Source organism: Mustela lutreola, chromosome 3, assembly GCF_030435805.1.
Source record: "Mustela lutreola isolate mMusLut2 chromosome 3, mMusLut2.pri, whole genome shotgun sequence".
NCBI lineage: Eukaryota > Metazoa > Chordata > Mammalia > Carnivora > Mustelidae > Mustela > Mustela lutreola.
In genome coordinates, this window is record NC_081292.1 from 193,620,275 (window position 1) to 193,692,363 (window position 72,089).

Sequence of the window (72,089 nt, forward strand, 5' to 3'; positions counted from 1 at the left end):
CATTTAACAGGAACTTCATACATTTTCTCTCTGAAAGAAATTATCTCCCGATAGAGGCATGTTTGTCTGAATTAGAGTAAGTGCGCTGTAGGGATTCAACCACGGCGTCCTCTGTGCGGGCTTTGTGCTTTTGTTCAAAAGCCTTCGGAGATGGTTGCTTTGAAATACAGTAGCTGCCCCTTATCTGCGGGGTACACATTCCAAGACTGCTCACGTACGCCCGAAACCATGGGTAGTACTGGCCTCTATATAGACTGTATTTTCCTATACAGACACACTGACAATAAAGATTAATTTATAATTGGGACAGTGAGGGGCGCCTGGGTGGCTCAGTGGGTTGAGCCTCTGCTTTCAGCTCAGGTCATGATCCCAGGGTCCTGGGATCGAGCCCTGCATCGGGCTCTCTGCTCAGCAGGGAGCCTGCTTCCTCCTCTGTTTGCCTCCCTCTCTGCCTACTTGTGATCTTTGTCTGTCAAATAAATAAATAAAATCTTTTTAAAAAAAAATTAGGACAGTGGGTGGCTCAGTCGGTTAAGCGTCTGCCTCTGTCTCAGGTCATGACCCCAGGGTCCTGGGATCCAGCCCCACACTGGGCTCCCTGCTCAGGGCGGAGGCTGCTTCTCCCTCACCTTCTGTCCCTCTCCCCCACTCGTGTTCTGTCTCTCTCCTCTGCTCTCTCTCTGTCAAATAGTAAATGTTTTTTAAAACAGTGACAAGAATACACCAAGGGATTATAGCAGTTCGCCCTCACCAATGGGTTCAGTTCCCCAGGGTCCACCTCAGTCCAGAAGGCGACGAGTGCCTGCTGGTCAATCACCAGGAGGCCAACCGCAGCCTAACTTGACTTCATTAGCCTCGTCAGGTCAGTGTCTTCTCATCTCGCATCCGTGCAGGAAGGGTGAGAACAGTACCATGAGATATTTCCGAAGAGACTACTTTTATCACAGTGTATTGTTGGAATTGTTCTATTTTATTACTAGTTACTGTTGTTGATTTCTTTAAAGATTTTATTTATTTATTGGAGAGGGAGCTGAAGAAGGGGAGCAGCAAGCAGAGGGAGAGGCTGAGCCACCCAGGCACCCCTCTTGCCATGCTGCCTTAAAAAATTTCTCCCTCAGAAAGGGAAGGGGAAGAGAAGAAGGAATATGACTAGAGTTGATGATCAAAGGAAATAAAAGTCATGAACAGTTTCCTTCCTTGTAAAAAAGAAAGTGACTTGAAAGAAATATAACACAGTTAGCAATCTAGACGAAAGCAACATGAATGTTATTTAATATTCTTGCTTTCCCCTTTATTTTATAAATCTCTCAATATAAACAATAATGTAGATGGTATGCAGATGTGCCACATTCACTCAGAAGGGACGGCTGACGGTGGGCGACACCACGCTAGGCCAGCCGCCTGCTGCAGGGGTGCAGAAATGAAAAGCACATTCCAGCCCTCACAGTGTTGTGGTCAAGCAGGAGACTGAGAAAAGAGAGCTGTAGGGTCTGTGACGGAGGTGAACCAGGAAAGGCTACCTGGAGGAGGTGAGACCAGAGCTGCCTTCAAGAATCAGGGCTGGCACCCATCAACAGATGATGGGGTAAATTAAATGAGATATATCCATCCAATGAGAAGTTCCTTGGCGATAAAAAGAAATGAAGTACCAATCTGTGCCACAACATAGATGAACCTTAACATTATGCTGGGTGAAAGAAGCCATCCCAGATAGGCTACATATTATATGATCCTGGTTTTTTGTTTTGTTTTGTTTTAAAGATTTTATTTATTTATTTGACAGAGCAAGAGAGAGAGAGCAGGAACACAAGGAGGGGGAGTGGAAGAACAGGCTCCCCGCTGAGCCGGGAGCCCGATGTGGGGCTCGGTCCCAGGACCCTGGGATCATGACCTGAGCTGAAGGCTGACGCTTAGCGACTGAGCCACCCAGGCGCCCCATATGATCCTTTTTTTTTTTTTTTTAATAAAATGGCCAGAATAGGCAAATCCATAGAGATGGAAAGATTAGTGACTGCCAGGAGGTTGGGATAAAGGAAGGATGAGGGCGCGGAGGACAGCTGCTAACGGGGTGGGCTTTCTTTTTGGTGGCAAATGCTATTTCTTTATTGATGGCTGGTGTGCATGGGGTTTCATTAACAAAAATGTTCTAAAATGACCTGTTGCAATGTCTGCACAACTCTGTGAATATACTAGAAACCATTGAATTGTACTCTAAATGGGTAAATTCTATGGCATATGAATTCTATTTCAGTAAAATGCTCATATAAAATATAATAAGAATACGTTTTTAAAATGTTTTAAATGTTAAAGTCATTTAGGGGTGCCTGGATGGCTCAGTCAGTTAAGTGTCTGCCTTCAGCTCCGGTCATGATCCCAGGGTCCTGGAATCTAGCCCCGCTTCGGGCTCCCTGCTCAGTGGGGAGCCTGCTTCTCCCTCTCCCTCTCCCTCTCCCTCTGCTCCTCCCCACCACACTCGTACTCTCTCTCTAATAAATAAATAAAATCTTAAAAAAAGAAAAAAGTTAGGTCATTTAATTAGGTGATCCAAATGTATTTAAAAATAGCCAAGCTATCGTCTTTTTTTAAAGACTTATTTATTTGAGAGAGAGAGAGAGCAGTGGGGCAGAGAGAATCTCAAGTAGACTCCACGTTGAGCTCGGACCTAGTCGTGGGGCTCCATCTCACAATCCTGAGATCATGACCTGAGCCGAAACCAAGAGTCAGACCCTTTACAGACCGCACCTCGCAGGCACCCGCTATCATCAACTTTAAAATGACCACTCAGTTATAGAGAATACTAAAATTGAGCTTTTTTATTCACTACTTTTTTTTTACCCCACCCTTCCCACACACACACACCACCCCTCTCTTCTTTTTTTTTTTAATGTTTTTTCATGTAATTTTTGTTTTGTTTTGTTTTTTATTTCTTTTCAGCGTAACAGAATTCATTGTTTTTGCACCACACCCAGTGCTCCATGCAATCCGTGCCCTCCTTAATACCCAGCACCTGGCTCCCCCGACCTCCCATGCCCGCCCCTTCAAAACCCTCAGATTGTTTTTCAGAGTCCATAGTCTCTCATGGTTTACCTCCCCTTCCAATTTCCCCCAACTCCCTTCTCCTCTTATCCCCATACTATTTGTTATGCTCCACAAATAAGTGAAACCATATGATAATTGACTCTCTCTGCTTGACTTATTTCACTCAGCATAATCTCTTCCAGTCCCGTCCATGTTGCTACAAAAGTTGGGTATTCGTCCTTTCTGATGGAGGCATCATACTCCATAGTGTATATGGACCACATCTTCCTTATCCATTTGTCTGTTGAAGGGCATCTTGGTTCTTTCCACAGTTTGGCGACTCTGGCCATTGCTGCTATAAACATTGGGGTACAGATGGCCCTTCTTGTCACTACATCTGTATCTTTGGGGTAAATACCCAGTAGTGCAATTGCAGGGTCATAGGGAAGCTCTATTTTTTTTGTTTTTTGTTTGTTTTTAAGATTTTATTTATTTGACAGAGAGAGAGAGAGAGAGAGAGAGAGAGCGAGCACAGGCAGACAGAATGGCAGGCAGAGGCAGAGGGAGAAGCAGGCTCCCTGCCGAGCAAGGAGCCCGATGCAGGACTCGATCTCAGGACGCTGGGATCATGACCTGAGCCGAAGGCAGCTGCTTAACCAACTGAGCCACCCAGGCGTCCCGGAAGCTCTATTTTTAATTTAAGGAATCTCCACCCTGTTGTCCAAAGTGGCTGCACCAACTTGCATTCCCACCAACAGTGTAAGAAGGTTCCCCTTTCTCCACATCCCCTCCAACACACGTTGTTTCCTGTCTTGCTAACTTTGGCCATTCTAACTGGTGTAAGGTGGTATCTCAATGTGGTTTTAATTGAATCTCCCTGAGGGCTAGCTCACCCTTCTCTTCTGCCACTTTGAACCATCCTCATGTGTTGCCACCTCACACGATCACTCAGCACAGCTGAAGAAAAGTCCTAGCTCCAAATGCTACCTGGCAGTCGTTACTGGTTATCCTGGGCAATTTGGGATTACTGTTTGTTCTCAGAAGACTGTCACACACTGTCATGCAAGTTATCATATTTGATGTGAGATTCTTTCTCTGTGGGGGAAAAAAAGGAACTTTCTAGTTCTGCTAGGTTACAGATATGTGAAGTAGCATACCCAGAATGAAAACCTGAAGATGACTTACAAGGGTCAAGTGGTTTCTCTGACTCTATAGAGCCATCAACGCTCCCTCAAATACTCCCTTAAATACATCCTAGATGTAAGGAGGAACTGTGTGAAGCTACGGTAATAGTTGCAAGACCACCATCATTTGGCACTGTGAAATAATCATGGTAGACAGTGTTTGCAAGTGGTCGTTCACCTCAATAATTTCAGCGCAATGGATATATCATGTAATTCATTATCTGTGACCAGTAGTAACAACTCTCCGAAAAAAATTAATAAACCCTATGTTTTTCCAGTTCAAGAGAGCTGACAATGGCTTGACTCAAAAACTAAACAGCTGCTGAATGTCAACTTGTCCTTGGGAAGTCTTTTCCGTGCCCCGTTAAGACAAATAACTAAGGGAGTCTATGTAACAATTCATCTTGATTCACCAAACTAACAGAGACTATTCATAATAACGCAAACACAGGAAAGCAAGCTTTCCAGATAATGATGAGAAATGCTTTGCAAATGGTCTCAGTGCGAAGTTGATAAATTTTTCCACACCAAATAGCAGTATCTCGTGTTATCTGTATAGGTTTACTAACAATCTTTTGAAAGGGCAGGAATAACGCTGCATGCCCACTAAATTACCACAAATGCCATTCTCTGTCACTCTATCCGTTAATGAAAGCGAGCAACTAGAGGCGTGTGTGGTTGATGCTTGGACCCTTGGCACCCACCAGAGGACTTGGCATAGGGCCAGAGGTACTGAGGTTATGGAGAGTAGTATTTGTTAAGTGTACACATAAGCTACCATCTTATGTATGAGTTGGATGGCAAATATAAGGAAATTTCCCTTCCCAGTTGTCTCAAGATCAGTTGTGGAAAAATGCTACTGTTGGTAACTCGGCTTACCCACTACAAGAGCCCCCATTTCAGATGATTAAAAGCTTTTCCTCTAAAATAAAGACAAAGGCTGGATATTTTCAATCACCACTTTTATTCAAACTGACATCACATGGCTGCGATTAGGATACATTGAAAAGTCCACAGAATTTCTGCCCCACCCCCACCCCCGCAAAGCATTAACTATAAAGAAACACCAGACAAACTCAAACTGAGGGACATTCCACAAAGAAACTGGTTTGTACACTTCAAAATGTCAAGTTATTAAATACAAAGAAAGGCTGAGGAACTGCTCCATACAGAAGGAAACTGAACAGTCATGACAGTGTGTGATCCTGGGTAGAATCCTGGACCTATAGAGGGAACTGTAGAACAATCTGTAAAATCCAAATGAGGTCTGTGGAATAGAGTTATACCATTATCAATGTTGATTTCCTGACTTTGATGGTGTGTACTGGGGTTATGGATAAGTGTGATTGTAAAGCAGAGTGTTCACCAGGACCAGTACCATCACCAACACTGCCTGGCTCTCCAGCCTGTGGAGATTAAGAGAATGGCTAACTTGGATGTGATTCTCAGTTCTGTTACATTCAAGCACTCCACTGTGAAAAAGATTGAGAAAACAGAGGATAATGTGTTGACAATGAAAATGAGAATTCAGAGAGCACGGTGAAGTTGCCAAGATGGGCAATGAAGGGAGTAAGAGCCAAAGACAGAGAAGTATAAAGCATTCAAGTATGGGATAAGGGCACTTAAAAAGGCAGATATCCAGTTGGTCTTGGAAATGGGGTAATAATCAGGGTAACAGGGATGAGAGCCATAAAGGAACAGCTAGCCTCAAGCCTAACAGCTTTTATCATATTTGTCAGGAGACCAGCATTCTGTTACCAGCTTCATTAAAAACTAATTATAAATACTATTCAGCAATAAAAACAGAACAAAATACTGATACATGCCACAACATGAATGACCCTCAAACACACTATAGTAAATGAAGAAGCCAGACACAAACACCACATATTGTTGATGCCATTTACATAAAATGTCCAGAAAAGGCTAAACTATACAGACAGTAGATTAGTGGTGTCCTGGCACTGGGGACTGTAATCCCCATCTGAACACAGTAAATAACAACTCATTTGTAATCCCAAAATTGAGGCATAGAGCTATTTAGTGACAATCACAGTACCTAACTCATAGGGCTCTTTGAAGATCAAATGAGATAATACAGGTTAAAAGCTCAGAACGATGCCCGGCACTTAGTAAGTAAGGGCTCAAGATGTACACGCACACACACACACACACACACACGTCCAGCTTAAAAACTTAGAAAATAAAATGCATGTTAAAAAAAACCACATGCATATAATAAATTATAAACGTAAATAAAGTATAAGTTCATACTTATTTAAAGATTCAGCAACAAATTATAGTTCATCCTAGACCTATTTCTTAATCAAGGTAAATTATTTAAAATATTCGGGGAGAACTTTTTAAATACACGTATAAAGTATAAGAAGAACAAAGGAAACTTACTGTCTCATTTCCCAATATTTGGGGTCAAATAAAGTTTAAGGAAATGTTGAGACTCTTCCTCAGCCTCTCATCTTCTCAGGTTGACATTTTGATGTGTTAATTCCCTAATTACATGATTTTTCAGTATGTTCCACATTTTATTATATAGAAAAGTCCTTTAGTGAGTATGGACATCCATCATATATTTTTACTTTAGTAATTTTTTATCACAGAGAGTAGGCTGTTGTTCCGTCTTAGCAATATGATCCTGGACCCAAAACACCCAGAAACCATTACTATTGAGACCCAAGGCCCTGACCTCAGTGACATACGTATACTTTTCCATGTTTTCTTGTCCTTTATAACATACGCTATGATACTGGAGGCATCAAAGTTCTCTCTTCCCACCAGGTGTCAACTAATGATGTGGCTTCTGCCTCCTCAACTCAGTCCCGTTCATTGACTCTTTCGATACAGGTATACGAAGTGAGAAGTTGCTAACCCACTACTCCACCAGAGAAACAAATAGTTGTTAAATTTAATCCTTTGAAATAAGTACTCCATGAACATACCTGTATATCTTTGGTTAAACTATTTCCTCACCAGCATCAACATTTATATTCTCTTCTTTATTATCTCTAAGACCATTTATAAAATGAATTCGTTTTCATTATTCTCTGATTCCTTAAGTGTTCCCAGAAAAACTTCCTAACTTGAGGAGAAAGTAGAGACAAATTTCAATATTTGATAAATTTTATCTTGGCAACTTTGAAAACAAATTTACTCTTTAAACTGCATTATAAAAAATACATTAGTCTTCACATTAGCTTTACATGGAAATATATACTTGCTTGAATATTTAAATATAGTTTCTCTTTACCAAAAAGTGTCACTCAGAGCCCTAATTACACAAATAATTTAAATGCACAAATGCAAAACACACTTCACACAATATTGTCCACATACTGTATAACTTGGGACAATCATAATAAAAATTTATGCAAGATACTGAACAAGGACAAGATTAATAAAATATTCATTGTTGTTATAACTTGATTTATCACTATTAAAAGAATTGAACACACTCTTGAATACACAAAAAACATCCAACTCTTTCATCTAAACTGCAAATGAAGCCAAAATATATTTTGACAAAGGGGCACATCTTGTAGCCTACCAAATTCTGAAAGTAAATCATTTCTACTTTAATTTAAATTATAATTTTTACAATTTCAATTTTTCAAGCTTGTCTAAAATAATGACTACAGGAACTTATAAACATTTGCAAAATGTTAAAAAAAATAATCAGGACTGTACTATACTTTGATTTTTTAGTAATATAAATTTTCAATATAAACCTTTTTTCTCTCAAAAAAATGGTATTTAGAAGAGTCTCCAATGTGAAAAAAGTAGTAAAATTTTTTAACTGTTTTGATCATTTCACTTATAAGAACTGTCCTCTCCGCGTGATGCAATCACAATAGATATGACACAACATATTCATTGAGTACATTATTTCCGTATGATCTGCTTTTTAACTTAAGCCTAAAGCATCCAGAATGCCTACTAATAGTACTTAAGGAAATTGCCCGTGTCTACTTTATAGGGAAAAGATGACACCAGTATCCACAAATAGAATATTTTCACATATTAACTGCTGTTTACTTCATAAACAATAGGACAGTTTTCTTTCTAAATTAAAATTGGAGGAGTATTTTAAACTAGTGGCCCATAGTATCATTTTAAGGAGGGGAATTAAAATATGTTTGTATATGAGGCAAGGCTGAAGTTGCTTTGCAACTAAAAATATAAACATTTGCCCATTTGTTTTTCAACAGAATTATGTTTTAAATTTAGAAGTAAAGAAATTACAACAGAACGCCATAACATACCCACAGGTTAAAAACGGCCCCTGAAATAAAACTACATTTAGACACCAACTGTTACACTATATTTCATTAAGTCTAAAGTAACACATTTTTATCTCTGAAATCATGGTACACTGATCTAGTTTCAATAAGATATGGTTTATACAAGAGAGTTGAAATTCATGTTTCCTTTAACATTAATGATAGAAAGGATCCAGGATCCTTGTCTTAAACAGGGTAATTAGATGTGTCTGTACCAGCTCAACTAGTGTCCCCAAATAAAGGATCTAAACATGTTCTGAGTATCTCAGACCAAACTGCTTATCTTAACATCTTTTGTTTGAACTATTAAAATCCGTTAGTAAGTTTAAGGAAAGCCAAACGAATGTACAAATATGTAGTTTTTCCCTTGCAAAACTGGCCTCCATGTAGGTTATCAGTTTTATTAGATCTTTCGAAATACTAAGATTACAAATAATTAGTTAAGGGCAATTAATGGTCTGCCCAAATTGCCAAAGCTGTAATTTTAGCTCAATTTCAGTTCAATAATTACAGAAAACGATAGGATAGTGGCTGAAATATTTTTAAGAGATAAGGCCATGAAGATAACCCAGCTTTTCATATTAAACCACCAGTACTTCAGGTGGAAAGGAATAAAGGTGGTGGGAAACATAATTACACTGGCAAGATCATTCTCCCCTTAAGATCTAATAATGCTAAAGAAAAACCTACAGAGACTGTATATGTGCATGTGTCCAAATAAGTTAGAAACTTGCAAATCCAATTTAAAGGCAGCAGAAGGAGTTTGTATGTGTGTATAGAAAATCATTAGGCAGTTTTTAAAAACTGGATTAAAGATTACGGAATCTCATTTTCTTAGATGCTTTTAAAAGAAAGATCAATTCTATTTTGTTGGTGATTATTTAAATCAACCTCACTGGAAAGCTGAGATAACTTATTCTAGTTTTTTAATTCTCCAGTTAGAATACGGTATTGACAATGCCACTCTGAAACGCACAGAAGTACATATTCCTTTGTTTCAATTTTTAAAAAGTAAAAATAAGATAGCATTCAATGTTTGTCACATTCATTTTTGCAGTATTATGTCCTGCTGACATGAGATACAATCAAAAAATAAATAAGAGGGACGTGATTTGAAAGAGGAAAAAAAAAAGTGTATATATACTGTGCTAAATTATAGCTGTAAATTAAGGTGAAGCTCTTCTACGGCAAATGGACAAAGGATGCGTTTGGATCTCTAAAAAAAAGAGAGAGAGAGACCTTAAACACTAATTTTAAATGAATTATAAAAGTTCTGAAAAATAATGTCTGTAGCAAAATAGTTGAAGGTAAATTTTTTTCACCGAAGCTGGGAAAGCTAAGCGCACAAATGTGTTTCGAGGGAAGCACGGACTGCTCAGCTCGCCTCCGCGCGTCTAGGCGGTCTCGTCGGCCTCTCGCTTGCTTGACAGCCGAGTCCTCATCCTGTCGGAGGCGGCCACCTGGGAGTACAGGCTTCTCAAAGAGTAGATCTTCACGGGTCGGGAGAGTCGTCGTCTTCTCTTCTTCCGAGAGCGTTTCTTACCATTCCTCCTCCGGCCTGCACCCCGCAGCCCCCGCGGCTTGGGGCCGGAGCCGGGGGCCGTCAGGGACTGTCCCTCGGGCGCTACCGCCGCCGCCGCCGCCACCACCGCCACCGGCGGAGCTCGCGGGACCGAGGGAACCGGGGGGACCGAGGGAACCGGGGGAACCGGGGGAACCGGGGGAACCGGGGGAAGCCGCGGGACCGGGGGAACCGGGGGAAGCCGCGGGACCGGGGGAACCGGGGGAAGCCGCGGGACCGGGGGAACCCGCGGGACCGGAGGAACCGGCGATTCCGCGGGCACCGGCGGATCCGAGGGCACCGGAGGATCCGCGGGCACCGGCTGAACCGACGACCGCAGAACCATGTGGGTGGTGCTCCTCGCCGCCGCCTTCGCCTTTGCCTTCGCCTTGGGGGGGTCGCATTTCTTCTGGTTAAGATGCAGTCGGAGAAACGCGCTCCGGGACTGATACTTGCGACGCAGGAAAGAGTATTTTGAAAGATACTTTCGAATGATATCGTTTACTTTGGTCCGAATCCAAATGGGCCGTCTTTCGGAAGCGAGCCTGGGCTGTGCCTGGAGACTCATCGGTTTATAAGCCTTCGTGGGGAAGTCTGGCTTGTCCTCATTCGTTGTCACCCTCCTCTGAATTTTCTTTTTACCTTCGGAGAACTTCCCGGTACCTGCTTCCGAAGAGGTCCCGGCGGCGTCTCTGGGGACCACCGTTACCTGGAAATTACTTTCCTTTGGAGCTGCGCCTGCGCTCGAAGTCCCTGAAGTCCCCGGCCGTGAGGTCCCCGAAGTCCCCGGCCGTGAGGTCCCCGAAGTCCCCGGCAGTGAGGTCCCCGAAGTCCCCGGCAGTGAGGTCCCCGAAGTCCCCGGCCGTGAGGTCCCCGAAGTCCCCGGCTGTGAGGTCCCCGAAGTCCCCGGCCGTGAGATCCCCGAAGTCCCCGGCCGCGAGGTCCCCGAAGTCCCCGGCCGTGGCACTCGCTCAGGTGAAACAGGGGCCCCCGGATAGGCCAGCAATTCGTCTCTTATGGTCAAAACGGATGTTGGGTCACAGTCTTCAGCGTCTTCATCGCCTGAACTGGAGCTCAGGTCGCTGAGACTAGCTTGAAGCCAGTTAACTCTGTCAGGGTCTGATTCATCTAAGCTCAGAGGAGGATCAATTACAATTTCCTTACTCAGTGGGTCATAGTAATTAAAGGGGCTCCGTTTGTATTTGTACTCTATGCTAACATCCCGACTTCTGGGGGTGCGGTATTTTTTAGCGAAGTTGGCAGTTTCACTGTCCTGAAATTTCATGTTTGAAGAAATAACATAGACTAAGGCATTGGGTTGCAAAGGCTTCAGAACTTTAGTACATGTTTCAGGATATTCATGTGCTCCAATTTTCACTTTCTTTTTTGTTTTTTTGTCCTGTTGAAGCGAACGCTTCCCTGCTGAGTCATCCTCCTGTCCACTGTCTTGTGCGTCTGACTGATTTGAGAAATTGGTTTGAGTTCCATGGCTGACTTTTACAGCCTGACATCGAGCAGCCAGTCGCCATGACTGTTCATAATAAGGCCTCTTGACTGTAGAATGATGGCTAGATTTATCTAAGGCCACTGGAAAGTCATCAGTATCTGAAACGCCACCTGCATTATCATCACAATCTGAAAAAACTTGAATTGCGGTAGTGTCCTGACTCGCGTCAGTCCAAGTAATCTTTTTTTCTTCATTCAAATTTTTTTTTTTTATCTTCCTGGTCTCACCGTCATCGTCAAAGTAACAGTGGAAACGACCTTCCTTAAATTCTTTCACAAGAGCATTAATTTTCATGTCATCCTCTCTCATTATCTGAGACCACGTTTTCCCCACAAATGAAGGAGGGACATGAGGCAAGGCTTCAAGGACAGGTTCATCAGGATCATCTTCTATGACCTCCTTTACCTTTTCCAGGTTCCTGGCAGGATCAACTATGAAAATAGAGGTTGGGTGGGAATCACGGTTTGTTTCTTCTGGGTCCAGAGTCATCTTCTTGTAGAGTCCTGTTTTATTAACGGCTTCTTGAGGCTGGTCAGCGTCAGACTGAAGAGAGCACTGGAAACTCATTCCAGAACCACATGGTTCACAGCTCATACTTTCTGGATCTGCATGTTTTAACTTCAAAATCTTCCCCTTGCTAGCCCTCTGATGGACTGCTGACCCAGAAGAGGCACTACAACGCACTGCAGAAACAGTAGCTTCACAGTGCTTTTCTTTTCGGCCAATGGTTTCTAGACCTTTCCTTTGACGAATGTTGATTCCTTTGTCTTCTTCCTGGAGCTGCTCAGCCATTGGCTCAGCATCGTCTTCCCATTTAAAATCTGTTTTAGGACTATCCGATTCACAACTCTTCTCTTCTGAGTCAATAATTTTCACCATTTCTTTATCAGATTCTTGTGATGAGTAAGTCACAGACCGATCTGGGGGGTCGATTTGAAAATTTATTTCAGAACCGTAAGACTCACAGCTTGACTCCTGCAGAATGATATAGTCTTTCTTCTGGTTTACCACTTTGAAAGTCTCTTTGCACTGGTTTGCCAGTGACTGTGGAGAGGCTTCACAAACATATCCTATTTCAGAACCACAAGAGTCACAGCATTCACCTTCTAGATCATAGCCTTCCGTATTTATACAATTGATGTCTTTGACAGTCATGTCAGGTGAGTCAATCACTGGCTGAAAAGGCATATCAGACTCCGCAATCACTTCACAATCACTATCACTGGTCACCAAGTCCACAAAGAGCATCTTTCTAAGATTTGCTTCTTTAACTGACACTTGAAGTTCATTAACCACTATTTCAAGAGGGACATCAGAATCACACATTAATTCTGAATCACTAGGTTCACTGGTCTTTACTTCCATGCCAAGATGCCTTTCTTTTGGAAGATCTATTTCTTTGCACACCACTTCAGACTGGTCAACTTCTAACTGCAAATGAATACCAGAATCACATTTTATTTCAAAAACACTAGGTCCACAGCTCTTATTTTCTAGGTCATTTTGCAAGTTTATTTCTTTGACAGCCAAAGGAGACTGATCAACCACAAAGGGAACAGGAACATCAGAATCATAACTTACCTCGAAGTCACCTAGTTTGTAGCTCTTATCTTCCAAGTAAATATGGTCTTCCTTCCAGAGACTGACTTCTTTAACAGATTTTTGAAGCTGGTCAGCCACTGACTGAAGATGATCATCAGAAATGAAAGTTATTTCAGGACAAGCGATAGTGCTCTTATCTTCCAAACTGGCATGTTCCCCTTCCAAAAGGTGTGGTTGCTCAACCACTGATTCAAGAGGGACATTTGAAACATAAATTATTTCAGAATCATTGGGTTCATAGTCCTTATCAGCCAGACAAACATGTCCTTCCCTCAGAAGACTTATTTCTGCAATAGCATCTTGAATTTCATTAGGCACAGACTGAGGAGGTTCATTAGAATCAAAATTTATTTTAGGATCACTAGGTTCCACAATCTTCCCTTGCATTTCAACGTGCTCCTTCCAAAGGTTCATCCCCTTAACGACTTCTTCAGTTTGGGCAGCCACTGACTGATGAAGGACATTAGAATCATACATCATTTCAAAACCCTTGGGTTCATCCCTCTTATCTTCCACATCAGCTTCATCCCTCTTATCTTCCACATCAGCTTCATCCCTCTTATCTTCCACATCAACTTCATCCTTCCAAAGGGTTATTTCTTTAACAGTTTCTCTAACCTGCTCAGCCACTGACTGAAGAGGATCCTCAGAATCAAAACTCATTTCAGAACCACCAGATTGACTATGCTTATCTTCTACTAGCTCAGTGTGGTCCTGATCCAAAACAGTTACTTGAGGTTGATCAATTATTGACTCAACCAAGAAATCAGAATCCAAACTCACTTCAGAACCACTACATTGGCTGCTCTTATCTTCCACGTTCACATGACCTTCATTCTCCGGGTTTACTCGTTTAATAGCCCCTTCAGGTTTATCAGCCACAGGCTGAAGAGAAACACCAGAAGAGCGTATTAATTTAGAACCTTTAGTTTGAACCTTTTTATTTTTCATTACAACTTTCCCTTCCTTCCTCAGATTTGTTTTCTTAACCACTTCCCTAAATTGTCCAGTCAATAGCAGATGAGGGTCACCACAATCATATCTTATCTTACAATGACTAGATTCACGGTTTTTATCTTCCAGATGAACATTTTGTTCCTTCAGGCGGGTTAGCTGAGGTTGGCCAATGACTGAATGAAGAGGGGCACCAGTAGCCAAATTTACTGCAAAACCTCTAGCTCCAGTACTCTGACCTTCTAGGACAACACGGTCCTCCTTCAAAACAGCAATGTGAGGCGTTTCGGTCATTAAGTGAGGAAGGACATGAGAACCAAACATTATTCCAGAACTGCTGTATTTATCACTCTCTTTTTCTAGAACATGTTCTTTCTGAACATTGATTTCTTTGACCGCTATCTGCGGTTCAGTCACTAAATAATGAGGGATGTCAGAACCTGTCGCAGAACTACTAAATTTAGGACTTTTACTTTTGAATTTAGCATGCCTTTCTTTTTGGAGCCACATTTCTTTAACAGCGGTTTCAGGCTTGTGAGTCACTGACTGATGAAGATGGACACCAGGATCCAAACTCGTTTCATAAACGCTTAATGCATTATCCTTATCTTGTAAGTACATGTGTTCCTTCTGATGGCTTATTTCTTTAACAGCTATGTTAGGATGATCAGTCATTAAACGGTAAGAAAGGTCAGATTTCAAACTGATTTCAGAAACACTAGGCCCATTACCTTTATTTCCCAAGTGTATGCGCTCTTCCTGAAGATTCATTTCTTTAAGGGGATTGTTAGAATGTCCAGTCATTGAATGAAAAATACCATAATTCAAACTTAATTCGGAACCACTAGGCTCATTGTCCTTATTTTCTAAGTATATCTGCTCTTCTTTTTGAAGATTTAGCTTTTCCATAGCTACTTCAGGAGGGTCAGTCACTGAATGAGAAGGGACATAAAAATCCAAACTTACTTCAGAACCACTGGGTTCATCATTCTTCCTCCCTAAGTGTATATAATCTTCTTTCTGAATGATTATGTCTTTAACAGCCAGTTCAGGTTGATTAGTCCCCGAATGAACAGGTATATCAGAATCAAAAGTTACTTCAGCAACACAAGATTTATTAGTCTGATTTTCCAGATGACTCGGTTCTTCCACATAAATAGCTACTTGAGGCTGGTCAACTCCTGAGCGAAGAAGAATATCAGAGTCAAAAGTTATTGCAGAACTATTTGACCCAGAGTGCTCACCTTCCAAGTTAATGTGCCTCTTTCTTATTTCTTCCATGTCCATCTCAGAATGTTCAGTACCCGACATAGTAGGGGGATCAGATTCAAAAGTCAGCTCAGAACTGGAGCACCCATAGCTCTTAACTTCCATGTCAACATTTAACTCTTTCAGACTTATTTCACGCTGATCACTAGGTGACTGATAAAGAGAAGCACGAGAATCAGAACTTTGATCAGAATTGCTAGATTTAACACTCTTCTCCTCCAGGTCAAGAGCTACTTCTCGAGCGTTCACTTTTTTAACTATTACTCCAGACTGGCCAGGCACCAGTCGAGCATCAGTGTGAAAACTCATTTCAGAACCATGAGAATCATAGTTCATATCCACAGGTTCATTCCTCTCTTCCAGAAGGGGTATGTCTTCAACAGCCCTCTGAGATTCATCAGTCACTGTCTCAAGGGAGACAGCATAATCAAGATGGCCTTCAGCACTGCTGGATTTAAGGTTATTATCTTTCAGGTAGACTTGTCTATCCTTTACGTTTCTTTCTTTGACAACCAGGTGAGGATGCTCAACTACAGACTGAGGAGAAGCATCATTATCAATACTTGTGTCTGAACAACTTGAACCATAGTTCTTATCAACCAAGCCAATGTGAACCTTCTCAAGTTTTGCTTCTGTGACAGACACTGGGAGTTGGTCACCTACTGATTGAAGAGGAAACGGAGAATCAGTACTTACTTCAGAGCTACTAGATCCATAGTTCTTATCAACCAAGTCAATATGTTCCTCCTTAGGAAGGTTTCCTTCTTTTGCAGGTTGCTGGGGGTAGTCATCAGTTGATTGAAGTAAGGCATCACATTCAAAATTAATCTCAGAATCACTAGATTCATAGCTTTCATCAACCAGGCTAATAGGCTTTGCCTTCTGAGCACTTACACCTTTAACTATTACTTGAGTTCGGTTAGTAGCCAAGGGAAGAGAGCCATCACGATCCGAACTCACCACAGAAATGAAAGATGTCTTACTCTTACACTGCAAATCTGCGTACGCTTCCTTTGAAAGGTCTACTTCTTTGGCAGTCACCTTAGATTCATCAGTCAGTGAATGAGGGGAACTGCAGTCAAAACTCATTTCAGAAGCTCTCGAATCATAGTTTTTATCTTCTTGGTCAATTTGCTCCTCCTTCCAAAGGTCTTGTGCAGTCTCTTCCGGTTGATCAGACGCTGACTGAAGAGAGCCACGAGCAAATTTCACTGCAGAAATCACTGAGCTCTTCTGTTCTAAAAAGGCTGACTTATTAAAAACCAAATGCTTTTCCTCTTGGCTATGATCCATACCAGAAAGGAATTTCTCACGGTGCTTTGCTGTAGCATCTTCAAAGGTTCCCTTATTAGAAGGCATGCCACTTTTATTCAGGCTGATTGCTTGGCTAACAGCTAATTTGGAAAGAGATTCAGATTTTAAGGAGCCTTCAGTACCCATAAATTCACGGACTTTAGCGCCAGCTGACAAAGCTTTACGCTGAGATTTTACAGCTTCCTGTATAATCAATTTATCTGAATTTGTACCTAAAGATTTCCTATTTGGTTCTTTAGGTTTCTGATACGAAACTGAAGTTTCTAGATTGGATGACAGCACAGGATTTCTAGAGCCCCTGTCTGGCTGTTCAAGGTATCTGTCAACTTTGTTTGGGTCACATTTTCTGACTGAATCCGAACTGGCTGCTGCTGCTAACTTAGTTGTTTTAGTTGTAACTGGTCTGTCAAAGGAACTTCCAGCTAAACAACTAGCAGGAGCACTAGAAATCACTGATGGACATATTAAGCTTGGTCTAGTATGTGTAGCTTGACCAATACCAACTGGGTTAAATTCTTTCATGCCACTCCCAATTTTCTGAATGAAACCCAAGGGTTGCTGCTGTCCCTTCTCCAGTTTTTGAATAACTGATGGTCTTACTGAAACACCCTGTATACATTCCTGAGATTTGCCGGGTCTAGCATGTAACTCTTTACTAGGTTCAGAACCCTTGCTGGAGCTCTCTCCTTTTACACCAGCGGCATCCTCAGTCGCTTCTTCAGAAACAGAATCATCAACAGGAACCACTTCAGGAGGTGGCGCAGCATTCATAAGAAGTCTCTCATGTTGGGTTGATCTAAAAAGCAAGGGGGAAATCCATAAAAATATTCTAATATCTATTTTAAATGTTAAAATAAATGTACAATAAACGTTTTCTTGCTATCCTGGGCCTGACTGTTAGAGGGCAAAGAATCAAGGCGATCACAGAGGCTATATACCGTGTGTATTTTCAGGGAGGGAAATCAGTAGAGAAGGTGGAGGCAGCTCCACCAATTGCTACTTAATAAACACAAAATGGCTCCTAAACATAAAAAGCTGTTTAAAAAAAAAAAAAAAGCGATATATCATTTATCAGTTATCCCAGCAGTCAACAGCAAAGTGTTACATATGTTACTTAACCTTCTAGGCTTTAGTTCTCTCCCCCCAAAAAGAACATAATGTTATTTTTCCCTCATGAGATTGTTTTGAGGAGTAAATTAGTTGTTATATGTAAGGAGCATTTTTTAAAAGCCTGGAAAATATAATCACTCAAATGTTAGCTATTATTTAACACACTGTTGGGTTTTTTAAAGTTTTTATTTAAACTCCAGTTAGTTAACATACAGCGTAATATTAATTGTGGGTATACAATTTAGTGCTTCGACACTTCCATCAGATGCCCGGTGCTCATCACAAGTTTAACTCCTTAATCCCCATCACCTATTTCACCTCTCCTCCCGCCCACCTCCCTTCTGGTAACCATCCATTTGTCCTTTATAAGAATCTGTTTATTTGTTAGCCTTTCTTTTTTTTCCTCTTGTTCATTTGTTTTGTTTCTTAAATTCCACATGAGTGAATTCATACAGTATTTGTCTTTCTGACTTATTTCACTTAGCATGATACTCTAACTCCATCCATGTCATTACAAATGGCGAGATTTCATTCTTTTTTATGGCTGAGTAATATTCTTCTCTCTGTGTGTGTGTGTGTGTGTGTGTGTGTGTGTAGATAATGCTGCCACACACAAAAATAAATTCAAGATGGATTAAAGACCTAAATATGAAACATGAAACCACTAAAATCCTAGAGGAAAACACAGGAGTAATCTCTTTGACATTGGCTGCAGCAACTTCTTCCTACATGTCTTTCTGGAAAAATAAACTATTGGGACTTCATCAAAATAAAAAGCTTCCGCACAGTGAAGAAAACAATAAAACTAAAAGGAAACCTACCCAAATGGGAGAAGATATTTGCAAATGACCTATCTGAAAATGGTTAATATCCAAAATAGAACTTATAAAACTCAACCCCTAAAGAACAAATAATCCAATTTAAAAATGGGCAGAAGACATGAACAGACATTTTTCCAAAGAAAACATACAGATGGCCAACAGACACATGAAAAGATATCTAGCATCATTCATTGTCAGGGAAGTACAAAATCAAAACTACAATGAGATGTCACCTCACACCTGTTAGAATAGCTAAAATCAGGGGCATCTGGGTGGCTCAGTCAAGTGTCCAACTCTTGATTTTGACTCAGGTCATGATTTCAGGTCCACGAGAGCAATTCCTGCACCAGGTTCTATGCTGGGCATGGAGCCTGCTTAAGATTCCCTCCCCCACTCTTCCTCTGCCCCTCCCCACCACCAAAAAAAAATTTTTAATTGCCAAGAGGAGTTGAGTTAATGGAACATGGTAATCCCAGATGGGACCTTGAAACAGAAAAAGTCATTAGGTAAAAACTAAAAGCAGCTGAATTAACTACAGAACTTAGTTAATGTATTAGTATTGTTATTAATTGTAACAAATGTGCCATAGTAATGTAAGTTCTTAGTAATAGAGAAACTAGGTAGAGAAGGTATATAGGAACTCTGTACTACTATCTCAAGTTTTCTGTTGATCTAAAACTGTCCTAAAGTGTAGTCTATTAAAAATAAATAAGTTTTTAAAAATAGATTAATACCTAAAAAATACCTTTATTAAATATTTTTCAATTTGAGAGATGCTTTAATCATCTAAGAGAAATGTATACATGCTCAGCCACATGCAACTTTTCTTTAACATGTCATAAATATCATTACTTCTTTCCCATAAAAATTTATTATAATTAACACTAAAAGAACATTTTTTTGGTATTTGTAAAATTAAGAAGTTAACCCAGATATCAGAATAATACAGGGCAAAGAAATTCCAGCATGTTTCACACTTCTGAACTCTAATCAATAAAGTGCAGTACAATTACCATTTTACCCTAATTTTTCAGAACCCTAGAAGACTATCACAACATTCTCAAAATAAAATTAATCTTGTAACATTTGGCAACGGAAATAAGGCGGAATCATAAAATCAAACAATTCGGCAAAATCCAAAAAATGTTAGGAATCACCATCTAGGTGCTTTGATTTACCTCACATGTGGTTAAAATTAACTAAATCACAATCTATATTTCTACTCATTTTAAATTAATTTCACAACAAAAAGCCCTCTAAAAATCTAACCATTAAAGATTAAAACCCCTTTTATATGATTCTTGTGCTAAATTTTTGAAATCTATAAATAAAATAAAAACTACACATCAAACCTATGAGATGTAAGCAAAATGGAAACCTCATACTTTTAAATCTTCCACTAAAAAAAGAATTAGCAGACACAAATTAACTAAATGAGCACTTAATTCACAAAGAAAGATAATCAAATTTCCCCCCACCCAGGAAATCTGAGGAAATTAATTAGGAAAAAGGAAAACCAAAAAATAGAAAAAAAAAATAAAGAGCTGATTTCAAAAAGATTAAAATAGAAAAACCTACAATGTCTAGATAAGGGGGAAGAGAACAAATTTTTAGAAATAAACTCTGTAATTTATGATGCTTATAAACATAAATAATGTGTTAGCATGGGATAAAAAAAAAACTCGAGGTTAAAAAAATGGAATTCAAAATCAGATCTACTGATGGGAACGTAGATATAGATCCACCAACAGAGGAATTTACGTTACAGGTAACAGGGAACAGGTTACAAGTGATATTTTGCTGTTTTTAAAGTCGTCTCCACACCCACCATGGTGCTCAAAACACACAACCAGATCAAGAGCTTCATGCTCTACCCACCCAGCCAGCCAAGCGTCCTTACAGGTGACATTTTATATCAATGGAGATAATTAATATACTTTTACAAAAAAATAAGAAGTCCTGCCTCACATCACATATGGCAACAAATTCCAGGAAGATTAAAAATATTTAGAAGCAGAAATAAGGACATGAAGAAAAAGACATGAAAGAAGCCATAAAGGAAAATTCCGTTTACGTCTCAGTATGTCAGAATGTTTAATTTCGATATGGTAAAGGACAATACACACAGATGAAAGACACATGACAGATGCTGGGAAAATAATTATATTTAAAATACAAAGGACTATTATCTATAAATCTTGTATACAAATCCAAAATACAGAAACAATTCAATAGAAAAACATGCAATGTCTACAAATAATCCATAAAATAAACATATGGCTGAAAAAAAAAACTTATGTAAAGAGATGTTCTATTTTACGCATAAGTAAATAAAGGCTAATGAAGGGATATGCCTTTTTGGCCTATTATGGGGAAAAAAAGAAGTTGCTAATCCCAGTGTTAGCAAGCACAACAGTAAATGAGCACTCTCATAGACTACTGGGGTATATGTATGTTATATAATTGTATATAATTTGGCATAGTCTTCTAGGAAGTGTCTCAAGAATTTTAAAGTTCCACACACCACCTGAGTAACAAAATAAGTAACAGTAAGTTATTAACACCCATTGGAGACACAGCCATGAGTTTAAAATTATAAAACAGATAAATAAGGTAACCAGAAAGCTCTTCTTTATGGAGGCTAATATATGTAATAACTGTTTCAGGGAAAAATCATCCATGAACGCTTACAATAAATGGGTGGAAATGAGAAACAGCATATTTATTTACACAGTCTCAAAGTAGTTCTCCACAAGTCTTACTAATTATAATGGGGAAAGAGTAACATTAGAGAAGCCACCTTAATTAAGTGCTCCAAGTTAACATCACCAGCCATGAGACATGGAAACATCATGGATCGCTTGAATACACTGAGAAGGGCACAACACCAATTATAATTTACTCTTGTTCCAAATGCATAACCTAACTTTAATCATGAGAAAGTGTCAGGCTTATCCCAATTTGGGGAGATCCTACAAAATAACTGGCCAGCAGAGTCCAAGGCTTGAAAGCCTTGAAAGCCTGGGCAACTGTTCCTGATTAAGAGTGTCTGAGATGGGGCAGCTAGATGCCATGTGTGATCCTGGACTGAATCCTGGTCCCAGAAAAAGGACATTAGGAAGACAACTGACAAAATCTGAAGGGGGACTGTAAATAGCATGTAATTTCATGGATTTGATCATTGTACCATCATTATTTTAGATTTAACATTTGAAGACTCCAATGTTTTTGTAGCAGTTTTACAACTTTTCTGTAAGCCTGAAACTATTTCAAAATGAAAGTTTAAAAGATAGAAAATATTTTCTAAGGCCCAGAAACTTGAGCCCAGAAGTTCAAGTTCTAGAATTCTATATCACAGAAATAGCTGCATGTATAAATGTCTGTTGAAGCATTGCTTATACAAGCTATAAGCTGGAAATTTATACTGAGCCCAAGACGGTCTATCTTTCCAACAGCTAAAGAAAAACATGTATTTTTTAAACTTTTTCCCCATGTAAACTTTTTCACCATTTGTTCATTTCTGGGTTGTGACTTGCAAAACAAAGCATTCAAGAAGTTTATCCTTTTTCTACAGCTGGTGCTTATCTCAACTATTCTGCACAGATATGCTAATAATCTGTTTTGCTTTATCTCCTACAGCTATAGCTGCAAACCTGCACACAGTACTTAATCTAATCTTCTACCAATGTTTGCTTTGACATACATTAGCCCTTAAATGTTATCAAAATATTTATTTTTATTAAAACAACCAAAACACTGATACAAAAAAAGCTATCAAGACACTGACAGATTAAAAAGCAGATTCCATTTGTTACCTCTTCTCTTCGGTTAGCAAATCATTCAGTTGAGGTGGAATGGTTAAATTTTCTCTGCTGCAGGTACCAGCTGGTCCGTTCCTGATCTTCTAAAGGCTATTTCTGCCCCCACCATATTCCCCTGCTTAATCCTACCATATACTTAACAGAACACCTTAATGATGGATAACCATTGATTGACCTAAGGCTTTTATTTAGAAAAAAGAAGGGTGCGGTCCATATCTTTTACAGTGAAATTTCTTATTTAAGCTAGAAAAGATTTTAAAATAGGAGCAAAGAGAAGTTACTAGGTAAAATTTCACTTTATATTCTTTAATGAAAAGATTTATTTTAAGAAGTACGAGACTGGAAAAATAGTCTGGAAAAACATGGAACATACAAGAAAACTGTTCTAACAGAATTCCAGTCAGCGACTTTCTTTACCTGTTTTCTTGAGAATGATATGGGTGGTGCCGGAGCACGTCCTGCAGGAAACGTTCCATCAAGCTCGTGGTGCCCATCCTCTGTCGATTCTGGGTGGTCAAGTATCTATGCTGGGGACTGGCCATGTGCTATTAAAAAGAAAAAGCACACTAAGCAGTTTTAAACAGGTAACACTCAACAGTAGTGAGAGTTTCACAAATGGATTCATTTTGATACTCTGGGTAGAAATATAAATTGAGACAGCCTTTTTGCACAGCAATTCTAAAATGTGTAGCAAAAAACATAGAAGTTTCTTTCCCTTGGATATAGTGATTACATTTCTCTAAATCTCTTAGGAAATCATCGTAAACGTTGACGATTTATGCAAAAAATGAGGCTTATCACAGCATGACAACAAAAAACTGGAAATCTTCAAAGTGTTTAATAGTAAAATCTATAGCATGACCTAAGACATAATACTATGCAACTACCTAAAATAATATGAAAAATTTTACATAACATGGAGAAATGTTAGGTAAGAGAAAAATGGGGGATGCAAAAATCACATGTATGCTTTTACCTAAACCTGTGATTTTAAAACATACAAATAAAAATAAAAGAAGATAAGATAAAAAATAAAATAAAATGTCCAGACAAATCAATGGAAGAAAAAGCACCAAAATCTTAAAAGCATTTACATTTGTGGGCTACACTTACAGGTAATTTTAATTTTTTTCTTAAAAATTCTTATATTTGTACTGAGCAAATATTTCTATAAAAATCTATTAAAATAGAGAAGAGGGTTGGATCACTGTGTTTGTAAAAGCTGAAGATTAATAATGCACAAAAAGTCCATCATTTTTCTTCAGAGATTACAAATCCTCACTTAAACAGAATATTGGAATAAATACACAGAATTTTTCTATTTTGGGGCACCTGGGTGGCTCAGTCAGTTAAGCCTCTGCCTTCCGCTCAGGTCATGATCTCAAGAGTTCTGGGATCGAGCCCCACATCGGGCTCTGTGGTCAGCAGGAAGCCTGCTTCCCCCACCACCCCCCGCCTGCCTGTCTCGATGATCTTGCTCTCTCTCTGTCAAATAAATAAATAAAATCTTTAAAAGAAAAAAATTTTTTTGTTGTTTTGTAATTCTCTCCACAGAAAGAGTCTGTGTTGTCATTCAGTGAACTATCTAGAGGTGTAGGAAAGAAGCTTACCGAGCCCGTGCAATGCCTCAAACACAGTACTATTCCATTCACAAAGCAATCTCATCGAATTTTCACGGAGTATGAATCTTGTCCCCATTTTGATATAAAGAAAGTAAAAACACAAAGGACTCGAGGAAACGGCCTCCAGTTGAGCAGCCAGGGACAGAGCCAGGGTTTCGATCTGCATCTAACTCTAAAGCTTTCCCTATAACACGCTACTGCTAATGCCCTATTTCCAATGTGAGTTACTGACGACAATTTGATAACGTGTTTTCCTTTAACAATACCAAGGAAAAGTCCCATATTAAATATCATAGTAAAGATGCCAAAAGATCTGAAGCCAGGTTGGCAGCTCCTGACCACTGTTGACAACTGGAAATCTCTCCTTCCGTGCTGACTTCAGGGATCTACGTTGATGCTGCCTTAGCCCCAGGAACAGTCTAAATTATGACAGTTTCAAGATCCTCCACCCTCAAAGCTCCCCACTGTCCAGTATCCTCACCCTCCTGGTTCACGAAGGGAACAAAGGTACAAGGAAACAAAGGTTCAACGAAAATCCAACCTCATCCTCTCTCTGCCTCAGTAAAAATTTTAAAAAGTCAACATAAATGGAAAACTTGCACTGACACAAACCACAGATAACACCACACTATATACCCCCGGAGGTGTCAGTTTCTTTAAATTTTCTGAATTGACATGCACATAAAGGTAAGTGCACAAATCATATGTATAGCTCAATAAATCATCACCAAATAAAACACATCCATAACCGTCTATCCATGAAAAACTGAGCACTCAAAACCCTTCTAATGTCCCATACCAACCTAATATTCCTTTCCTCTTCCCCCAAATTAACTATTACCTAAATTTTAACAATATAGATTAGGTTTGAAAGTTTCTAAATTTATGTAAGTGTAGTCATACAGTCTATATACTCTTTCACATTCATACTTATCCAAATTAGCTGTAGTCCATTCCCCTTAATTTCTGTGTAGCATCCCATCATATGAATAGACCATGTATCATTGATTCATCTCATTCTTGATGGACTTTTGTGTCTTTCACAGCTCATGGCTGTTATAAATTATGCTGCAAAAAACTTTCTTAGATGTGATGTTTGGTGCCCACGTGCATGCATTTTTGTTGAGTGTATTAGTAAGGCTGGAACTTCTGGGTCATAAGGTTTGCATATACTCAGCTGTAGTACCCTCTGTTGACTAGTCTTCCAAAGTGGCCATAACAGTTTGCACCCTCCCCAGCAATGGATCATAGTTTCCGTTCCTCTTTCTCCTCATCAACACCTGCCGTTGTCAGGCTCTTTAATGTTTAGCTACTGGACAGGGGGGTGGGGATTCATGTTGTATCACTGTTGCTTTGCAATTTTTGTGATAGCTTTTCATTTTCCTGGCCACCTGGGTATCTTCTTTTATGGTGTGTCCAAGTCTCTTCCTGTTTTTCAAGTGCATCTTTAATTTTTTTTAAATGAACTATAGAAATTATTTATTCTGGACATGGGCTCTTCTTTCAATTATATGTGTTTCAAGTATCATTCCCTGTGGCTTTCCTTTTCACTTTCTTTTGGGCGGGGTATCATAAAGTGTGTATGTGTGTGTGTGTGTGTGTGTGTGTGTGTGTGTGTATCCACAGCTTTTCCAGGAATAGTTACAGGGCATTTTTCCACCTTCTTAATCATCTCTCATTGCTTCTTACTGCAGTCCAATTCACCATTTTTTTTTTCTTTGCCAGTGCTTTCTGTTACAAGTTTAAGAAATCTCTCCCTACCTCAAAATCATGGAGATTTTCTATTGATTTCTAGAAGTTTTATTGTTTTGCCTGCAATATTTATATCTATCATCTATTTGGAACTGACTTTTGTGTCCAGGATGAGATAGTCCTAGAGTTTCATTTCTTTTTCTCCATATGGACAGCCAACTGACCCAGTACCCTTTACTGAAGAAATTCCTGTCCTCCCCACGCTTTAGCGCCACATTTGTCACAAATCAAAGACTCCAGAGTCTTTTCCGGAGTTTCTGGTTTATTTCCATAATCTTTCTGACTTTGCACCCTTGTCTTAAAGACTGTAGTTTAGTAATAAATTTGGATATTTATTACTTCTGACTTTGTTCTTCTCCTTCAAGAGTATCCTAGTTTTCCTAAGCATGTACATACATACCTTTTGCATGTACATACATATTTTTAGAATTGGCTTAATTTTCATTAAAAGCAATTTTTCTGGAATTTTGTTTGGAATTTCACTGAATAATATATATATTTGAGGAGAAATGACATGCTTATAATATTGATTTTTTCAATCCATGAACACGGTATAGCACACCAATTATTTAATTTTTCTTAACTTTCTGAATGTTTATACTGTTTTATAGAAAAATCTTATATACATATTTTGTTACATTTATTCCTGAAGAGTTGATGTCCTCTGATGCTGTTGTAAGCATCTTTTTTTTTAAAAAAAAAGATTTTATTTATTTATTTGACAGACAGAGATCACAAGTAGGCTGAGAGGCAGGCAGAGAGAGAGGAGGAAGCAGGCTCCCTGCGGAGCAGAGAGCCCGATGTAGGGCTCGATCCCAGGACCCTGGGATCATGACCTGAGCTGAAGGCAGAGGCTTTAACCCACTGAGCCACCCAGGCGCCCCTGTAAGGATCTGTTTTAAATCTCATTTTCTGTGTGGTGTTACAATATAAAAATACAATTTCTTTTTATGTTGGCCCAAGAAGATTTCTTAAACTCACTAAAAAAAATTTTTTAATTAAACAAATAATAAATTCACTTACCAGTTCTAACAGTTTACCTAGATATCTTTAGGATTTTCTATGTCCACAATCACACTGTGTACAAATAACAGTTTGTTTCTTTTTATCTAAACTTTTGTCATTTTAATTTCTTTTTCTTTCCTTATTTCCCTGGCTAGAATCTCCAATAAAATATTAAATATAGTTTAATTCAAGCACCACATCTATTTTCACTTAATATTCTACTGGTATATTTCTATTTAAGCTTTGTTTTTATTTTTAAATCTGTTTTTTATTATTCTTACCTATCCAATGTCCCTATATCTCTTCTTTCTTGTCTTCTCATGGACTGTTTTTTAATATTGCAAGTTTTCCCTTTCTGTTAACCTGGCAGTTAGTTATAGGCTAGCCTCTTTTTCTAGTCTATTAGCAGTAACAGACTATAACAAGCAGCCCAGAACTTACCAAGATCTAAAATTACTTGTTACTTTTACTCTCTTCTTGAGCAAGGACTTAATTTGATTTACTCTCTTTACAGTGTCTATGCCATTGTTGTTGACCCCACATACGAGATACTATGCATTTAGATCTCCTACCACCTTTCCATTGATCTTCATGCCTTCCCATCTCTCTGAGCTTCCGGCTGGAATCATTTTCTTTCTATCTGAAGAACTCTTTTTAGGATTTCCTTCAGTGAGCATCTGCTGATGCTGGCAAATTCCCTTAGATTTTTTTTTCCTGAAAATATTTCTACTTCACTTTTTTCAAGGATGTATTTCTTAAGCATAGAATTCTGAGTTGGTAGCTGTATTCTATCTTTTGATTTCCATTGTTTCTGTTGAATATTCACCTAGATTTGGGCACTGTACTTCTCCACTGCCTTAAAAGGTCTCCAAAGCCATGAAATTTATCCATTTCTTTAATCTATTTATTTAATTATCATTTATTTAAACCTTTTCAAATGAGTTTATTTAAACCTTTATACTTAGCACATATTACTTTGACTGTCATTAGCAGTTTTTTTAATGTCTGTTTAATGCATGAGTATCCAAATGTCTAAAAAATTATTTTAAACCTTAAGAAAAAGTTAGACTGAATGATTACCGAATACAGCTTGTAGTTAAAGATTTAGTATGTTTTATTACTATCAAAAGTTCAACAAATAATCTTCCAGTCAAGTGATGCTATAATTATCAATTGTGACAGAAATACTAAAGAGAGTTTTGAAACTCATTACCTGCTGCCTCGTGCTTATAACCAGCCTTAGAAAGTTTTTTTTTTTTTTAAGGCAGAGAGCTAGAAATCACAATACATCACAAAACATTTCCTTAGTATGAATTTAAATGATGACTGGTGACAATTAAAACAAATGCAACTATATAGTTGAATTTTTATGTATTACAATTTGTCTGAGATTTCACTTGGGATAAAACAGTCCAGCACTACCAGGACCAGAGCTTCGTTATATTACGACTTCACTTATGACACAGCTCCTCAGCCTAGACCCCGAAGAAAACCTTGAGACTCTTCCAAGTTAACAATCCTGGTCAGAGGACTACAGCTACTATTACCATGAAGACTTGCTTCAAAATGTCCATATATGAGGCTTCACGAATTCTTCCAACAAAAAGAGGAAAAAAAAGGAGCACTCCTCAGTTCATTCTAGGAAGCCCCAATACCAAAACCAAAGACATCACGAGAAAAGAAAGCTATAGACAATATCCCTTATGAATACAGATATAAAAATCCTCCACAAAATGCTGGCAAACCAAATCCCGCAACATACAGAAGGATTAAACACCATGACCAAGTGGGATTTAGCCCAGGGATGCAAAATTGGTTTAAGGGCTAAAACTCAAATCAATATAATTGCTAGGGACTGAATTGTGTCCCACCCCCAAAATTCGCATTGACGTTCTAACTCCCAGTGTGACAGTCTTTAGAGACAGGGCTTTTAAGAGGTAATTAAAATCACAATATATATTCTTTAAAAATTAACTGAAAATGAACCAAAGACCTAAATGTAAGAACAAAAACTAAAATTCTTAGAGGAAATTACATGGCGTAAATCTTCAGGACCACAGATTAGGCAATCTTTTATGACACTAAAAACATAAGCAACAATAGGAGGGGGGGGAAAGCTACATTTCACTACAGCAAAACTTAAAACATTGGTATGTTAAAGCCTAAACTTCAAAGTCCTTCCGTTATTCTACAGCGTCTTTTAGAATCTAATCCTCTGAATTCTCCCCCTCTCACTTAACACCTGCAACCGGCCAGCACTGCAGCCACGCTGGCTGCCGGCTTCGGGTTAGCATGCTGACCACCCCTCTGCCTTGGGGTCTCCATTCTCTCTTCTCTGTACCTAGAAATTCTCCCCCCAGAGATAAGCAAACCAGGATCCCACACTTGGTTCAAATCTCAACTCTAACGTCCCTTCCTTCACCCCACCGGCTACTCTAAAACTGCACTCTTCTCTCTTCTGTTTTCCTCGTAACATTTATCCCAATCTGACATATCCCTGTATCAAAATTTATATGACTATTTATTTTCTGTCTTAGCACACTACAAAGTAAGCTTCATGAAGAAAGGTAGCTGGATTTGTTCACAGTCTCACCCTGAGAGCCCTAAACAGTGTCTACCGACTAGAAGATTTGCAACACGATCTGCTCAGTGGATGAATAAATGAATTTAACATATTAAATAAACGAGGTCTTCTGAGGTTCAAGCACGTTAGCAGGGGCCTCTCACCTGTTCCAGGCTATTATAGCGCACGCAGCAGTAGCTGCAGTATCCTTGTCGGCTCTGCATGGTGAATGACCAAAGTCAAGCGGCTACAGTCCTGGAAAACTCAAACTGAAAAAGAAGAGAAATGGCAAAAACGCAATCATTCCCTACTGCCGTGCGGAAAACAGCTGTGATAGTGTCACAGAGCAGAAGCGCACCCCCGAGTCCGAGGCACTCTTCTTTCTGATAATTATGGAATTAGGGGAGGCTGCCGTGAGCTGCTGCATCCGTCAGTGAGCCTGGAGTGCATATGAGAGCTGTGCATCTTCTCTATCTTTCTCTCTCTCTCTCTTTTTAAGATTGGTTTATTTATTTGACATAGAAAGAAAGAGAGCATAAGCAGGGGGAGCGGAAAAGGGAGAAGCAGACTCCGCGTCACACCCACCATCTAATTCTGCCACGAAAATAAAGATACCGCACGTACCTTTCTACCTTTCGACTGACTCCACAAAGGGGGCAGAATTTAAAATAAATTATTGGACAGAGTCGTTAAAACTCAAAATTACTAATTCATGTCTGAAACACAAGACACTTCTCTTCTGACAACCACAAAAAACAAGTTAAATATGAGGAATTTTTTCCAATTGGTGAAATGAGATTTCTCTACAAATAAAGTTCCCACGTTCCTACTCCCTTAAAACTATAATCCTTCAACATTGCATTACTGCAGTGGTTCACAAGTCGGGCTGAATATCGAAATTATTCTCCCAAATTCTGATTTAGTAGGGCTGAGACACAGCCTAGAATTCAGAATTTAATTCCCCAAGTAATTCTGATACACAACCAATTTATTCACTGACACAGAGTGTTTACTATTACTGATTACGTTAAGTAATAAATCAACACAATTTTCATTTTGGAGCTGTTTCATTAAAGTGCAAACAGAATCATAAATAATTTCATCATGTTTTAATTCTAATTATTTTAAACATTCTTGTCTGTTGGAAAATATGTAACAGAATGATCCTATAATGTGTTGAGTATTTCTGATAAGATGATTCTGCAACACAAAAAGCTTACTAATTAAAACCATCCTTTAAAAATGAAATGACAGCTTTGAAATCAAAGAAAACAGGAGAGTTTTATTAAATGAAAATGCTACTATAACATTCCCTTACCTGTTACGTCTTATTGTAAGAAACTCTGACTTTCTAACTTCCACGCTTACGGGGAAAATAAATCAATTAAACCAGCCTCTGAAACAGAAGAGTATATTAAAAAAAATGATTTCCTTAAAATATGGGGTTTTTTTTTCCATTATTTTACTTCATTTACTGACCTGAAACAGCAAAATGAAACAAGTACTTTCGTTGTATTTATAGAGAGAGCAATTTTCCAGCTGAAAGAACCATAGCACTTAAATCTGAACTTTGAAAATCATAAACTAACAAGCTTTTTAATGCTTTTTTCAAAACATATTTAAAACAATCATTGGATGAAAGGCAAAATTAGAGTACGAATCTAGTATCAAACACAAAACTGAAAAAAATAAAAAACTAGTTTTTTTGATCTTCAACACTTACAGTCTTCAATTCCCATTTTTATTTCCCATTCCCATTCCACGTTGCTATCCGACAATTCTGTGACACCTCTATCATCTCCTGTCACATACATGCCGTGATGACAATGAGCTACAATGACTCAGAAGCACCCGTTTGTGCATTTTTAAAACTTTGCATGCGAGAAGCCCCACCTGAAAATCCTACCGAATCAGAATCGCCTGGCAGGGAGCCAGGCACATGCATATCATGCATATTTAAAATGCTCTAAGGTGATTCTGAGACAGGCTGAAGCAATGACATAAGTCATCATTTTTTATGCACTAATAAAATTCTTATTTATTAAAGGAATCATTTCTTTGGGGTCTGGGATTATATTACTTTTCACGACTGAAGGGGTCTTTTACTATCAATTCTGAATTCTACTGGTACCTGGTATTTTCATAAAGTAACAAGTCACCTACCTTGAGTAGGAAAGAGCAGGTATTACATCAACTGAATCAGTCCTGGCAAACATCTGTAAATTAAAGCAATTAAAAAAAAAAAAAAGATAAGCCCCCTAAGTATCTTCCACAGGCCAACTACATACCTCCCCGCAAAGAGTCATAGTTAAGTTTGAAAAATAACACAATTATGCTTCAACAGGGAAAAAAAAAAGATTAACTCTTGAACACACGAAACACTTTACATACAGTGACTCATTGAATCCTACATGACCTCCTAAGATGCTCTGGAGCAGAGTAACTCCGATTGCCCACCCGTTTCACCCACCATCCCATATTTCACATCTCCGGGTTTCAGGAACAAGCAGCTGCAAGAGAATAAACTGGGTCCCTGGAAGGCTAAAAATAAAGATGCTATAACCTCCGATGAGAAATGTTCATGGGAAATGTTTGAAAGAAATATTTACATAAAATTAACTTTGGGTCCTAGACTCACCACATAACTCAGCTCCTATGTTAGTTTCAATGAAGAATGCTGTCAATTCTTTATCCTCTCTCTTTATCAACCGACAATTAAGCCAAATTATCCATTTTTTTATTCTTCCACACTGCTGCTGGCAGCGTGTTGCCCCTTGCCCGGAATCACTGGTTAACAAATAATTCCAACACTTGGGTTCAGAAGAGCCCGGGACAGCATTGTCTGTCAAAGAATAAATATCTGGCGCCTACCCTGTGCAGAGTTCCACACTAGACGCTTTAAAGGATAGAAATAGACAAGCTTTCTTGCTCTCAAGTAGTTTAAAATGGCATTAGGAAATGAATGCAAAAATACCAGGTGGTATCTGAGAAATGCACAAAATAAGTGCCAAAACATCACAGTGAATGTGGTTTTTTTGGATATTGGAAAAGTGGGTAGGATTTGCTTAAACAAAGATCAGGAAAAAGTATTCCAAGTAACAAAGATGCATAAGCACAAAAGCAAGAAAGCGGAGGTACATTTAGAGATAGTAAGCTGACAAGTTCAGCTGGAGCCAAGATGTCATTTAAAAATTTAAGGGGCAATAAAGCAAGAAAAGTAGATTCAGTTTCAATATATTGTATTTAAAAGAAAACTTGAGAGTTTAGACAACATATTTAGGCAGTGTGGATTTTTTTTTTTTTGGAAAACAGTTTATACAGAGAGCTTTAAGAAAATTCTGGGACAATGGTTCTTCCCTCTTCAAGGGAGCTTTTCACAAGGTAAGTTAAAATATTCAGCACCATTTTGTAGAATATTGGAAAAATTAGGTAATGTCCAAAATATCCAAATTCAAAGGATCATTATCAGAGCAAAGACTTAGCTTCATTTATGCTTGCAAATTAGGAAAACACACATGAGTTTTTTTCTTTAAAAAATTACTTTTATTCATTTTTATTAGGAAAATTTTTATTATGGTACAATTATAAAAATAAAGAGCATAAAATCAGTCATAATCCCACTACCCACCATTAATACTCATCATATATTCTTTGTTCTAAACATGTTTTTACAAAAATGGAATGACACCATACAGTCTATAGCCTCTTCTCTCACCTAACCATATGCCGTGGCACCTCTGTATGATATTATATATAATTCCCAAACAGAATCTTTAATAACTGTGTAGTATTTTACCCGTGTAAGACAAAAGCCCACTTATCTGACAAGATAGGAGCCAGCAGTCAGTGAGTTAATGATTTAAAAATAAGAAAGAGGACTTTAAAAATACAGACACAGATCATCAATATTTTGTCTAACCTAAAATATATAAATGTGTATGTTTGATTCAAGGCCAAGTTAAGCTTTTTGTGTCACTGAGGTTTTTTGTGGCTGAGACAGCTAGAGTTCCCAGTCATGTTTTTTCATATTTTCATAAAACCACATAATAATTTACCATCACTGAGTTTTCACTTTGGTTCCTCTAAAATAGAACAAGAACTTAAAAGACATTTCTAAAACTGAGAGCAGTATTATGATTAACATTTAAGATTTCCCCCAACCTTTTACAGCTGTCACACCCAATTAAGTACTCTAGCAATGGCGTTTTCTTTTTTTTTTTTTTCCTTTGAGTGCAACGCATTCATTTTTTATAAAAATAATAATGCTATACAAAAAGACAATGCTTACATTCTATTTCATTGGTTCATGAAACAATTAAAACTGTATAAACTGATGGAGGGCCATGAACAAAGACCTCTGAACTGCCCGAGGTGACTTCAACACAAATGTCTCAAAATTGCATTTTTGGGGGTCTATTTCTTGCACACCTGACATCTGTACCCACTGCAGAGATAAACACACTACTGAAATGAGTTCAGAGTTGTAGTGCGTGTTTCCCAAGCTGACTGCGATATTTTAAAATAAGAGCTAACAAAATCCAGAATCCCTATTGGAAATATTTTTCAACCACCTAACAAGAGAGACACCAACTTCACATTAAATTTAAAAAGACAACAGAAACGCTTTGGGTTTATTGAGTAGGATCATCTAAATTACCTGTCTAGCAATAGGAAAACAATTGGGAGCGATCACAAAACAATGGCCAAATGAAATAAAAAGACCATGTTATTTCAGTGTCCCCTCCCTTACGACATTAACTCATTTTCAACTTCCCACTTGTTTGGATTATTCATCTTCTGCATCTGGTACCAAGCATTATCCTAGACCCTCCATTCAGTCTTAAGAAAATAATAATGGCTAACTTTTAGCGAATACTTAATCTGGGCTAGGCACTATGTCAACCGCTTCATATGCATTATCCTACCTGAATAGCAAACAGCATTAAGAAATTGGTGTCCTGGGTACTCCTACTTTATAAATCAGGAAACTGAGGTTTAGAGAAAAGCAGGATCTTGTTCCAGGTCACACACCAACAAACAGTGTAGGGGGATTTGACCCTAGGTCAATCTGAGCAGTTTATGCTCTTAACGTCTTAACTTCCATAAAAATACTTCGTCTCTGTATTTTCAAGAATGCTAATTGATTGTTTTAATATTATGTGAAAACAAATAATTAGGAATCTAATTTGCTGCAATAAACACTGTCACATATTCCAAAGAAAAGAGTAAAGATAACGTTTAGCTTAATTGCATCATTGCTCCCTTTCTGAGATCTGAGCTGACAGTACCTTGGATTAGGCACTTTTGAAACTTAATTAGCATGGCACAGAGGAAGCAATACATTTTATATCGCAACCCAGTACACATACGCAATCACACAAGCACCCCACACATGCACCACCCCCCCAACACACACGCAGTTAAAACAAAGCTTACAAAATATCCTTGCTACGTGTAATGCATTCTGATATTTCCTATGCCATCTTATTTCGTTAATTTCAAGTGCTAGCTATGACCCACAAAATTAATTTCACAGTTCACTAATGGATGAAAACTGCAATCTGAAAGAAAACACTGCCTCACATTAAGCAGAACCGACAATACTTTACAGAAGATGACTGTTAACCCTGAATTCAGCTTTTTTCTATCCAATATCTTGGCCACAGCGGTGATACTTTGTCAAATCTCTAACGAGTTTTACTAAGGTTGGCCACAGGCCAAGGTGCAGGGAGAAGAAAATTCTTGCCTTCCAGGCTTTGGGTCCAAATCACTGCAAGTTAAGAAGGCAGTGCAAAGACGCTTTATGCACTGATAGAGAAAAAAGCCACAACGCATTAAGCAAAAAAGGCAGAATACATTAGTATCCCCCTTTATGCAACACGAATATGCGTTTACGTACCCCTAATTGTTAATACTGATTCCCTTGAGGATGAAATTGCTATGGGCTTTTTCAGTGGGGGGTTTTTCCCCCCGATAGTATATAACTGCTGTAAAACAAATTAAATACAATTCCGTTCTGGTTTAAAAAAAAAAAAAAAAAAAAAAAAACGTTTTAGTTCTTTGCAAGCCAGCATCTCGTAATGCATGTCTTCCCCGCGCTGCAAAATCATCGCGACGGATAACGTTAGGAGCTGCAAAGGGCCTTCTCAGGGGCACGTAATAACGACGGCGTAATCTGCCCAGATTCACACAACTGTTGCGCCACAATAGTGAAACGATCGTTCACACAAAAATCTAACGCTCCCCAAAGAAATTCCCGTCGCCAGAGACTGATAAAGGCCTAGGTCTGGGGACAGCTGGATACAGCACAGGGCATTGGGGGAAGGGGATCTGCGGACAGGTGGCTCCGGATCTCGGCCCCACAGGTGCCCCCGCAAGTCCCTGCGGGTACAAAGCCCCAAATGCGACCTCGGCGAGCAGCCCCCTCCCCACCGCCCAGCCCAAGGCCTCGCCCGCGGGCCCCTCCGACCCAGAGACCCCCCGACAGAAGCACAAGGCAGCCTGCGCCCCACCTCCACCCCACGCCCCAGCCACCTCGATCCGGTCCCGGAGACGCCGGCCCCGCTCCCGCAGGAGGTGCGGAAAGGGGAGTGGGGAGACGAGACGCTGGGGAGGACCTGCGAGGCGGGTGCGGGAGCCCGGCGAGCTGTCCGGCCGCCCCTCGGGAGGAAGAAGGCGCCCGGGGCGCGAGGCGAGCAGGCCCCACCCCCGGCCGCGCGGCGCGCACGGAGCCCGCGGGCGTCGCCCCGGCTGCGCGCCGCCTCGACTCGGCTCGGCCCGCCCCGCCCGCGCCCGCGCCCGCGGCCGGCGCGGGGCTCTGCGGCGCGGGGCTCTGCGGCGCGGTTCTCACCTCCGCAGAGGCCTCCTGGATTCCTTCCGGGCCTGGGCGCCGGCCGAGGACCGGTGGGCGCGCTCCCTTCCTATTCCGGCTCCATGGCGGTGCCCGGACCACCACCCCCCTCCCCACGGCCCGGGGCCGTCCAGGGCGCCGCGGCCGCCCGCTGCCTGCCGCCCGCAGCCCGCGGAGCCGGACACCGTGGTCCCCGGCCTCTCCCGCCGGCGCGAGAGGACCCGCGAAGTGCGAGCGTCCCTCGCCAGCCCCGGGCTCCGAGTCACGACTCAGCCCACGTAGACATCCACCGGGAGCGTAGCGCTGCGGTCCTGATGGAGCTCTGACGTCAGGGAAGGTGCGAAAAACAGGGCCCCTTCTGACGCAGGAGCCGCGCACCGCCCCCCTCCCCGGCGCCGGAGCCCCCTTCCTCCCGCCCCCACGCGCCCCTCCCCGAGCTCTTTTAAAGCGAACACCGCCTCCGGGGTCAGGGCCCCACTCGGGAGCTCGGGAAACCAAACCTGTGCTAACCCAAAAGCCTGGGCTCCCAGCGGACTCGGGGTGGGGGGGGGGCGGGGGGAGAGACCGACCCCAAGGTTGTAGCACGGAGGGCCCCGAGGGAGACGGCTCGCCCCTTCCCAGCAGCGCAGGCACCGGCGAAAGGCGAATGCGGCTGCGAGGGCTCGGCGTTGGCGCCGCTCGCGCGTTTGCCGCAGTGAGCTGCAGCCCACAAAAGCTGCGGTTTAATGAGCGCTTACTTCGTGCCCGGCGCGGTGTGTCGGGCTTAGGCAGGGGTCCTTGCGCTTCGGGCTCCGGGCCGCCCCTGAGAGGACCTGGCCAGGGATCCTACGGTTGGAGAAAACTGAGCCCTGAGGGAGGTTAGGTATCGAAAGACCTGCCCTGCGCAGGAAAGGGTTACAAATATTAACCAAAATCCCCTCAGTCATTCGGTGGTGTTCTGTACCACCCACTGCGAACATGGTGCTGTGCAAAAACAGCTGACTGTAATGGGCGACACAAACCTGAATCGATGAAAATCCGTGATAAGGAAAATAATCATCCCTAAAATGGAGATAGCCTCCAATGGGAGAGCTTCTGTTTTAGGTAAAAAAATAATCTTAGAATGAGCTACCTTGTTCTCTGGCCATTGTTACAATTATCCATTGCTTTTGCAGCCATAATTTCCATTCTTTTTGTATTACTCTGATCTTGCCTCACCCAGGACATCTTTCTGTGATTTTTAAACCTGGGCTATTTCAACTATTTGGTTTATAACCCTATTTAGATTTTTTTTTTTTAACATACACAAAAAAAAAAAAAATACTGATTTCTTCTAAAGCAAGCTCTTTCCACATCCCAGCCTTGGAAATGGTGAAAGAAAGCCTATTATACATTAACCCAGCCACCATGACATAATGTATTTCACAGATGCGAAGACACACATTTTTCACACTTTGACATCTCAGAAATCAGGGTGCATTTTCCAAACTGGTCTCTTCATAGTACTGGCCAGGTGGTTATATGAACCTAGTTGCCATCACCTCCCCCTGCAGAAACTTGGATGTAGCCTTTCACATTGTCCTTATTCCCACTCACTTATATGCACTGTTTAATAAAACCCACAACCCTAAAAAGAGGGAATTAACAGGCATAGAATTCTCTTAAACTTGAAGAGAGCTTCTTCTAGGAAAAAAGAACAGATTTTCCTAGGACCAAAAAGAGATTTCCTTTAGCACTAAAAAAGAGATGCGGCTAGCGAAAAGGATTTAGACTTCTGATATTCACCAAGTACATTAGTTCTTAATGCATTTTAGAGACCTACATCTGAACAGTTAAATAAGCAAGCCTCACAAACACACAAAGTGAAACGACCCACTTATTATTTTTAATGGTATGGTTTGTCAATTACAACCCATCTTAAGTTTTGGTCAAAAAAAAAAAAAAAAAAAAAACCATTGAAGAAGAAAAATGCGTTCTGTATGCTCCTGGGAAGCCACGCATTGACCTCTTCTGGTTACATCAGAAAATGCCAACATCAAAACCTGAGGAATAGGATCAGCTCCTTGAGGGAAAAATCCTAGACTTGATGCATCACCAACACTTCTGGTGGCTCTGGAGACAACACTGTATAGAAAACCACAGGATACAACTGATTCCAAAAGTGACCTAGAAAAGTTGGGTTCCAGAGGCATCTGGGGTGGCTCAGTCGGTTAAGCGGCTGCCTTTAGCTGGGGTCATGATGCCGGGGTCCTGGGATGGAGCCTCACTGGGCTCCCTGCGCAGCGGAGAGTCTGCGTCTTCCTCTATCACTCCTCCTGCTTGTGCTCTGTGTTAAATAAATAAAATCTTTTAAAAGGAGGGGGGTAACTGGGTGGCTCAGATGGTTAAGCGTATGTCTTCAGCTCAGATCATGATCCCAGGGTTCTGGGATCCAACCTTAAGTTGGGCTCCCAGCTCAGCAAGCAATCTGCTTCTCCCTCTCTTTCTTCCCCTCCCTTCCCCCCCCCCAACCCCGCTTGTGCTCTCTCTTTCTATCAAATAAATACATCCTTAAAAAGTAATAAAATAAAAGTGAATTTTTAAAAGTTGGGCTCTGAATGTAAAGAAGTTTTTGAAATCCCTTAACCAATCTTACTTCTATTTCCCTTTATATGCATGTGCAAGACTGATCCAGACCAAATCTAAGCCTGAAAGGGCTATTTCACTTCTTAGGAAATAAAAATACTAAACTATAAAAAATCAACGTGCTGTGGTTGGCAGCATTTTTCTTAAGCATGATATTATTCAAGGAAGTGTCATCCTACATCAGATTAGCAGTCTCTTCAGACTAGATTTCTGGCTACTGGCAATGAGTACTTTTATGGCTGAGCTTAATTATCTATAAAATTAAGCTTTAAAATTTTTCAGTTTCCCACAATCTTTTATTAACCCATTATAGATCTAAACCTGATCAGCAAGTATTTACTTAAAGTACATTAAAAATCAAGGTTGGGTGCCTGGGTGGCTCAGTGTGTTGAAGCTTCTGCCTTGGGCTCTGGTCGTGGTCCCAGGGTCCTGGGATCAGCCCCACATCAGGGTCTCTGCTCAGCGTGGAGCCTGCTTTCCTCCTCTTTCTCTGCCTGCCTCTCTGCCTACTTGTGATCTCTGGCAAATAAATAAAATCTTTAAAAAAAAATCAAGGTTTGTATGTACCCCATTTGTTTTCCAGGAAGAAAAAGGATCCTATATATGTGTTTTTTCACATTCTTCCTTAAAAGGAAGAATGAAAGCTGTTATTTTATGTCAGAAATCATTCTGATAGTGCCTTTGTTTTGTGAGCTGTTTAAGCTAACATTAGCTTAATGTCTTAAGGAAAAGGGGAAAGCCTAGATCTCATTCCCAAATCATAAAAGAATTTAGATTCTGTCAGTTTAGAGTTTGGTTTATTTTTCCCTGAATTTCTCTTCGTGCACATCAACCTATTCATAGGTGATATCATTATGAAGATTTTACCCACCATTGGCCTTTTTTTTTTTTTTTTAATAGGTTCTGCACCCAGCCTGGGGCTTGAGCTCAGGACCTTGAGATCAAGAGTCTCATGCTCTTCTGACTGAGCCAGCCAGGTGCCCCTAGCCTGGCATTTTTATAAAGAGTATATAAAGAGTATAATGTCATCTTTTTTAAAGATTTTGCTTATTTATTTGACAGAAGAGATCACAAGCAGGCAGAAAGAGAGGGGGGAAGGGGAAGCATGCTCCCTCTGCTGAGCAGAGAGCCCGATGCGGGGCTCCATCCCAGGACCCTGGGATCATGACCTGAGCCGAAGGCAGAGGCTTTAACCCACTGAGCCACCCAGGCGCCCCTATAATGCCATCTTTTATAGAAAAGGATTCTCTCATATGTCCCTTCCAAATCATAATTTAAAAATTAATAAGAATGATTACAAAATATCTCTATTCACTTTGTCGTGTTCTTCATTCTTCCCTGTAAGACAGAAATTTTGTCTCTGACAAAAATTTCATTTGAAAGGCAGAAGGCAAGATGGGAGTTGGAACAAGAAGGAACAAAAAGGCTCTTGAAAAAGAAATACAAGTAAAAGTGTGTAGCTTAGAGTTGCAAAGCTATACGGCAGACACACGGAGCATGGCGGTGGATCTCAGTGTGGGGAGAGGAGTGCAGGGGGAGATCATAGAGATGAGCTTAATCCTCATCCATCATACAAGAATTTAATAATGGCTGAAGTCGGCAAACCACAGCAGAGCAATATAAGCTTTCTTTTTTATTTTTTTTAAGACTTATTGATTTATTTGAGAAAGAGAGTACAAGCAGGAGGACAGAGGGAGAGGGAGAGCGAATCCAAAACGAACTCCAAGCTCTGTGCTGAGCACAAGCCGGACACAGGGCTTGATCTCACTATCTCAGGGATCATGAGATCACAACCTGAGCCAAAACCAAGAGTCACACACCGAACCGAGAGCGCCACCCAGGCACCCCAACATGCGCCTTTAAAAAAATAAAATAAAATAAAGATTTTTATTTATTTGACAGAGACACAGCGAGAGAGGGAACACAAGCAGGGGGAGTAGGAGAGGGAGAAGCAGACTCCCCACGGAGCAGGGAGCCCAATGCGAGGCTCGATCCAGAACCCCAGGATCATGACCTGAGCCGAACGCCCAACAACTGAGCCACCCAGGTGCCCCTATGCGCCTGTTTTTAACTAAACATACAGTTGATCCACCATAACCAAACAAAATAAAAATTTTTTTTAATAGTCTCCTCTGTCAAGAGGAGATGCCGGCAAAGGAGCAGCAGAAGGACAGGCGACCACAGCTCAAATATCATCCCCGGCTGCCCACATCAACTTAAAATTATGCACAATGAGATTGAACTTCTTTGTTACACTCTCCCTGCTCTATTCTTGCTTCAGTCTAATCAAACTCCTTCCCACTTTTACATTCTGGGATACAACTTAATACACCTTTATCTAAAGACATCAGTAGCGCAGAGTTTGAGATAGGGTTTATTTTATTTTATTTTATTATTTTTTAAGATTGTATTGACCCATTTGAGAGCACAAAGCTGGAGGGAGAGAGAATATGAAGCAGACTCCCTGCAGAGGACAGAGCCCGACTCAGGGTCGACCACACAGACACCACTGACATAGTTTTTTCTAGTAATCCTTTACCAATTCTTACCATATTCTACGCTCTTTTTTTTTCTTTCACTCTTTTCCCTCTCTCATTTTATTCCCAAATTGTTTCTTTACTTTTTTTTTTTTTTTTTTGTCTTGCTCCCTGAAGAACAATTTATAATCCTGAAAGATAGTGCCTCTAACTTCTGGTGATAATTGGGACTGAAAATGTGACTAACCACACACTTGTTCTTCCTCTAATTCAAAATTCATTTCAAAGTTTATGTCCTCTGGAGCTTTAAATTTTAACAAAAAAGTAATAATTACTATTGGCTTTCATAAGACTAAGTCATCAATATGAGAATGATATTTTTGAGACTTCCCCTATATTTAAATTTCCAATTGTTGGGGCACCTGGATGGCTCAAGCAGGTAAGGGTCTGCCTTTGACCCGGGTCATGACCTTGGGGTCCTGGGATCCAGCCCCACAATAGGACTCCTTGCTCAGCAGGCAATCTTTTCCTCCCTTTTTCTCTGCCCCTCCCCCTGCTTGTGCTCAGGTGCCCCCGTCTTTCTAAAATAAATAACATCTTAAAAAAAAAAAAACCTCCCAATAGTTTTCATCAGTCGACTTGCAACAATATAGAATTACTCCCCTTAAATATAGTTACATAAGGACAAATTTAGAAGCCAGTATGAAGTCCACAGACCCTGCGTTTAAAAATTAATTGATGACACTCAAACATTATTTAGGAAGAGCTCTGGAATATATTAGGCGAAAACAGCAAAGCATAATAAATTTTTGTGTAAGAAAGGGAGAACTCAGGATATAAATTTATAATTATATTTCCACAGAAAAACTCTGAAATGAAACCCAAGAAGTAATAAAATCGGTTACGGCAAAAATGAAGTGGTGAGACATGGGAATGAGCACAGTGACGAGAGTAACATTTGTCACCGTGCACTTATCACGTTATGGCTTATGCATCTTCTGAATTTTTTCCACTAAAAATAGCAGCTAGATTAAAATTCAAAGTAGGAGACTTTAGAAAGGGGAGAAACAAAATTTGGACGATGGGTTCTGGCACAGGAGCCTGCCCCGGAGACATGGAGAAGGAGCACAGAGGAAGTCCATATCCTCAGAAGCACCATCTACACGGTTTGCAACTAAACTGACTTCAGCATCCCTTCTGGGTGACTGTATAGTAAGAAGCAAACTGAAGTCAAAACTGGAGTCGTTTTTTTCTTCAAAATCTGAAGTGCTGCTCGCCCTCAGGACCTGGGTCCTCCTAAACAATTTTACTTCAAGCCACCACAGGCCTGAGAACAGAGAGACCGTCCGCCACCTGACAGCCCCGAGTGGCTTCCTGGCATCAAAACAGATGAGCCAGGCTACAGAGGACTTACTGACTTCTCGGAAAGAATTTTGGCTTGCTGCTGGAGAGGACCTCACTGCGGGAGGCATGGGTCCTGCCGGCACACGAGTTCACAGTTCAAAGCGGCCTCACCTCCTGCTCAAGCTCTTTTTTAAAACTATCCCTTGGACTCAGCCCAGTTGCATCGCTCCACACTTATGCCATCCTCCCGGACTCCTGACCCCGGGGCTGTCTGCAACAGTATCACCCACCAAATGTCTATTTCTGGGAGCTGGCAGTTCCCTTCACCTAGGACCCTGTTATATCCTATCTTGCCTTCCAACTCCAAGTAACAAGCCCTGTGATTGCAAAGCTATGCTAGTAAACATGCAATCGTTAAGATAAATAACGAGATCAAAAACTGGCATCTGAACCATATCTCCGAAATTCAGCCCCTCGGACGACGGTTAAGGACACACTGGAGCTCCACTTGGAGAGATGGGTAGTTTCTGTCTAGACCGAGAAGAACATGGATGACATTCACGGAGAAAGGAGAAGCACATAAAAAAAAAAAAAAAAATCCACATGGGATCACAAACAATATAGTTTCAAGGCTATCACTTGAAATATACCCTCTAATACTATTGCGCTGACATGTTTAATTTTCCATTTACAAGACTGGCCCTCTCTATGCGTAGTGCTACAGATCTCCGCTGATTCTTGTGAGCTCCTGCCTGCTACCGTACGCTCCTAATCCCATGCCTTCACCACACCAGCCCAATGTTCTAAAGCTACTTCATCACGAGACTTTTCACAGCCCCCACCAACCACTCATTCTTAGACCCACACATTTAAAGCCAAAGGCCAAGCAACCTGTCTTCCCCAAAGTCATCCCGAAACAAGCGATATTTACATTCAACTCTCAGAAAGAGTAACGCAGAGTTTAAATGCCCACAGTTGTGGGGCCTGGCCTCCACAGACCTTCCACACTCCTCCCACAACATGCATATCCTACTGACATAGCTGAGCTCCCTTACTGGTGAAGGTTAACCAGCCCAGAAACAGGCCAGCTCACTTCAACACTCCCATTACATCAAGCTCCTGAGATTTCCAGCAACCGTTCTAATTAGGGGATCCTATGGATAGGATTTGTATCTACCCTCACTGCTAAACGCTATTGGCACTTTTTGCTCAATCGTAACATGTGTGCTTTTGGCCTTCATACAGCTCACAAAAAAACTAAAAGAATTATGCTTAGGATCCCAATTTTGCCTGAAGCCTTGTACTTCGGGATCGGGCTTTTCTTAAGGCCCTTATAACAAAAATCAATGTCACCTGTACCTGGTGTTGCCCAATAAAAATCGGATTCCCATTCAGTCTTGCTCACACTGGGGCTTCCTATGGCTATATATCAGTCTCAAGCACCATTGCCTTCAACTTCACTTTGGCAAGGGCATTGATTGACGTGACCCGATTGCCATTCCCTGTTATGCGGAACAGGTCGTTGAGAGTTGCAGGCTTTTCAACCGGGGTCACCGTCATCAACAGCCAAAATCAAATCCCAGAGAACTATCAACGAGTGTCCAAGACTTTATCTAATTTTGACTAAATTTTGAGGCACTGCACCTGTGAAACACGGGTCAAGACAATGTGTTCTGCAAATCCTTAACTTATTTTCATGGCTGGCTAAGAACCAGCTTCCAAACTAGGCTAATTTTACTAACAGGAATGTTCGTGATCAATTTCCTCCTTGTTTGCCTCTTAAGACACTGCAATAATGCAGTTCCCTACTATTATACATAATATATTTTATTTTATTGTGGTAAGAATATTTAACATGAGATCTACCCTCTTAACCAATCGTTAGCATATAACATCGTATTATTGTCTCGGAGCACAATATCACACAGCAGATTAACAGAAGATATTCACCTTCAAGATCTAACAGGCCTAACATGGCTCCCATAATTCCACTGAAGCACCTTGAGAAGCCCACGCACCACAGGTCCAATAGCATTAGCTATATTTTCTTAATCATATAATTTCCATGCTGCGGAATTTGGAGGCTTCTGACCCAGGGAAACCACCCACCCAGGATTAACTAATTCTGAAAGATAACAAACAACCTGCTGACTAGCAAAGCTTTGATACATATGCAAACCAACCCGAGTCCATACCCCCAACCTGGATCCATTAATCGGACCTCAAAAGCCCAGGATTCAATTCCCTGCCCTAATCACTACTGGGCAAAGTACCAGACAACTGGAGACCATCCTACAGCCCAGAGTCCACAGAAACTATTCAAACTTTCCAATTACAGCTTGTACGCCTTACCTTGCTTAGCCTTTCTTCCCGAGAAGAAATCTGCGTTAAGGCTCCCTCCTGCAGTCTCCCTACCCCCTCTCTCTGCTAATCAGAGAGACTCTTTCCCCAGTGGCCTTCCTAGCAGGCCTGCCATCTGTTTCTGAGGGACCGTGAGTATAATGAAAATATTTTCATTCACGGCATTCACTTTCATGTCCCTGTCTCTTACAGTTTCTCCTCAAAACAAGTCAGGGAACATTATTAGAACAATTGGTGCAGACAGCGTGTGGCTTCACACCAGAAAGGGATGCTATCTCCGGGAACTGCCTGGGCTCACCAACTAAACTCAGCAGCCATGCTCACTGCCCAAAGGGCACCACTGGCTGTTGCCACGCTTGCTGCTTGATGGTTACTGAACTGTGTTGTTTTATCAGGGATTGCCATGATTTCCCAGCCTAAAATTGGAGAGTTCAACACAGCCGAGACCCTCCCTGAGCTATCACATGGAGAGTCATTTGCCCAGGTGCCCTCAAAGCTTCCGCCATAGGGTGTCTCCTACCACACACCACACAGAATGCCTCTGAGAGTGCTCACTAGACTACAGCACCAGGTCTGGAAGCGTACCAGGTTCTTTTTTTTTTTTTTTTTTTAACCACAGTGAACATAAAATTCATTAGCAGGACAAGTTTGGAAAATGCACAAACATGTGGAATTAAACCACAGCTCCAGAACAACCAATGAATCAAAAAGGAAATCAAAATGGAAACCAAAAAAGTACCTTGAAACAAAAAATAAATAAATAAAACCACAACAAAGTGTATAGGATAAAGCAGAAGCAGTGCTCAAAGTAATGTTTCACTGAAAAATTACACTAAGAGGGGCACCTGAGTGGCTCAGTGGTGGGTTCAAGCCTCTGCCTTCTGCTCAGGTCATGATCCCAGAGTCCTGGGATGGAGCCCCTAGTTGCGCTCTCTGCTCAGCAGGGAGCCTGCTTCCTCCTCTCTCTCTGCCTGCCTCTCCACCTACTTGAGGTCTCTGTCTGTCAAATAAATAAATAAAATCTTAAAAAAAAAAAGAAAGAAAGATTACTCTAAGAATGCAGAAAGATCTGAGGTAACAATTAAACATGAACCACAGGGAACAACAGACAGAACTATTGACGTCACCGAAAATTAGCAGGTAGGTAGAAAATAATCAAGTCAGCAGAAATCAAAGAAATACACAATGGAAAGATAAAAGAAAAGATCAGTGATAAAGGGTTCCCTTTAATAAAGATAAACAAAATTGATAATTTTCGTTAGACTGACAGACAAAAAATGGAAGACTCCGTTTAGTATAATCTGGAGTGAAGGGCAGAACACTTTAGTTCCTACCACAGACGGACAAAGCAGCAGAAGAGACAACTGTAACAATTCCATGCCCACAACAGGACAGCCTCCAAGAAGTGGTTAGGTCCCACGATTCTGCGATTCTGTGTCTCCTTGACCTTGCTTTGTTCCCTCCTTCCCGACAAATCTCCATTCAGGCTCCGTCCCCGCAGGGCCCCATCCCTCTCTGCCTACTGACCTTGCAGGCTGCTTCCACGCTGGCCCTGCCCACCGGCCTCCTCCTCTGTTTTCGGGGACCAGGAACAGAATACGAACTTCTTCCTTCAGGCCAATCTTTTTCCTGTCTGTGTTCCTCTCTCTTTCTGCCCAAAACAACATCAGGCCATGTAGGTGGATGATGGGCCTGCAGGCATGTGGATCCCCACACAGGGCCGAGGACACATGCCCCGGATGGCTCGGACGCACAGACAGGACCCAAGGGCAGCGGCTGCCCCCTGAAGGGAAACCCTGCTTGGGGATCCTTGGCTGCTGGAGGGCTGCCGCGCTGTGCTGACTACGGTCGTGTGTGGCTATGACATCCCACACTAACACTGGGGAGCTCAAAAGTGGGGTCCCCTAAGTGGCCTCAAAGATGCGGTGAAGAGCACCAAGCCCTGCAGATCCCCACACTGGACCCAAAGGATCCCCAAATGCGGCCGCATGTGGTGCCCAGAGCGGGCCGCCAAGGAGCACAGATGAAGCTGAGGACAGCGTCGCGGTGTCGCGGTGCGCTCGGGCTGCACGCTGTGGCCATGACGAGCCTCCGCAGAGAGAAAGGATATTCCATGACTTGTTAGGATGGTAAGGCAGGCATGACTCGGATCGTAGCAATCGACAGAGGGACCCTCCAACTGGGACTTCACTTTGGGGAAACAGCAACCCTCACTCCAACTACAGCACGGGTCAGTGGGAATTATGGCTAAATAGCAGGTTTCAGGACAGTTGATGGAAAATACTACGAGGTAACTAAGCAGGGTTCTGGTTAAAGCCGAGGTACCGAGGTACGATGCCGCCTCAGAACCACTCAGGGGCACACATGCGGGGCCATGGACCACGCTGCTCACGGAGTCACACAGTGCGGAGGAGCAATGTCGCCCATGGTGTCCTGCGGCAGCGGGTCACAACGACCCTGCTAAAGGAAAGGAGCATTCAATGACCTTGTTCAACAAGGGAATGCAGACTTTCTTCAGGACCCCAGCATTAGGTACAGGGACCCCTATTACTGGGACTTCTCAGTGCAGGACTGTCTGGAACCAGCTCCAAATACAGCATGGTGAGTGCGCATTTGTGACTCGGGGAGAGACTGGGCTCAGCTCAAAACCCAGTCTCGGCCACTGTGACTACAAAATTGGAACTAATAAATGAGTTTCCTTTAGCAGCTGAGGCTGTGGCAATTTGTTACACAGCAATGAAAATTAATACAGTAATCAATGTGAAATCAACAATTTTATTTATGACATAAAATACAGAAATACATGGTCCTGATCAATACTTGAAAAACTGATCTATGGATCTATATCAAACCTTAAAACTTCTATGACTCAATGCAGAAATCCAGAAAGTAAAAGGCAACATACAGAAAGAGACCAAAATAATTGCAAATCCTATACTGAATTCGGGAATGCCTATCCAGCATATTTCAGGAAATCCTACAATTCAACAAGAGAAAAACAAATAACCCGATTAAAATAAAAGCAGAGGATTCAATAGACATTTCTCCAAAAAGGGAATAAATAAAATTAACAAGTCTGTGAATATGTTTCACCTCACTAATCATCAAGGAAATGCATAGGAATGCACCAGGGAAATCACAACCCCGATGATGTAACACCTCACATGTATCTAATGTCCTTACCAAGGGAACAGAAAATGATAATCCGTTGCAGGCTACAGTGGGAGGAGATGAAGAAGTTGGAACAGTAGACCTATTGTGTGAATGTACTTTACCCAAATACTTTACCCATGCAAACAGGAAACAGTAGGGAATTACTCAAAAATATAAGAAGAGAGGATACCGTACGATCCAGTATCCCACTTGTGATTTCATCCAAAATTACTCAGAGGAGAATCTTTTTTTTTTTTTAAGATTTTATTTATTTATTTGACAGAGATAGCACAAGTAGGCAGAGAGACAGGCAGAGAGAGAAGAGGAAGCATGCTCCCTGCTGAGCAGAGAGCCCAAGGTGGGCCTCGATCCCAGGACCCTGAGATCATGACCGGAGCCGAAGGTAGAAGCTTAACCCACTGAGCCACCCAGGCGCCCCTCAGAGGAGAATCTTAAGAAGATAGTTGGACCCCCATTTTTATCACAACATTATTCACTGTTGCCCTGTGGTAGAACCAATCCTCATGTTCGTTGCTAGATGAATAGATGGTGAAAATAGGATATATACATACAATGGAATACTCTGCAGCCTTAAGGAAAAAATTCTTTCACATGCTACTTCATGAATGGACTCAAGGACATCATACTAAGAGAAATAGGCCAGTCTCAGAAATTACAAATACTATATGATCCCATGTGTTTGAACTATCTAAAGTACACAAAAGTCATTAAAAAAAAAAAAAAAGTAGAATCGCAGTTCCCAAAGTCTAGGGGAATAGAAGAGAGGATACATTAGTGTATTGGTTATACAATTTCAAAACTGGAAAATAAAAAAGACTTAAGGAAATGTTCAACACAAAGTGAAAACACTGAACACTAAGTATACACTCAAAAATTACTAAGATAATAGTTAGGAAAATATTTTTTTTTAAAGATTTTATTTATTTATTTGACAGAGAGAGATTACAAGTAGGCAGAGAGAGAGAGGAGGAAGCAGGCTCCCTGCTGAGCAGAGAGCCCGATGTGGGACTCGATCCCAGGAGCCTGAGATCATGACCTGAGCTGAAGGTAGCGGCTTAACCCACTGAGCCACCCAGGCACCCAGGAAAATATTTTTTACACACAATATCCTCAATGGCATAAATGCTGCAGGTCAGAGGAACTTGAAGGGTCTCTTTGTTGAGCTCTGTGCCTTGGCTCACCGTCTAGGAGAAGCAACAATGAAGCAAATCGCCTGTTATCTGAAGACTCAGGACTGACTGGAAGATCTTTACACTCTTGGAGACCAGGTTTTACATGGCCAGGAACCATCTCTCTATCCTGCTGAGTGACCACACTGTTCAAACTCTCCAATCATAGTTTGCACCCCCTTAGTTACCTTGCTTAGTGCAGTTTTTGTTTGTTTGTTTGTTTGTTTGTTTGTTTTTGGTCTTTTAGGTAAGCTCTGCACCAGCATGAGGCCTGAACTCAGGATCCCAGAACGAGAGTCATAAGCTGGGCACCTGGGTGGCTCAGTTGGTTAGACAACTGCCTTTGGCTCAGGTCATGATCTTGGAGTCCCAGGATCCAGTCCTGCATCGGGCTCCCAGCTCCCTGGGGAGTCAGCTTCTCACTCTGACCTTCTCCCCTCTCATGCTCTCTCTCTCAAATAAATAAATGAAATCTTAAAAAAAAAAAAAAAAAAAAAAACAAGTCACAAGCGCTACCAATGGAGCCAGCCAAGAATCCCCTTGCTTAACCCATTTCTGCCTGAGGAAAAGTCCAATAACACTCTCACCCACAGTTTCTAGCCACCATCCCTCCCTGACCCAGCGCACCTGCTGATCATGCAGACTGCTACCTCAGGGGCCCTTCTGGTCACCCATGTCAAATAATTCTAGGATCCTGTGAGTATGAAAAAATATTTTCCTTTATAACAATCCTTTTGATGTCTGTGCCTGTGAGTATCTGCCAAACCAAGTCCAGGGAATCTTATTGAACAACTGGTACAGCCGCCAGGACGAGTCACAAGGAGAGGATGATACATCCTCCGGCTGCTTGAGCTCATCAACAGGACCCAGGAAACCTAGCAACCACCTATGGGACACCACTGCTTGTTGGCATGTTTGCTGCTTCACTGCGACTGCATTCTGTTGTTTTCGTCCAATACAGCCAAGATTTCTCAGCCTAAAATCTGTGCTCCCGGCAAGAGCCGTCATACAGAGTGAGGTCTTCGGAGCCCCGCCCCAAGCCTAGGGGAGAGCAGATTGTGCTGCCCGACTGCCCCGAGGGCGTCTGGGATGCTAGACTGTCAAGGCTGGAACCCGATCCAGTTCCGTTCTCCCCACAGGGAACGGATTCACTCTACATGTGTGGACGCAAAAAGTGAAGAATTCACAAAGCTGTGGAAATTGAAACACAACACGAGAACAATCAATGGTCGAGCAAGGAAGTCGAAGGGAACTAAAAACTAATCTTGAACGGGAAAAAATGAAAACTACATGTAACAAAGTGTGAGATGCCGCAAATTTAGTTGTCAGAGGACACTTGTACAGAGCACATTAAATGAAGCTTAGAGAGAGATCCCAAATAGCAACCAAACTTTAACCTCAGAGAAGAGGACTGAGAAAAAAACCACTAAATCAAAAATTAACTGTAGAACGAAATAATATGGATGGAAGAAAAATGAAGGATAGAGGGACAACAGAAAGATCAACAACTCTTTACTTTCTAAAGATTTACTTATTTTATAGAGACAGCACAAGCCAAGGAAGGGACAGACCGAGAGGGCAGAAGAGTCCTACGGAGAACCCGCGATGAGTGCAGAGACCGATCTCATAACCATCTCAAAACCTTGGGATTATGACCCTAGAAAAACCGAGGTGACTGCCTAACAAACCGTGCCAAGGAGATAGATACCCCAAAATGAGACTTCCCTTTTTAAAAAGACAAGCAAAATTGACATGTTTTAGTTAGACTACCATACAGAAGTAGGGAGGAATCCAATTAACAAAATCAGAAGCAAAAGTGGAGACATTACAAGTATTACCATAGAAATATCCAGCCTGTCCTGCCCGCTGCCTTTTTCTTGGGGACCCTGAGCAGAATAGGAACTTCATCCTTCAGGCCAATCTTTTTCCTGTCTGTGTTCCTCTCCCTTTCTGCCCCCAAAAAACCGCAGACAAGGTAGGTAGGAAAATGGGCCTACAGCCATGTGGACCCCCACACAGGGCCAAGGACACACGGCCCAGGCAGCTTGAGCACACAAAAAGGACCCAAGGGCAGCCACTGGCCCCCTGAAGGAAAACCCTACTTGTGGCTCCCTTGCTGCTGGAGGGCTGCCACACTGTGCCGACTACGGTCGCATGTGGTCGCGACGTCCCACACTAACACTGGGGAGATTGGAAAGTGGGATCCCCTAAGTGACCTCAAAGATGTGGTGAAGAGCACCGAGCCCCGCAGATCCCCGCAAGGGACCCGACAAGTGCCAAACACGGCCACAGGCAGGGCCGCCAAGGGGCACTGATGGGACCGAGGACAGCGTCGCGGTGCACTCTGGCCACTCGCTGTGGCCAAGAGGAGCTCCGCAAAAGAAAGGATATTCCAGGACGCCTCTTAGGATGGTAAGGCAGGCATGACAAGGGTCGTAGCAATAGAGAGACGGACCCCTCCAACTGGCACTTCACGTCGGAAACACAGCGTCATTCACTCCAACTACTGCGCGGGCCAGTGTGAATACTTTCTAGAGTGGACGGTGGAAGGAACATACGCAGAAGAAACTAATGGGGATGCTGGTGAGGGCGACCACACAGGATTCTTGCTGACGAAAGCCCAGAGGGATCAGGCAGCACCTGGGGAAGGATGGCCATCCTAGGATGTCCCCGATGGAAAGACGGGGTTCTGGCTCAGCTCACCAAGCAGAACTCTTCCTAAAACTGATTTACAAGGAGGTTCACAGATGACCCTTGGAGAAAGCTCGGGAGCGTGACTGAGGTATGGGAAAGGAGAAATGGGGAGACCCAAGGCCGGTATTCAGGCAAAAGTTCTAGGGAGCAAAGGGCTGCTGGGCAGGTAAGACACTGTGTGCAGTGCCCACCCGTGGTCCCCTGCCCTCTGTGCACAGTGTATGCATTAGTGATGCGTGCAGAGCAGCGGAACAGTGTCACAAACAGTGCCACTTTACCGAAATCAATCACTGACACTCATTCAGATGGTGAGACATGCTTTATAAGGGACCTTGGCAATAAGTATAGGGAACTGTGACCTTGGGATTCCTGAATTGGGAAGAGACTGGCTCAGCTCTAAATACAGCCTGGACAGTTGTCACTATGGAATTTCATGTAATACATGAGTTTCTTCAGCCGCTGAGTTTGTGCCATTTCAGGGTAATAAAAAAAGTTCCACTAATCAGTTAGAAATAAATTATTATAGTTACAAGACAAGAAATACACAAATATTACTCTTACAATTTTTAAAAAGATTTTATTTGACAGAGAGAGAGAGAGAGAGAGAGAGAGAGAGAAACCGTAAGAGAGGGAACGCAAGCATGCGGAGTGAAAGAGAAGCAGGCTTCCCGAAGAGCCAGGAGCCTGACGTGGGGCTTGATCCCAGGACGCTGGGATCATAACCTGAGCCAAAGGCAGATGCTTAACGAATGAGCCACTCAGCTGCCTTACCCTTACGAGTGTATTTTAAAAACTGAGCTATCTTACTCGATCAACCTTTAAGACTCTTGTACGTCATTGCCTGCGTCAACAGAGTAAGAGGCAAAATACAGAAAAGAAGAACATAATTACAAATCAGATATCTGACAGAGTGTCCTACTCAGCATAATTCAGGAGCCTCTACAACTCCACAAGATCAAATAGCCCCATTAATATGGGCGGAAGATTCAACACACATTTCTCTAAAGAAGGTACACAAATTCCAACTAGCATATGAATAACGCCCAGCAGCACTAATCGTCAGGCAAATGCATATCAATACCACAGTGATACCTTATCTCACAGTATCAGAAGAGCCAGTATCAAAAAACAAAGGGAAAAAAACGGCTCTCTTCCTGGCAGTGGCACTGCGTGCAGAGGTGGCAACCCTGTGTTACTAGGCATCAAGACTGAGCTCAGACCTTTGGTGGAGCCCAATATCATTAAGAAGAAGACCAAGAAGTTCATCAGGCACCAGTCAGACTGACACGTCAAATTAAGCGCAACTGTCAGAGACCCAGAGGCATTGAGAGTGTGGTGAGCAGGAGATTCAAGGGCCAGATCTCCATGCCCTACGTTGGTTGTGGCACCAACAAGGAAACAAAGTACAAGTTGCCCGGTGGCATCTGGAAGTTCCTAGTGCACAACGTCAAGGAGCTAGAAGTGTGGCTGATGTGCAACAAATCTCCCTGTGCAGGGATTGCCGTAGTGGAAAGAGCAGCTCAGAGGCCATCAGAGTCACCAGTGCAGCGCCACACTGCACAGCAAAGAAAATGAACAGACATCTTGTTGTGCCTGTCATTTTTATGCTAAAAAAAACTCTAAGACTACAAAAAAAAAGAACAAAACATGACTATTGCTGGGGGAGATGGAATGGAGAGTTAAGAACACAAGACAGTGTGGGTGATAATGTGAGTTGTGTGCTCTCCTTGATAAAAACAGTATAGAAGTTACTCAAAAAATATGCAAAGAGAGAATATCACACGATCCAGGAATCCACAAGTTAATACTTGTGGTATTAACCAGAAATACTACAGGTAGAGTTAGAAACACATTTGGACAACTACGTTCATTGCTAATTTGTTCAAATCTGCGAGAGACGGAGCTGTCCCAAAAGAAATCGCTAGGAGAATGGAGAAGGAAATGGGTGCGTACATACAGCGCCATACTCTGAGGCCTTCAGGAAAACAACAACAACAAAAACCTTAAAGATACTATGGCATGAATGCACATCAAGGACATTTAACTCAGTATAATATCCCAGTCACAGCAAAGATAAATCTGTTTCCCCCACTTCTTTAAAGCATGGTACCACCGGCAGGTTCGCCACTACGGAGAATGAGGTCAGGACATAGCGGTAACGCGATGTGGTTTCCTACGCAGAGCCACGGTCAGAGGAAAGTACACTGGATGAGCGATGCACATAGGGACTCTGCAGTTGAGCTACACACGAGGGGGGTGGAGGGGGATGGAGACAAGACTCACTCTGAATATAGCAAGAACAAATGTGCAATTGTTTCAGTGATTTTTCTTTATTTGTCCGTGTGAGCAATGGTACCAAAGAGCAGAGGAAGACAGTTGTTCAATCGAAACTCCTAAGGGGAAACATCAAGGATAAAGAGGCTTCTGGATGAGCGTCCTCTGTGGACCCTTGTAGAGGACAGGTCGACGGGATGTGAAATCATGGGCAGATGGTGAGGATGACACACACGGTCACATGTCCGAGTGATCAGCAGTGGAGGGTGCAGGATCTGGGGAAACACACTCAGCGTTGTGGGAATGGCAGCTCCATTTGACCTGGACGTGTGCGGAGTCTAAGAGAAGGTTCAAGGCTGACCTGGTATGGTGAACAAAGAATTCTCTTCTCCAAAGAGCACCTGGAAAGGCCTGGAAGCTTGGTGAGAGGTCTGGGCAGAGGTCCAACCGCAGTAAGGCACCGAGGCCGGGGCGGACCTCTGTACCGAGGTATGATGCCGCCTCTGAACCGTCAGGGTCGCACCGCGGGGCCGTGGACCACGCGGCTCATGGAGCCACGCACAGTGTGGAGGAGCGATGTCATCCGCCTTGTCCTGCGGGAGCACGTCACAGCGACGCTGCTGTGGGAAAGGAGCATTCAATGACCTTTTTGGACAAGGGAATGTGGACATTCCTTGGGACCCCAGCATAAGATCTAGGGACCTCCCACTCGGACATCTCAGTGCGGGACTAACTGGGACCAACTCCAAATACAACGTAGGACGTGTGTAAGGACACGAGGAGACCATGCGGACTATGCGGCGAGATTACTAAGAAGGAACGTCACGGTAAAGGGGTTTCGGGCCGAACCGCCTACCATGAGGCTTGCAGAGGGAGAAGGGCGTGGCCAAGTGTCACCTGCGGGATGAAGATGCCGGAGGATCCCGACTGCATACCCAGCACACTCAGATGGGACATTTTAATGAAAACCATTTAGTAGGGCTCCTTCATACTTGGTTCATAAACGAGAGCATACATGAGCCCTAGATGACCTGTTAGAAACCTGAGTAAGTGTACTGAGGTATGAAACAGTTATCTCCAATGACTACCTGGTATAGAGCTTCGGTACGGTAAGAAGAACCATCCTGATTTGGTGTCACCTACTGAACCGATGTGCTGTGCGATGGGGGACAGTGCAGAGTGAAGGGATCGGGCAGGGAAGGCCCCAAGTTAATGCCAGGTCAGGAGCCTGGATTCAGAGCGTCAGGGAACTCCACAGTTAACTGGCATGCAAAGACCACAATGAAGAAAAGGAAGTGTAAGGACACCTGTTAAGATGGTAAGAAAGGCTTTGCTCAGTCCTTCGCAATACATATAGGGACCCGTGCGCCTGGGGTTTACAACTGCGGAAGGGACTGGGTTCACCTCCCAATAGATCCTGCGCAGTTCTGACCACACATTTTCTATAAGTACATGGGTTTCATTTAAACCACTGAGTTTGTTGCAACTTGTGTGTGTGTGTGTGTATGTTTGTTAATACTGATATATACTATATATCATAGTATATATCATAGTATATATACTATATATCATATATACTATATATACTATATATCATATACTATATGATCTATATATATATACTATATATCATAGTATATATACTATATTTCACATTGGTATATTGGTATATATTTCACTATAGACTTTATAGTATATATATATACTATATATATGATCTATCTATATATATATACTATATATCATAGTATATATACTATATTTCACATTGGTATATTGGTATATATTTCACTATAGACTTTATTTCACATATATACTACGTTGCACATTGGTTACTGTCATATTTTTAAAATAAAGAAAGAATTAAAGAAAGAATTAAAGAAAACGCACAGTAACAGTTTATGAGACGCAGCGAATGCAGTTTTCAGAGGACATTTCTATTGAAAACGACTATCCTTAGAATAAAGAAAGATCTCTAATAACAACATAACTTTGGTGTGAGAAAAGAATAGGGAAAACAACAAATTAATCAAAATTTGTCTAAAGGAAGGAATAATACAGATGGAGAACTCGAGGATCTATAGACCCAAGCACAACAGACGGGTTAGAAAGGATACAGGTTCCCTTGAACAAAGATAAACAAAATTGACAGTTTTCATTACATGAACCAAGAGAAAACGACGGAGGCTCCATTCAGTACGATCTGGAACGAAGCCGGCACCTTCAGCTCCCACCACGGAAGGACAAAGCAGCAGAAGAGACGACTATAACAATTCCGCACCCACAACAGGACAGCCTCTAAGAGGCGGTTAGATGCTAACTTTGTGCTTCTCTTGACCTTGCTTTGACAAATCCGCCATCCAAACTCGGTCCCGCAGGGACCTCTGCCCCCCGCCTGCTGACCTCGCAGCCTGCTTCCCCTCTGGCCCTGCTCGCCAGCCGCCTCCACGTTTTAGGGGTCCGCAAGCAGAATAGGAACTTCTTCCTTCAGGCTAATATTTTTCCTGTCTGTGTTCCTCTCTCTTTCTGCTACAAAAAAAACCAAAACAAAACAAAACAAAAACCAGCAGGTCTTACAGGTAGGACACAGGAGTGCAGATGTGTGGAGCCCCTCCCAGGGCCAAGGACAGAAGTCCCGGATTTCTCAGTCACCCAGATGAGATACAAGGGCAACGGTCACCCACTGAACGGAAACCCTGCTGGTGGCACCCTTGGTGCTGGAGGGCTCCCGCGCTTGCTGACTACCGTTGCATGTGGCCCCTAGGGAGCTCAGAAGGTAGGGTCGCCCCAAACGACCTAAAAGATGCGATGAAGAGTGCCAAGCCCCACAGAACCCCGCATGGGACGCAGCCGATCCCCAAACCGGCTGCATGCACTGCCATGAAGGGACCACCAAGGAGCGCCGATGACGCTGAGGAAGGCATAGCGGTGCGCTCGGGCCGCTCGCTGTGGCCAAGGAGAGCCTCCGCAGAAAGAAAGGATATTCCATGACACCTGTTAGGACGGTAAGGCAGGCATGACACGGATCGTAGCAATAGATAGACAGACCCCTCCAACTGGGACTTCACGTCAGGGACACAGCGCCATTCACTCCAACTACTGTGCGGGCCAGTGCGAATACTTTCCAGAGTGAACGGCAGAACGAACATACGCAGAAGAAACTAATGGGGATGCTGGTGAGGGCGACCACACAGGATTCTTGCTGACAAAAGCCCAGAGGGATCAGGCAGCACCAGGGGAAGGATAGCCATCCTGAGGGGATATGTTGGGTGTCCCCACATGGATAGATGGCGTTCTGGCTGAGCTCACCCAGCAGAACGCTTCCTAAAACTGATTGACAAGGAGGTGCACAGATGACCCTCGGAGAAAGCTCGGGAGCCTGACTGAGGCGTGGGACAGGAGCTTCGGTGTCACGGGGGAGGCCCACGTCCTATGAGAAGCACGTATTCCAGGGAAACTAAGGGTTGCTGTGCAGGTAGGATACCACAGAGAGCGCAGCGCAGGGTGCCCTGTCCTGTGCTCACAGTGCACTCGTTAGTGATATGTGCAGAGCAGCGGAACTCTGTCACATACAGTGCCACTTTATGGAAAATAGTCATCGAAACTTGTTCAGATGGTGAGACATGCCTTATAAGGGATCTTGGCAGTAAGTATAGGGAACGGTGACTTTGGGATTCCTGAAATTAGGAGAGACTGGCTCAGCCCTAAATACATCCTGGGCAATTGTGATGACAGAATTTGATGTAATACATGTGTTTCCTTCAGCTGCTGAGTTTCTGCCATTTCAGGGCAATAAAAAATTACAGTAATCAGCTAGAAATCAATTGTTATATGTATTACACTGGAAATACACAAATATTACCTTACAATTTTGATAAAGATTTTATTTTTTTGACACAGATAAGAGAGAGATGGTGAGAGAGGGCACACGATATGGGGAGTGGAAGAGAGAGAAGGAGGCTTCCTGCAGAGCCAGGAGCTCGATGCGGAGCCTGATCCCAGGACCCTGGGATCACGACCTGAGCCAAAGGCAGATGCTTAATGACTGAGCCACTCAGGTGTCCTACCCTTACAAATTTTAAAAAAAACTAACCTATGATACTCAATCAACCTTTAAGACCTGCCTCAACAGAGTAAGGGGCAAAATACAGAAAAGGAGAACATAATTACAAATCAAATATCTGATAACAGTTCCCTACTCAGCATAACTTCTGAGCCTCTACAACTGAAGGAAATTTAAAAAAAAAAAGCCCCATTAAGATGGACAGAAGATTCAACAGAGATTTTTCTAAAGAAGGTACACAAATTCCAACTAGCATATGAATGACGCCCAGCAGCACTAATCGTCAGGCAAATGCATCTCAAAACCACAGTGATACCTTATCTCACAGTATCAGAAGAGCCAGTATCAACACAAACAAACAAACAAAGCAGCTCTCTTTGCCCCCCCCCACCGCACCCCCACACCCCCCGCTGGTGCTGGGTGTGGAGGTGGCAGCCCTCTGCTACTGGGCATCGTGGCTGCCCTCAGACCTTTGGTGGAGCCCAAGGCCATTAAGAAGAGGACCAAGAAGTTCATCGGGCACCACTCAGACTGAATGTCAAAAAGCAGTGCAACTGGGGACGCCTGGGTGGCTCAGTTGGTTAAGCAGCTGCATTCGGCTCAGGTCATGATCCCGGTGTCCTGGGATCGAGTCCCACATCGGGCTCCTTGCTCCACGGGGAGCCTGCTTCTCCCTCTGACTCTGCCTGCCACTCTGTCTGCCTGTGCTCGCTCTCGCTCTCTCTCTCTGACTATTAAATTAAAAAAAAAAAAAAAAAAAAAAAAAAGCAGTGCAACTGGCAGAGACCCAGAGGCACTGAGAGCGCGGTGCGCGGGAGATTCAAGGGCCAGAGCTCTATGCCCTACATTGGTTGTGGGACCAACGAGAAAACAAAGTACAAGCTGCCCAGTGGCATCCGGAAGTTCCTAGTGCACAAGGTGAAGGAGCTAGAAGTGCGGATGATGTGCCACAAATCATCCTGTGCAGTGATTGCTCACAAGGTCTCCTCCAAGAAGTGCAGCAGCCCAGAGGCTGTGAGCGTCACTGACGCAGCGCCACACTGCACAGCAAAGAAAATGAATAGACAGCTTGTTGTGCCCATCATCTTTGCGTTAAAAAAAAAAAAAACTATAATACCACAAAAAAAAAAGAACAAAAAATGTCTATTGCTGGGGGAGATGGAATGGAGAGTTAATAACATAAGATGCTGTTGGTGTGAATGTGAGCTGTGTACCCTCCTTCATAAAAACAGTATAGAGTTACGAAAAAAAAAATGCAAAGAGAGACTATCACACGATCCAGGAATCCCACTTGTGGTATTAACCAGAAATACTAGAGGTAGTGTTAGAAACATATATGGACCACTACATTCGTTGCTGAATTGTTCAAATCCGCAAGAGACGGAGCTGTCCCAAAAGAAGAATGGAGAAGGAAATGGGTGCGTACATACAGCGCCATACTCTGAGGCCTTCAGGAAAACAACAACAAAAACCTTTCAGATACTATGGCATGAATGCACATCAAGGACATTTTACTCATTAAAAAATGCTGTCACAGGAAAAATAAATCTGTTTCCCCCATTTCATTAAAGGATGGTACCACAGGTAGGTTCGCCAGTGCGAGGAGGAACGTCCGGACAAAACGGTAACGCATCATGGTTTCCTACACGGAGCTTCGGTCAGAGGAAAGTACACTCGATAAGCGATGCATATAGGGACTCTGCACTTGGGCTCCACACAGTGGGTGAGACAAGACTTACTCTGAATAAGGCAAGAACAAATGTCCAATCATTTCGGTGATTTTTCCTTATTTGTCCGTGTGAGCAATGGTATCAAAGAGCAGAGGAAGACAGTGGTTCGATCAAAACTACTAAGGGGAAACATCAAGGATAAATAGGTTTCTGGATGAGCGTCCTCTGTGGACCCCTGTAGAGGACAGGTCGACGGGATGACAAATCACGGGCAGATGCTGAGGATGACACACGTGGTCACAAGTCCGAGCGATCAGCAGTGGAGGGTGCAGGATCTGGGGAAACACACTCAGCGATGTGGGAGTGGCAGCTCCATTTGACCTGGACATGCGCGGAGTCTAAGGCAAGGTTCAAGGCTGACCTGGGGTGGTGAACAAAGAATTCACCTCCCCAAACAGTGCCTGGAAAAGCCTGGAAGCACAGGGAGAGGTCCGGGCAGGGGTGCGGCCGCAGTAAGGCACCGAGGCGGGGGCGGACCTCTGTACCGAGGTATGATGCCGCCTCTGAACCGCTCAGGGTTGCACCGCGGGGCAATGGACCATGCGACTCACGGAGCCGCGCACAGTGTGGAGGAGCGATGTCGCCTGCCTTGTCCTGCGGCAGCGGGTCACAGCGACGCTGCTAAAGGAAAAGAGCATTCAGTGACCTTCTTGGACAAGGGAATGTGGACGTTCCTCAGGACCCCAGAACAAGATCTAGGGACCCTCCCGCTCGGATATCTCAGTGCAGGACTAACTGGGACCAACTTCAAATACAACGTGGGACACGTGCATGGACACGAGGAGACCGTGTGGACTATGCGGAGAGATTACGAAGAGGGAACGTCACGGTAAAGGGGGCTTCGGGCTAAACCATCTACCATGAGGCTTGCAGAGACAGAAGGGCATGGCCGAGTGTCCCTGTGGCATGCAGATGCCCGAGGATCCTGAACGCATACCAAGGGCGCTCAGATGGGACGTTTTAATAGAAACCATTTAGCAGGGCTCCTTCATATGTGGTTTACAAACAAGTGCATACACGAGCCCTATGTGACCTTTTAGAAACCTGAGTAAGTGTACTGAGGTATGGAACCTTTGTCACCAATGAATACCTGGTATAGAGCTGCGGTACGGTAAGAAGAACCATCCCAATTTGGTGTCACCTACCGAACCCAGGTGTTGTGGGAAGTAGGGGACAGTGCAGAGCTGAGGGATGGGGCAGGGAAGGCCCCAAGGTAATGCCAGGTCAGGAGCCTGGATCCAGAGCTGCAGGGAACTCCACAGCCCCTTGGCATGCAAGGACCGCAGTGAAGAAAAGGAAGAGTAAGGACACCTGCTAGGATGGTACGAAAGGCTTCGCTCAGTCCTTCGCAATACATATAGGGACCCGTGCGCCTGGGGTTTACAACTGCGGAAGCGACTGGGCTCACCTCCCAACAGATCCTGAGCAGTTCTGACCACACATTTTCTACAAGTACATCAGTTTCATTTAAGCCACTAAGTTTGTTGAATTTGTGTGTGTGTGTGTGTGTGTGTGTTAATACTGATATATACCATATATCATAGTATATATACAATATTTCACATTGGTATACTGGCATATTCGTATATATTGGTATATATTTTATTATATACTATATTTCACATATATACTATATTTCACATTGCTTACTGCCATATTTTTTAAATATGTTTTTTAAATATGACAGTAACCATTGTGAAATCAATTAGTCTATTTATTGCACAACCAATACACAAGCACTGCACTTACGAATTATGAACAATAGACAAATGTAACTTCACCAGATTTTAAGCATCTGCACGGCCAAGGAAGCAATCACGGCAGTAAAGGCAACTCACAGAATGGGAGTTATCGCGACAAAATCAATCATGAGTGCACACACACGTGCACACTAAAGAAAACGCATAGTAACGGTTTATGAGACGCAGCAAACGCAGTTTTCAGAGGACGTTTCTACTGAAAACTACTACTCTTAGAATAAAGAAAGATCTCTAATAACAACATAACTTTGGTGTGAGAAAAGAATAGGGAGAACAACGTATTAATCGAAATTTGTCTACAGGAAGGAATAATACAGATGGAGAACTCGAGGATCTATAGACCCAAGCACAACAGACGGGTTAGAAAGGATACAGGTTCCCTTGAACAAAGATAAACGAAATTGACAGTTTTCGTTACAGGAACCAAGAGAAACGACGGAGGCTCCATTCAGTACGATCTGGAACGAAGCCGGCACCTTCAGCTCCCACCACGGAAGGACAAAGCAGCAGAAGAGACGACTATAACAATTCCGCACCCACAACAGGACAGCCTCTAAGAGTCGGTTAGATCCTAATGTTGCATCTCTCCTTGACCTTGCTTTGACAAATCCACCCTCCAAACTTGGTCCTGCAGAAAAAACTGCCCCCCGCCTGCTTGTCAGCCTGCTTCCCCTCTGGCCTTGCTCACCAGCTGCTTCCACATTTTAGGGGTCCGCAAGCAGAAAAGGAACTTCTTCCTTCAGGCCAATCTTTTTCCTGTCTGTGTTTCTCCCTCTTTCTGCCACAAAAAAACCCGGCAGGTCATGCAGGTGGGACAACGGACCTGCAGGCGTGTGGATCCCCTCAACGGCCGAGGACACAAGCCCCAGACGTCTTGGAAGCACAGACGGGACCCAAGGGCAACAGTCCCCTCCCCCCAATGGAAACCCTGCTTGTGGCAGTTGGAGTTAGGGGCTATCGCGCTGTGCTGACTACAGTCACGTGTGACCCCTTTGGGGAACTCAGAAAGTGGGTCTCCCCCAAGCAAACTGACAAGGAGGTGCACAGATGACCCTCGGAGAAAGCTCGGGAGCCTGACTGAGGCACGGGACAGGAGCTTCGGTGTCACGGGGGAGGCCCACGTCCTATGAGAATCACGTGCTCCAGGGAAACTAAAGGTTGCTGTGCAGGTAGGAGTCGACGGAGAGTGCGGCCCAGGTGCCCTGTCCTGTGCGCACAGGGCACTCGTTAGTGATACGTGCAGAGCGGCAGAACTCTGTCACATACAGTGCCACTTTACCGAAAACAAATAGTCCCTGACACTCGTTCAGATGGTGAGACACGCCTTATAAGGGACCTTGGCAGTAAGTATAGGGAATGATGACTTTGGGATTCCTGAAACGGGGAGAGACTGGCTCAGCTCTAAATACAGCCTGGGCAACTGTATTTGCTGCAATTCATGAGTTTCCTCCAGCCGCTGAGTTTGTGCCATTTCAGGGCAATAAAAGTTACAGTAATCAGTTAGAAATCAATCGTTATATTTATTACACAAGAAATACACAAACTTACCCTTACAATTTTTTTAAAAAGCATTTCTCTCTTTTCTTTTTTCTTTTTCTTTTTTTCTTTCTTTTTTTTATTTTTATTTTTTTTAACAGAGAGAGACTGTGAGAGAGGGAACACAAGCACGGGGAGTGGACGAGAGAGAAGGAAGCTTCCCACAGAACCAAGAGCCCAATGTGGGGCTTGTTCCTAAGACCCTGGGATTGAGACCTGAGCCGAAGGCAGACGCTTAACGAATGAGCCACTCAGGTGCCTTACCCTTACGAATGTTTTTTTTAAACTGAGCTATGATACTCAATCAACCTTTAAGACTCTTGCACGGCATTGCCTGCATCAACAGAGTAAGGGGTAAATACAGAAAAGGAGAACATAATTACAAATCAGGTATCTGACAGACAGAGTTTCCTACTCAGCATAATTCAGGAGCCTCTACTACTCAGCAAGATCAAATAGCCCCATTAATATGGACAGAAGATTCAACAGACATTTCTCTAAAGAAGGTACACAAATTCCAACTAGCATATGAATGACGCCCAGCAGCACTAATCGTCAGGCAAATGCATCTCAAAACCACAGTGATACCTTATCTCACAGTATCAAAAGAGCCCGTATCAAAACAAACAAACAAAAAAGCAGCTCTCTTAGTCCCCGCTGTTGCTGGTGCAAAGGTGGCAGCCCTCTGTTAGCTGGCGTCATGGCTGCCTTCAGACAAGAGGACCAAGAAGTTCATCGGGCACCACTCAGACCAAATGTCAAAAAGCAGTGCAACTGGCAGAGACCCAGAGGCATTGAGAGCGCGGTGCGCGGGAGATTCAAGGGCCAGAGCTCTATGCCCTACGTTGGTTTTGGGACCAACGAGAAAACAAAGTACAAGCTGCGCAGTGGCATCTGGAAATTCCTAGTCCGCGTCAAGGAGCTTGAAATGCTGCTGCTGTGCAACAAATCTCCCTGTTCAGTGACTGCTCATGACGTCTCCTCCAAGAACTGCAGAGCCGTGCTGGAAAGAGCAGCCCAGCGACCATCAGCATCACCGATGCAGCACCACACTGCGCAGCAAAAAAAAAAAAAAAAAAAAAAGAACAGACAGCTTGTTGTGCCCGTCATCTTTGTGTTAAAAAAAAGTATAATACCACAAAAGAACAAAACATGACTATTTCTGGGGGAGATGAAATGGAGAGTTAAGAACACAAGACAGTGTGGGTGATAATGTGAGTTGTGTACCCTCCTTGATAAAAAAAAGTATAGAAGTTACCCCAAAAATATGCAAAGAGAGAATATCACACGATTCAGGAATCCCACTTGTGGTATTACCAGAACTACTAATGGTAGAGTTAGAAACACATTTGGACCACTACGTTCGTTGCTGAATTATTCAAATCCGCAAGAGATGGAGCTGTCCCAAAAGAAATCGCTAGAAGAATGGAGAAGGAAATGGGTGCGTACATACAGCGCCATACTCTGAGCCTTCAGGAAAACAACAACAAAAAAAAACCTTTCAGATACTATGGCATGAATGCACATCAAGGACATTTTATTCAGTAAAATAACGCTGTCACAGGAAAGATAAATCTGTTTCCCCCACTTCTTTAAAGCATGGTACCACCAGTAGTTTCGCCAGTGCAGGGAATGGGGTCAGGACAGAAAAAAATGGTAGCGCGACGTGGTTTCCTATGCAGAACCACAGTCAGAGGAAAGTACACTCGATGAGCGATGCATATAGGGACTCTGCAGTTGGGCTCCACATGGGGGAAAGACAAGACTCACTCTGAATATGGCAAGAACAAATGTGCAATCATTTCAGTGATTTTTCCTTATTTGTCTGTGGGGAGCAATTGTACCAAAGAGCAGAGGAAGACAGTGGTTTGATCAAAACTCCGAAGGGGAAACATCAAGGATAAAGAGGCTTCTGGATGAGCGTCCTCTGTGGACCCTTGTAGAGGACAGGTCGACGGGATGTGAGATCATGGGCAGATGATGAGGATGACACACGCGGTCACATGTCCGAGCGATCAGCAGTAGAGGGTGCAGGATCTGGGGAAACACACTCAGCGACGTGGGAGTGGCAGCTCCATTTGACCTGGACGTGCGTGGAGTCTAAGACAAGGTTCAAGGCTGACCTGGGGTGGTGAACAAAGAATTCACCTCCCCAAACAGTGCCTGGAAAGGCCTGGAAACTTGGTGAGAGGTCCAGGCAGAGGTGAGGCCACAGTAGGCACCGAGGCAGGGGGCGGACCTCTGTACCGAGGTACGATGCCGCCTCTGAACCACTCAGGGGCGCACCACGGGGCCATGGACCAAGCAGCTCATGGAGCCGCGCACAGTGCAGAGGAGCCATGTCGCCTGCCTTGTCCTGCGGCAGCGGGTCACAGCGACGCTGCTAAAGGAAAAGAGCATTCAGTAACCTTCTTGGACAAGGGAATGCGGACGTTCCTCAGGACCCAGCATAAGATCTAGGGATTCTCCCGCTCGGACTTTTAAGTGCACGACTGACTGGGATCAACTCCAAATACAACCTGGGACGTGTGCATGGACACGAGGAGCCCGTGCGGACTATGTGCCGAGATTACAAAGAGGGAACGTCACGGTAAAGGGGGCTTCAGGCTAAACCATCTACCATGAGGCTTGCAGAGACAGAAGGGCATGGCCGAGTGTCCCTGTGGCATGCAGATGCCCGAGGATCCTGAACGCATACCAAGGGCGCTCAGATGGGACATTTTAATGGAAACCATTTAGCAGGGCTCCTTCATACGTGGTTTACAAACAAGTGCATACACGAGCCCTACGTGACCTTTTAGAAACCTGAGTAAGTGTACTGAGGTATGGAACCTTTGTCACCAATGAATACCTGGTATAGAGCTGCGGTACGGTAAGAAGAACCATCCCAATTTGGTGTCACCTACCGAACCCAGGTGTTGTGGGAAGTAGGGGACAGTGCAGAGCTGAGGGATGGGGCAGGGAAGGCCCCAAGGTAATGCCAGGTCAGGAGCCTGGATCCAGAGCTGCAGGGAACTCCACGGCCCCTTGGCATGCAAGGACCGCAGTGAAGAAAAGGAAGAGTAAGGACACCTGCTAGGATGGTACGAAAGGCTTCGCTCAGTCCTTCGCATACATATAGGGACCCGTGCGCCTGGGGTTTACAACTGCGGAAGCGACTGGGCTCACCTCCCAACAGATCCTGAGCAGTTCTGACCACACATTTTCTACAAGTACATCAGTTTCATTTAAGCCACTAAGTTTGTTGCAACTTGTGTGTGTGTGTGTGTGTGTGTGTGTGTATGTTTGTTAATACTGATATATACTATATATCATAGTATATAGTATATATGCTATATTCACATTGGTATATTGGTATATATTTTACTATATACTGTATTTCACATATATACTATATTTCACATTGGTTACTGTCATTTTAAAAAATATGTTTTTTAAATATGACAGTAACCAATGTGAAATCAATTAGTATATTTATTGCACAACCAATACACAAACATTGTACTTACGAATTATGAACGATAGATAAATGTGACTTCACCAGATTTGAAACATCTGCACGGCCAAGGAAGCAATCATGGCAGTAAAGGCAACTCACAGAACGGGAGTTATTGCGACAAAATCAATCAGGAGCGCACACACACGTGCACTAAAGAAAACGCCTAGTAACGGTTTATGAGACGCAGCAAACGCAGTTCTCAGAGGACATTTCTACTGAAAACGACTACCCTTAGAATAAAGAAAGATCACTAATAACAACATAACTTTAGTGTGAGAAAAGAATAGGGAAAACAACATAATAATAAAAAATTGTCTACAGGAAGGAATAATACAGATGGAGAACTCGAGATCTATAGACCCAAGCACAACAGATGGGTTAGAAACGATACAGGTTCCCTTGAACAAAGATAAACGAAATTGACAGTTACAGGAACCAAGAGAAAACGACGGAGGCTCCATTCAGTACGATCTGGAACGAAGCCGGGACCTTCAACTCCCACCACGGAAGGACAAAGCAGCAGAAGAGACGACTATAACAATTCCGCACCCACAACAGGACAGCCTCTAAGAGGCGGTTAGATCCAATGTTGTGCCTCTCCTTGACCTTGCTTTGACAAATCCGCCATCCAAACTCAGTCCTGCAGAGAACTCTGCCCCTCACCTGCTGACCTCGCAGCCTGCTTCCCCTCTGGCCCTGCTCGCCAGCCGCCTCCAAGTTTTCAGAGTCCGCGAGCAGAATAGGAACTTCTTCCTTCAGGCCAATCTTTTTCCTGTCTGTGTTCCTCTCTCTTTCTGCCGCAAAAAAACCCAGCAGGTCTTGAAGGTGGGACAACAGGACTGCAGGCGTGTGGATCCCCTCACAGGGCTGAGCACACATGCCCCCAATGGCTCGGACACACAGAGGGGACCCAACGGCAGCGGCTGCCCCCTGAAGGGAAACCCTGCTTGGGGCTCCCTTGCTGCTAGAGGGCTGCCGCGCTGTGCTGACTACGGTCGTGTGTGGTCACGATGCCCCACATAACCCTGAGAAGCTCAGGAAGTGGGGTTCCTGTAATCAGCCTCGAAGATGCGGTGAAGAGCACTGAGCCCCGCAGAGCCCCGTACTGGATCCAGAGGAGCCCCAAACGTCGCCACATGCGGTGCCACGAGGGGGCCGCCGAGGACCGCTGATGGGGCTGAGGACAGCTTCTCGGTGCGCTCGGGCTGCAGGCTGTGACCACGACGAGATTCTGGAGAGGTGAAGAAGATTCCCTGACCCCTGTTAGGATGGTAAGGCAGGCATGACTCAGATCGTAGCAACAGAGAGAGGGACCCTCCAACTGGGACGTCACCGGGGGAGACAGTGCCTTTCACTCCAACTACAGCACGGGCCAGTGAGAATTATGGCTAAAGAGGAAGGTCAGGGACAGTGGATGGGGAATTCCTCCGGTTAAAGCAACTGAAAAGGATCCCTCCTGAAAACCGATCATGAGTTTGGTTGTAGATGGTGGGGGTTCTGCTCAAAGTTAATCTAGCATGGTTCTTGCTGAAACTAGATTTTACAAGGACATGCGCAGGGGAGCTCAGGAGAAATTTCAGGAGCCTGACTAAGGTATGGGAAACCGAAAAAACTTTGTCACAGTTGAGGTATGGTGCCCTAAGGTGTGAAGAGTTCTGTGCAGGCTGCTCCCACATAGCGTAGCGCGGAGTCCCCTGGTCCTTCTGCAAAAACGCAGAGGCTGGTGCTATGTGCAGGTCGACCGTACAGTGTCGCATACAGTGCCACTTTACAGAAAACATGTATTTGCTGACACCTTTTACTCTTCAATTTTCTTTTAGGTACTCTCTACACCCAGTGTGGGACTCGAACTCATGACTGGGGAATCAAGAGTTGCTCCACTGACCAAGCCAGCCCGGTGCCCTGCAGCACTTGCTAAGATAATAAGTAAGGTGTTATTCAGGACCTCAGCAATAGGAACCTTTTCATTTGGGATTTGAGACTGGGGAAGAGACTGGGCTGAGCTCCAAATACAACCTACCCAATTCTGCCCACAGAACTTGAACAAACGGGTTTCCTTTAAGCCACTCAGTTTGTGGCAATTTGTTACACAGCAATATAAAACTATTACAGTAATAAATGTGAAATCAATTATAATACTCATTGCATAAGAAATATACCGTGTATTATTCTTATAAATTTTGGGGAGAAAATGGGTTATGAGACTACATCAAACTCTGAAACTTCTGCATATCCAAGGAAGCAATCAACAGAGTAAAAGGCAACTTACTAGAATGGGAGATGATTGCAAATCCTATAGAAAATAAGGGGATTTCTTTGTTTTGTTTTGTTTTTAAAAATTTATGTATTTGAGAGACAGACAACGAGAGCTAGGGTGGGGGTAAAGGCAGAGAAAGAGGGAGTGTTATGCAGGTTCCCTGCTGAGCACAGAGCCCTACGCAGGGCTTTATCTCTTAACCCTTAGATCATGACCTGATCCAAAACCAAGATCTCCAATGCTTAATTGACTGTGCCACCAGGCAGCCCTAAGGTTTTTGTCTTGTTTTGTTTTGTTTCCTATCCAGCACAGTTCAGGAACTTTTTCAAGTAAAAATCGAAAGAAACAAACCAAAAAAGTGATTAAATCTTGCCATTTGCAATGATATGGATGGAGCTCGAGGGCCTTATGCTGAGTGAAACAAGTCAGTCAGAGGAAGACAAACACCAAATAATTTCATTTGTACGTGGAATTTAAGAAACAAAACAAACAAGACAAGGGGAGGAAGAGATAGAGGCAAACCAAGAAATAGAGAACAAACGGATGGTTCCCAGAGGGGAGTAGGGTGGAGTGTGTGTGTGTGTGTGTGTGTGTGTGTGTGTCTAATAGGTGATAGGGATTTAGGAGTGCACTTGTCATGACGAGCACCGCGTGTTGGATGGAAGCGCTGAATCACTATAGTGTACACCTGAAACTAATATTACACTGTATGTTAACTATAATTTAAATAAAAACTTTTTAAAAATATGCAATTAAATATATAGGCAGAAGAGGGGCTCCCAGGTGGCTTAGTCAGATAATTGTCTAGGTCTTGGTTTCGGCCTACTGGTCTCTATGCTCCGTGCAGATTCTGCTTCTCCCTCTCCCTCTGTTCCTCCCCACCACTCATGAGCTTACTCTCTCTCAAATAAATAAAAAAAATACTTTTTAAAAAGATATGGACAGAAAATTGGATAAACATTTCTCCAAAGAGGGTATAAATATGGCCAACAAGTATATGATAAGTTGGTCAATATGAGGGGCCTGGCTGACGCAGCATACGACTCTTGATCTCAGAGTTGTGAGTTCAGGCCCTATGTTTGGGGTGGTGCCTACTTTTTTAAAAATTTAAAATTAAAAAAAAATTTTTTTTGAAGATTGTATTTATTTATTTGACAGACAGAGATCACAAGTAAGCAGAGAAGCAGGCTCCCTGCCAAGCAGAGAGCCTGATGTGGGGCTCCATCCCAGGACCCTGGGATCATGATCTGAGCGGAAGGCAGAGGCTTAACCCACTGAGCAACCCAGGCGCCCCTAAAATTAAAAAAAATTTTTAAAAGACTGTCAGCATCACTAATTATCAGGGAAATGCATATCAAAAGCACAACGATATAATGCCTCACATGCATCAGGACAGCCATTATCAAAAGAACAGGAAATGATGATTTTTGCAGGGAAATGCAGTTGGAACACAAGAGCACTTTGATGTGAATGTAAATAGTGCTCCATGATAGAAAGCAGTAAGGAAGTTACTAAAAAATAAAAAAGAGATAATACCATAGGATCCTATAATCCTACTATGGTATTCATCCAAAATACTCAACATAGGATCTCAAAGACATATTTGGACCCCCATGTCCTTTGCAACATTATTCACAATACTAAGAGGTGCACCAACCCTAATGTCCATTGCTAAATGAATGGACAGAGAAAATCAGGTATACACATACAATGGAATATTATATAGCCTTAAGAAAAAAATCTTGTCACAGGGCGCCTGGATAGCTCAGTTAATTAAGCATCTGCCTTTGGCTCAGGTCATGATCCCAGGGTCCCTGCTTAGTGGGGAGCCTGCTTTTCCACCTGCCCCTGCTCCCCCATTTGTGCTCTCTATCAAAATCTTTTTTTAAATCTTTTAAAATTTAAATTCAATTATCCAACATACGCCATTAGTTTCTGTTGTAGTGTTCATTGATTCATCAGTTACATATAATGCTCAGTGGTCATCACATCACATGCCCTCCTTAATGCCCATCAGCTAGTTACCCCATGCCCCCACCCACCACACCTTCCACAATCCTCAGTTTGTTTCCCAGACTCAAGAGTCTCTCATGGTTTGTCTCCCTCTCTGATTTCCTCCCATTCAGTTTTCCTTCCCTTTCCCTATGATCCTCTGTGCTATTTCTTATATTCCACATATGAATGAAACCATACAACTGTCTTTCCCTAATTGACTTATTTCACTTAGCACAATACCTACCAGTTCCATCCACATTGTTGTAAATGGTAGATATTCATCCTTTCTGATGGCTGAGTAATAGTCCATATTCCACTGTATATATGAACCACATCTTTATCCATTCATCTGTTGAAGGACATTCCAGCTCCTTCCACAGCTTGGCTATTGCAGACATTGCTGCTATGAATATCAGGATGTAGGTGCTCCTTCTTTTCACTATATCCGTAACTTTTTAAAAAGATTTTATTTATTTATTTGACAGAGAGAGAGAGAGATCACATGTAGGCAGAGCAGCAGGCAGAGAGAGAGGGGGAAGCAGGCTCCCTGCCAAACAGAGAGCCCAATGCAGGGTTCGATCCCAGGACCCTGAGATCATGACCTGAGCTAAAGGCAGAGGCTTTAACCGACTGAGCCACCCAGGAGCCCCCATATCTGTATCTTTAGGGTAAATACCCAGTGGTGCAATTGCTGGGTTCTAGGGTCGCTCTATTTATAACTTCTTGAGGAACCTCCATCCTGTTTTCTAGAGTGGCTGCACCAGCTTGCATTCCCACCAGCAGTGTAGGAGGGTTCCCCCTTCTCCACATCCTCAGCAACATTTGTTGTCAAAAAAGAAAGCAGGAAGGAAGGAACAGAGGGAGAGAGGGAGGATGGCGGGTCTTGTCACATTCTACTGCATGA

General features: G+C 42.8%; 1 protein-coding gene across 6 annotated transcripts; it reads right to left on the reverse strand.

Annotated features, from left to right (window-relative positions):
* Positions 1-5,147: 5,147 nt before the first annotated feature.
* Positions 5,148-37,130, reverse strand: ZDBF2 (zinc finger DBF-type containing 2). Of its 6 annotated transcripts, XM_059168280.1 has the most exons (7): positions 35,933-36,112; positions 31,562-31,614; positions 30,717-30,794; positions 29,563-29,667; positions 22,874-23,001; positions 13,147-17,500; positions 5,148-12,996 (listed from the first exon to the last, which is right to left on the reverse strand). In XM_059168280.1, the coding sequence occupies exons 4-7, from the start codon at positions 29,620-29,622 to the stop codon at positions 9,892-9,894; spliced, it is 7,647 nt and encodes a 2,548-aa protein (XP_059024263.1). In that variant the 5' UTR covers positions 29,623-29,667; positions 30,717-30,794; positions 31,562-31,614; positions 35,933-36,112; the 3' UTR covers positions 5,148-9,891. The 6 variants fall into 6 exon arrangements, with proteins under 6 accessions (XP_059024263.1, XP_059024261.1, XP_059024262.1 ...); XM_059168278.1 differs by lacking the exon at positions 35,933-36,112 and adding an exon at positions 36,986-37,130 and having other exon boundaries at positions 5,148-17,500; XM_059168279.1 differs by lacking the exon at positions 35,933-36,112 and adding an exon at positions 36,818-36,893 and having other exon boundaries at positions 5,148-17,500.
* Between the last annotated feature and the right edge of the window lie 34,959 nt (positions 37,131-72,089).

Coding starts and splice junctions, on each gene's coding strand:
- ZDBF2 (XM_059168278.1), bottom strand. CDS start 29,622: ATGCAGAGCCGACAAGGATACTGCAGCTACTGCTGCGTGCGCTATAAT. Junction 23,002..29,562: donor GCTATAATAGCCTGGAACAG/GTGAGAGGCCCC, acceptor TCTTTTTAATAG/CACATGGCCAGTCCCCAGCA. Junction 17,501..22,873: donor TATCATTCTCAAGAAAACAG/GTAAAGAAAGTC, acceptor CTTGCTTTTTAG/ATCAACCCAACATGAGAGAC.